Consider the following 71,025-nt stretch of genomic DNA (forward strand, 5'->3'; position numbering starts at 1 on the left):
GGAGAGTCACTATCGGGAACAGCTCGCTGACGCATTAATCAGGGTTTTTGTAGAGGCCTCGGGTTTTGTTGCAGTCTTGTTTATTATTATAACCAGCCAAGCGTCCCTCTGACCGTGACTTTCACTTTCACATTAAACATGCCGTCTGTTGTATAACCCTGTGGACTTTCTCCACTGCATGACTGTAGACACACATAAACAGTTAGTGCGGAATGTCTGTGTGACAGCGCCCACATGACAGCGATAAGCTTTCAGGTTTTCCTGTCAGTCCAGCTGCTTAAATAACGGACAGACTTACCTCAAAGAATGTACTGATGTTTCCGGTACAGTTTTACTGCAGCCCCCTCCTCTAAATACGTGAAGAATGGTGTTAAAACACGTAATGTTTTCGCTAACAACACTGACCTAACTGAAACAACACACCGGGTATGCTCGATTTTCTTGTACGAGAGCACCCAGTGGCGTAGTGATGTGTCGGTCGCGAACGAAACGGCTATAAGAGCCGATTCTTTGAAGTGAACGACGCGAGCCGACTCCTTATTGGGAGTCGTGGATTTTTCCCCCTTCTCTCACCCTCTGGCACTTTTTTTTTGCTTCACTCAGCACGTGAGCCTTGTGCTTTGTGCTGGGAAGAGGGGGGAGGGGCGGCAATAGCACAGGAACAGAGTCAGAGGGAAAGTGAGAGAGAAAGAGAGCCAGGGACTAGTGGTGTGCGGATCGATACTGAAATATCGATTCTTCCGATACCAGCAATTTATGTTCTAGAATCGATTCTCATATTATAATATCGATATTTTAGTACTCTGGGGTAAATTTGTAGTTTTTCTATTCAAATGAACGCAGTGGAAAGAAACTATACAATTCGGATCGTCTAATTTGGAAGGAACTACTTCCTCTTACGCCTTTCATAGTCATATGCGAAATACGGCTGTATAAATGTGTCGCAGCCCCTGGCGTGCACACTCACAACAATGGCTGAGCGCAAACAGAGTCCTGTGTGGACACGTTGTTGTGGCAACACCACTGACCTCGTCAAACACCTCGGAGTAAATCACATCACAGAATATGATAAGCTTATGTTGAGGCGAACTGAAGAGGAGGACAGGGACAGGTGCTGCTAGGGCGAGACAGACATCTCTCGCAGAGTCCTTTAGTGCTGCAGGCAGGCAACATGTTCATATGGCGCACAACGTCAGTTTTTTTTATTTCTATATGATTATTCTGCATTATTAAGCAATAAAAACAAGTTGTCTGATGTCCTCTAATCATTATGAAGCAATATGGTTATGTTATTATTACAATTACATAATACAATTATATATTGTATTATGAAATGCAATGAAACATTAAGTTTTTGTACAGAGTATCGGTATCGGATCAGTATCGCTGATACCACCCTGAATTTTACTTGGTATCGGATCGGAAAGGAAATCAGTGGTATCGCACATCACTACCAGGGACAACAACGTCACATTAGAAAGGTATAGTGAGCATCCACAACTATTTTCAGTTGCGGATGATAAAGGATTCAGAAAGTTTATTCATGCAGGCCTACAAGACAGAGAATGTGCATCTTCTTTTTGTTTTCACATTTTAATTTATATTTAATTGCGCTGTGGTTTGCAGTGTTTTGTGTTGTTTCGTTTTAAATTTGTTCAAAAGCAAACAGCTGAAAATTTAAATAGTTAAAAGTTGAAATGTAAATAGTTGTTTTTTGTATTATATGATATAATTATTATTATTGTATAATATAATATATATGTGAGTGCTTGTGTATAAATACACAAACAATACACATATGCTTTCAATTGTGTAATTTAAGCGATCTAGGTAGCTCTTGTTTTGGAAGTTCAGTTAATGCTAGAAATGTGCTTTGGAGTTTGTACGTACTTTGTCTCTAGGGGCCACCGTATATATTTATATATATACATATTTAAATAAAACCACGTGGTTTTTTTTACATTAGTAATTCCTTTTGTGCATAATTTTATATTGTTGTTAAAAATAAATGAATTAAAGCAACAAAACAACCTGAAGAGCCGGTTGGGAGCTGAAAGAGTTCAGGGCTCAGTTTAGGCTCAGTTTAGAAAAAAGGCAGAGAGAGTGTACACCCAGGGTACCAAACAGGCCGCTCCTGAGAGCACAGGTGTGAGGAGCTTTATGTTACAGTTTCTGTCAATCTGTAACCATCATCACAGTTTTCATTCAAGTCACACCCCTTTAATCCGATCAGTCTTTTTTTTTCACGATGGGTATATTATTACTATTTTATCATTAAAACCTAGAAAAAAATGAGGTTTGAATATTCTTCTTATTATTATTATCTGTTTATTTATTTAATTTTAGATAATGTAAGTGTTGTGATTGAGAGAAACATGTTACCAGAGGTGGGAATTAACAAAGTACAAATACTTCTTTACTTTGGAGGATGTGTCCTCTTGACAGTGTACTTGACATATTTGACTGCTGGTATCATCTATGAAGCAATTTGTTTATCAGCTAGGAGCTAGTTAGCACAGCTGCATTTTAAATTTTGTTTAGTGAGTCAAAGGAGAAAGAACAGATGCTCAGAAGAGGAAGATTGTCAATGTTTTGCTGAACAAAAGAGTGGTGTTTTTTTTGTAAAGGAGCGAAACTTTGTTACCACTTGTATGTTGAAATCTTCACTCCTAGTGTGTGTGTGTGTGTGTGTGTGTGTGTGTGTGTGTGTGTGTGTGTGTGTGTGTGTGTGTGTGTGTGAGTGAGTGAGGAATTCTCTTGTTTTATATTATCACTCCCTTTCATTCTATCTGTGAGGACCTGCGTCTAATGGGCTTCTCTCTTCTCTTTCATGCTTATCAACATTACAATTGTCTTTCTGTTATGTTACCAAGATTAAATCTGTTTAGGGCTCGTGGCATCCTAGTGGAAGACGATGGTGTGAGTAAATGTGTCCATTCCCCTGACCTCTGACTGTGGTTGCTGTCCATGGTGCTGATCAAAAGCTGGAAAGAATCTACTGACAGTATTGATTATTGGTATGCATTATTTTACCAATACAGTGAGAAAGAGAGAGAGAGCAAGAGAGGGTGAGAAAGACTGTGAGAAGCTGTTTTTGCTTCAGGTGGAAAGGGCCCAAAAATAATGTCCCCGGCCGAATCACAGTTGTTACACTTGTGAAAGGGGGTCTTTTTAAAGAAAAAAGACCTCCTCCTATTGCAGTAAAAAAAGTGCACCATAGTCAAAACATTTTAACAGCACTCTAGTTTTCATACAGTCATACTCATTCTGTACACTCAAACTCCCCGATACACCCACCCAACATAGCACCTTTAACACTGTGTGTGTGTGTTCATATACTCCTGTTTCACACATCCTGTCTACTGAAAGAGGGTGGCATGGAAATCAAATAGGGTGGCAAAATCAAAGCCATTTCTTCTATGCTGGTGTTACTGTGGGATCCCAGAGTGGGATATTCTGTGTAAAACACGTGTTATGGGACATGTTTCATTAATATATGTATTCATTTTCAGTTTCTTTAAAAGAATAGAAATCCATATTACGTTGGAAAGCAGTGGGGGCAGAATGTTGGTGGTTGCTCCAGGGTTTCGGGGAGCAGTAAGGGAGCCCACCTTCCACTGCTTCCTCAGACACGTACTGGAGAAAAACTGAGACGCATTGTGTCTTCATTACTCTGCTCTTCACCTGCTTTTTCAGGTAACATATTTATCACGGTTGTCTTCATCCTTGGGACCCGCAACATTAAATTCTGTAATATGTATAAGTCAATACGTATGGTTAAAATACATCAAATGCAGTAAGTATACGCATGTTTCATATAAACATAGTCTGTAACTATCTTATTGGCTTTAGCCTAAATAATTGGGCTAAATCAGAAAGTTTAACTATCTGTTGTCTTTTTTTCGTTTTGTCCCTGTTTCCAAAAGAACGAGGAGTAATCTCCAGTGAGCTGGCAGCATGGTGGTGCGGTGATTAGCACTGTTGCCTTACAGCAAGCAGGGCAGTTCAATTCGATTCCACCACCTGCTGGCTGTGGATTTTGCATGTTCCCTATGTGTTTGCGTAGGTTTTCTCTGGGTACTCTGGCTTGGGGTTAGGCTAATTGGTCATTCTAAAGTGTCCATATGTGAATGTGAGGGCAAATGGTCTGTCTGTCTCCATGTGTTAGGCTCCAGTTTGAACTTTTACTATATTTCAGTTAAAGTGTTTTTATAAATTTGCATCACTGATTTGTGTCATGAAATTACCTTTCTGCCACAGCAACCAAAGTCTTTTTAATGACAAACCAGACTGCTGAAGCAGCAATGCCTCATAACTGGATATAAAACCTGTTTTTATTCTATCCTGTACTGTTGTCAATAGAAAAGTTAGGAAAATATAACATTTGAAAATCATTCGAGAAAATGATACTAAAATTAATATTAATATAATTATATTAATTAATACTATTAATATAGTTATTTTTAGGTGTGAAATTTGGGGGTGACATACACACATACACTCGACACTCTCTGCGTCTCTCTCACACACGTCTCACAAGAAGATTGTTATTTATGTATCTGTGCATTTTCTAGTACACACATATTGAATTATTCATAGGACTTTGTACAAAATATAAATGTCTTCCATGTGTTATATTGTGGTTTGATGTTTGCATATGTGGATGTTTTGTTTCTCATTTTTTTGCTTCCCCCAGACTTGGGCTATTCCAGATGCTCACCTGACTGATAGAGAATAAAAAGAAGCCAGTTGCTGTTACAGGGGTTGGGTTCTTTGGTGTGTTTTGGTGGGTACACTCATGCTTTCATTAATAAAGATTACTAGATGATAAATATTTTTGCAGCCTCGTGCCATTTTGTTTGAACCTATACGTGACTGCTGGCCAAACTGATATAAATAGTAAGTGAAGTAAATAAACTGCCTGTGGCTTCTCAGGAAGTCCTGCATTTGGGTCCTGTTATTCACTCAAACCTGACAATAACACATCACCCTGTTTTACCCACATCTGTAAATTTTCAGGCAGGGACGGAGACATCCTGTTACATTTACTGAGATCAGCAACAGAGTTTCTGAATCCAAACCTCAATAAAAATGTGAAAATGACTCAGCTTTTCCTTCTTTTGTTTTTACAGCATTATGGATTATAAGTTAAAGCAATTAATGATGCAGTGAATGGTGGTCAAAGGGTTGATCTTTACACAGAGCACGTCTGTCCCTTTTTATTAGCCCATTACAATTATTCCCCCGTCACTTTAAAAAGGCAACAAAACATGCATGTAACATTTCTTCAGAGATGTAATTCAGTTTTAATTATATAGCGCCAAATCAACACAACAGTCACCTCAAGGTGCTTTATATTGTAAGGTAAATACACTAAGTAATACAGAAAAAAACCCAACAATTGAATGATCCTCTTTGAGCAAGTACCTGGCAACAGTGGGAAATAAAAACTCCCTTTAACAGGAAGAAACCTCTGGGAGATCAAGGCTCAGGAAGGGGCAGCCATTTGCCACAATTGGTTAAGGGAGAGGGGAGCAGGACAAAAGAAACACACTGTGGAAGAGAGACAAGTTAGTGTCACAATCTAAATGTTGAAGTTGGTCGACATTTTCAGATCAGACTTATGGTCTTTAAGCCAAGTTTAAAATTTGTTTTGAATGTCCTTGGTGTAGTTATTGATGTCATTTCTTTTTATGACAATCTGTTCTTAAATTGTGTTTTATTTCTCACAAAAGTGAAAAGATTGTGGAAGAAAGTCGAGCCAAAGAACAGAGTTGGCTCTTAGACTTCGAGTATAGGAGGCCCTCAGCAGAACTTTTAAAGAGAATAAGAAACACAGAAAACCTTAGATAAGGAGATGTGCTCTGTATGGAAGACAGTTTCTGCCACTAAAAAAAAAATTAAAAAAGGATCCATAACTCAAAATTTTGACTTATTTTATCGAAACTTTGACTTATTAACTCAAAATTTTGAGAAAAGTAACTAGAAATTTCGAGTTAGCACTGCTAATCAGTAATCTACGTGAATGATGTCATTTCCTTGTAACCTGAAGCTGAAGCCTTACAAATGTTACAGCTAAGCTACCGGTATTACATCCACTCATGAATGCACAGATTGCTGAGTATTTTCAGTGTGGCTTCAAAAATTATGAAATCCTTGTGTAATTAGTGGAATCACAAACAAAGAAATGAGAGACCAAACATAAATTTTCTAATTTTTTATGCTAAGTATTATTTGGAAAGTCATTACAAAACAGGCAGTTTTGGGAAATTCAGATTCAACTCGAACTACATGAGTAAGCAAACATGAATGAAGACTATGTGCTGCCTTAAGACGTTCAAGGATCAATCAGTGTCGATTAGCAGAATGAAAGTGTATTATGGATAAAATTGTAACTCCTGCAAGAAAAACAGAATGACGTTCTGTATGTTTTCATTTCAATTTGGCCATTAAAATATTACTTTTTTAAAAATAAAAGCTAGGATAGACTTTTTTGTTTAGAAGATGGTGTAAACACTGTAAATAGTTATTTTAAAAGTTTTGCTCTATTCACTCCAATTCACTGAGGACCATTTGGAAATGTCCTGAACTGAAGCCATTTTCAGAACTATAACAGGAAGGGAAAAGACTCTTCTTAGATTGGTTTTGGTGTTTCTGTGTGAAATCAGTAAAGGTATGAACATAATCGCCATCTAGTGGCAGAGAAAAGGAATTAAAACACTTTGTGAATGAGCTGCCACAGCAGTGGTCCAATCTTCTACTGTGTTAGGAGTATTCAGACAATTTTGACATACTTTTTTTTCCACAATGGTAAAACCAATATTAGGTACATAATTCATGACAAATAAACATGTAAAAGGGGTTGATGATATAAAACAGCTCTGTATCAAAGGCAGTGTGGAGTAAGCAGACCTGCTTCTGTTCACTCTGAAGATGAAGCTACTTTAAGAAAACCCTCAGAGTCCCAGAGCTTCTTTCTTCACGCTGCAACCCAGCAGGACATTTCCAGCATCCACACACTCTGACACACACGGTGCTAAAAACACAACATAAATATTAAAATAATGATTGTGGGAGAAAAGCTGTAGAATGAAACAGTTTTTTAAAGCTGTTATTTTATCTGTTACAATCATTGCTAGTACCATTGTGAGCACAGAGCCACGAGGCAGCCTTCATAGCCAGAAGCTCCCACTCGTCCTTTGCATCCATCTTGAAACCATGAAGCCAGATCAGAGCCAGAATGGTGGCCCACACTTCACTGCTGGTCTAATTCCCCAAATCAAAATCAATCAAATAAAACAGACAGAACACACATTTTACTTTCTACAACCAGTAATATTACATATGTTTGTGTACTTCTTTGTCACACGGGGTCACCAAGGTGGGCAGCTCTGCATATTTGATTTGGCAGATTATTACACTGGATGCTCTTCTGATGAAATCCCAAACTGTGATATCATAAATGCTCTAAAATAATGTGCTGAAATATTTTTACAACAACTGATGAAGAAAATAATACAAGGATTCACAGTGCTTATTGTCATGTGTCACAAGAGAAAAGGCATTTTTCTGTGCAATGAAATTCCTTCCACCCACAAATGTCGATTAATATATACAATAGAACATATAATACAAATAGTACAAATAAAAAAATGAAGACAGAAAAGGAGACAAAATATGAAAATTTGAAACAGATGTGTGTAAAAGAGCTATAGCTTAATATGTTGGCTTAATATGTAAGATGACCAGACGTGCAAAAAAAATTTATTATTACTGTTCAGAATGGGTCAGCTGTTCAAGAGTCTGATGGCAGTGGGGAAGTTGTTGAGTCTGGATGTTCTGGATTTCACGCTTCTGAACCTCTCTGCAAGCATTTTCAGTTCATGGCAGTAGTGCTGCCATACCATGCAGTGATGCAGCTGGTCAGTGTGCTCTCCACAATGCAGCTGTAGAACCTGCTGAGGATCTTGGCCGACATACCAAATTTCCTCAGCCTTCTCAGGAAATAAAGCCGCTGCTGAGCCTTCTTGACCAGCTGTGTGGTGTTCAGTGTCCAGGTGAGGCCCTCAGAGATGTAGACACCCAGGTACCTAAAGCTGCTCACCCTCTCCACCTCAAGGCCCCGGATAGACAGCGGTGGGTGAGGCCTCCTCTTCTTCCTCGTGTCCACTATCATCTCCTTTGTCTTGCCAGTGTTGAGGGTGAGGTTGTTGTCCTCACACCATGACACCAGACTGACCACCTCCCTCCTGTAAGTCGCCTCATCTCTTCCAGTGATGCGACCGACCACTGCAGAATTGTCCGCGAACTTCAAAATGATGTTATCCTTGTTGGATGTGACACAGTACAGGGTGTACAGGGTGTATAGGATGGGACTGAGGACGCCAGTATTTGTAATAATGCTGGCTGAAGTGCTGTTGCCGATCCTGATGGACTGCCAGCCTGCCAGTCAAAAATTTCTGCTGCTCTGCAGTTTCTGGATAATATCAGACGCTGGTGCATCTCAGTGGGTGGTTAGGAGTATGATTACCACCAGTGTTTTAGGCTACGTCCACACTAGCCCGGATAGATTTGCAGACTGCGTTTTCGTCTGAGTTGCGCGTCCACATTGAAACGGCCCAAAACGCTTACGTTCCAGTACTGCGTATGCGCAAAAGCGCGTGAGAATTAAAGAATTTGAAGAAAAGCTATCTGGAGCATGTACAAACTGATAATAATCTGTTTTAGGGCTGTCAAAATTGAGAGCAATCAAAACAACTGCTGTATAATGCCCTCCGCTATCTTTGTTTAATTGGTCACATGACTGCATCACATGACTAAAATGAGTCATCGCTTTAGAAAGTCTGCGTTTTTGAGTGTCCACACTGCGACGGGGCAGCTCCGTTTTGAAGTGTATACGTTTTCGAGAGCGTTTTCAAAATGCTGCATTTTTCCTTGAGGAAAACGCCGTCTCAGTGTGGACGGGAGACCAAAACGGAGAGAAAACAATGTGTTTTCAAACGAAAACGCATTAGTGTGGACGTAGCCTTAGCTTCTGATATGCAGATGTTTATTCTCAGGCTGTGAGGCAGGCCTAGGTTTAGTTTGACTTCATTTTATTTGTTTTATGGTGTGTTTTTAATTATATCATGTGTTTTTGTTGAAATCATAGAATCAAATCTGTTTTATCTCACATTATCATTTTGTATTAATATTTAAATTGACAGCAGTGCACCTTTTCAGGCTTTGACTTTTCCACCTCCTCGTTGGTCTGTCCCAGTGCAGCAGCCAGAGCTGGATCAAGCAGCCAGCAGCCAGACGCCTCCTGCAGGGAGACTAACTGCAGCAAAGGGTCTCTGGGTGGCTGCTCAGGCACAGCAGCTGGAAAATCTAAGATGCAATAAAAACAAAACCCGATTATGGTGCTAGATGACAAACAGAACTCTACATGATAACCATAAATTACATCTTAAAACTGTAATAATTACATAAGAGCTCCACAACAAAATCAAATGTTTACAACAGTTCGAACTTATTAAAGAAAACTAAAACTGGCAGCACCATACCATCAGTTACTGTGGTTTTAAAGAATACCATCTGAAGGCAATCAAGCTGATGAAATGAAAGCTTAATATGATGTAAAGTATGTGTTTCACATGTTTTACAGAGAAAATATATGGTTTTATATATTAAATTATTTTAATCTGATTTATTGGAATATAAGACTTAAAGATTATTCAACAGGAGAAAACTGGATCTCAATATCAAAGCAACTGAACTAAACATTGTTATACAGTCTCTTCCACTAAGCCTTAAACTTCCTTCATATCTACCAAGACAATGCATGCTTATTTTTTCTTATTTTATTCTAACCCAGCAAATTATAACTGATGGTGTTACAGACAATAAGAAAATAAGAATTTCCATCAGTTAACCTTTTGAAAAAACACTCCTGTTAATTAAAGCTAAATACATGCTCTCATTTTGTTTTTTACTTACATTTTCTTGACTGGTTTTCTTCTTCCATCATTGGGAATCCATCTGAATTGGTAAACACACACACAAAAAAACGTTTTTGAGTTCATTACAGAGAATTCCTCAGCAATAGTATCTGAATGCATGGATTTCTCAAAAACAGTCATATTCCAAGAAAAAAATCATAACCTTTTCATTTCTGATTTAATACTCATGGCCATTGGAGCAAATATAGGTTTGGAGTCTAACTTATTAAAGAAAAATAAAACTGGCAACACCCCAGTTAAAGTGGTTTTAATGAATACTATCTGAAGGCAATCAAGCTGATGAAATGAAAGCTTGATACGCTGTAAAGTATGTGTTTCACATGTTTTACTGGGAAAATGTATGGCCAATAAATACATACATAAATACACATAATCAGATTAATTTAATATGATTTATTGGAATATAAGACTAAAAGATTATTCAACAGGAGAAAACTGGGTCTCAATATCAAAGCAACTGAACTAAACATTCTCCAAAAAGTTGATTCTGTTCATCTGGACGTAACGTTTTGTGGGAGAAACGTTTCGTCACTCATCCAAGTGACTTCTTCAGTCTCAGCTGAGTCACTTGGATGAGTGACGAAACGTTTCTCCCACAAAACGCTACGTCCAGATGAACAGAATCAACTTTTTAAAGATTTACTTCCCTGGATGATTGAGAATGCATCAAGATGAACTAAACATTGTTATACAGTTACTTCCACTAAGCATTAAATTTCCTTCATATCTACTAAGACAATGCATGCTAATTTTTTTTCTTACTTTATTCTAACCCAGCAAATTATAACTGATGGTGTCACACCCATTAAGAAAAAAATAATTTCTTTCAGTTGACCTTTTGAAAAAACACACATGTTAAAACTAAAATACATGCTCTCATTTTTTTTAAAACTTACCTTCCATTACCTTTTGTTTCCTCCCGTTCATGAAGAATCCTTTTTAATTGGTAAACACAATGCAACATTTTTGAGGTAATTACACAGAATGCCTCAGCAATAGTATCTGAATGCATGAATTTCACAAAAACAGTCATATTCCAAGAAAAAAAAATCATAACCTTTTCACTTCCTGATTTAACACAATGTAAGAAATGTGCACTATTGTGCCCCTCTGCCCTTAGCATACACACTCCATGATAATATTCTTTTGGCTGTCAGAGACACAAACATTCCCCTGACATACATGTTGCTATGGACCACACTACCAGCTCCTACATGTAATAGCTCACATCATTTCCTCTGTGTTTAACAGTCTGTGTATTTACAGAAACTGTACAAAATATCACATTGATGAAAACTGGTTTTGCTGTATTTACTCTTTTTATTGCTTGTTTGCTGCTCTAACTGATGCATATGTATGGAGAAAAATGTGTTCAACAAAGGGTCGATCCACAAGCATAAACTGAGCTCCACAAGTGTGCACAATGACACATGAGGACTCACATGTGCATGTTCAGTCCACACACTGAACCACACCTAAAACTATTTTTTCCAAATGCGTACATCCTAACCTGAATAAATACTGAGTTTAAGTTCAGTGAACAAATCAGATCACTTTGACTTTCAAAAACTGTCTCACTCATACATACACACAGGTATATATGCTCTGAGCATGTTCCTGTGCTGCCATGATTAGTGCCTCTGTGCTGTCTTTCAGATCAGGACATCTGGATGTCGGCCTCTTCCTCTATCTGCCGGTGGTACACACCGTTCAGGGGACTGTCCTTCTACAACAGCCTCTTCCTCCTCTTTCTTGGTTTTCTGCTGCCTGAGGTATTCACTGAGCGCGTGGTCGGTTGTATTGGTGGATATTTGTTGTCTCATTCTGAACTGTGGCACTGACACTCACCAGTCCCCGTCCTCCTTTCTTCCACTTAGCATACAGCCTCAGGGTGCTGATCTTAGGGTGAACCCTCCATGCATGGTCAGGAGTTTCCTTGTCTTGATGTCAGTGGCTTCCATCTCTTATTATCCCAGCCGGGTACCTGATCATGGGCAGGGCGTAAGTGATGATAGCCTGGATCTGTTCTTACTGTTCAGCTGACTCCTCAGGACCTGTCTGACCCTCTGCAGGTACTTGGTGGTTTCAGCTTTCCTAGCAGCCTCTCCACAGCTCTTAGGGTCCTGTTGATCTTGTACAGTTCTAGGCATTCCAGGATCCGAGTGTGGGGCTTGGTCAGCCAAGTCTTGCAGTCTCTATCAGTAGCTGGTGTTTTGTGCCTCTGGTATTGATGCCAATTCCTTTTTGTGCCCCGCTTATGTACTGAGCCATGTGCTTATTCATCTTTGCCGCTATGATGCCTGAACAGAAGCTTCCATGTGGTACTGATGCAGGTTATGTCCAGTAGTTGGATGGGCCCGGTCCCTTCTACAAACAGCTACACATTTACATAGATGTACAGATGTGTCATTTAGGTTTTACTTACCTGCTTCAATTTCCTCAAACATCGCCGCGGAGTCACACACTATAACGTAAAATAGAGTCAGTACATTTCTTAAGAATTTGTTAAGGAACACTAACTTACTGATTTGTTGATATACAAATACAAAACAATAGTATAAAAGTATGTAAATGTACTTACCTGCTTCAATTTCCTCAAACATCACTGCGGAGTCACACACTATAACGTAAAATAGAGTCAGTGTTCCTTAGCAAATTCTTAAGAAATGTACTAACTTACTGATTTGTTGATATACAAATACAAAACAATAGTATAAAAGTATGTAAATGTACATCACTGTCACCTTTCTAATCAGAATCTTGATTTCTTGTAACAAATATTTTAAAGTCAATGTCATTTATTGCTTTTGGATCATCTGAACCTGACTCAGATATTCTGCTCTTAAATTTATCATCGTACTCTTTTTTACTCACATTCATCTGTCTGACAAAAACAGATTAATATTTCATCTTAACATGTAATGTCTCCACATCATACTACGTTTCTGGCTTCTGAGAGTCTTACAGCAGGTTAGAATATTACTACAATATTTAAACTGTATTTAAATCTACATGTTGATAAACACCACCTATATTTAATCATTCAAGTTCAGACACATTGGCTCATTTAAAGGGTCTTTTTCATTATTTTTACTCTTTTGTGCAGTAGAGAAGAAAATGGCTCTTAATGGAAGGAACTACATGATCACATATTTAATATATTACATTTCTAATTATTTAATAATTCAAAAAAGTTAGTTTCACAGGAAGGAATTGCAGCTTGATTATGACGCTAATATGGAAATGTTGGGAAAATTAGACATTTCATTTGCTGTTTAGATCAGTACGTTTATGGCTTCTGAGGTCATTATCATGACCTGCAACTTATCATAAATGGTAGTATAAATACAGCCAATTACAACAACTGGGAAAATAAATACTGCAGCAACTGTGCAGTGAATGTTTGACATTTAACATTTCAAATACAAATATGTTGGTTTCTTTGTTTTTATTTTAGAAATGCACATGTGTGTAGATGTGTGTTGTCACTCAGCTTCTACTTACTAATCGTGGATGGAGCAGCCATCATGACTATGAAAAAAAAAAGTCAGGTTGAGGGTGAACATATAAGAGAGAAATAAAACCTGGCATTACCACACCGTTGATCTTTAAAATGTATAAATCAACCTTAAACAGGTTGAGGTTATCAGGTGAAGACTTCACTTTGGGACACAGCGCATTACAAAGGCTGTCACAGCAAATACTGCAGCTATTTGCATACAGTATTCAAATGAATTCAAATAAAAATGTGTGTTGGTCTTTTTATTTTTATTCGTCAGAAATGCATATTTGTGTAGATGCATGTTTTTGCTCAGCTTTTACTCACCACAACCAATTGGAGCCAATTCAAACACTACGCAAAAAAATAAAAGAAAAAAAAAATATCAGCCTGAATATTATTAGAGAAAAAGAAAAACAAAACACTGTCGATCTTTAAAATGTATAAATCAACCTTAAACAGACTGAGGTTATCAGGTAAGTCTTCACTTTGGGACACAGCCCATTACAAAGGTTATCAAAGCTATTTGCATACAGTATTGTATACTTACCATTTCAAAAAAAGTTAAAAACAGAAATTTTTATATATATATATATATATATATATATATATATATATATATATATATATATATATATATATATATATATATATATATATATTTTGAAATGCACAGATGTAAAATGATTTTTTTTTAAAGGTCCAGAGATTTAATGTCTTACTTTTTAACATTCATAGGCTGATATGCAAATATAACACAATACAAAAACACTGTTTAAAATATACTGTTTTTTTCTCCTGTCAATATCTTGAATAACTGTACCATATTTTTGCTACTGAATCTCATATTTTGCTTTAACCAACCTTTTTAAAAAAAAATTTGTACAACGTCTGGATCCTGTTAACTGACTCTGATAGTCTGCTCTTCTATTTATCATTGTACTCTTTTCATTCAAGTTCAGCTTTCTTCATCTTCAAACTGTGTTTGAGTATTTTAGTTTAAAAAAAAAAAACAACAACTCACGGGCTGTTGGAATATTTCTGCGCACAAGAGGTCCCTGAATCACTTCGCTGTTGTCTTTGTTGACAGCAATGAAGGCAGTGAACGAACTGCTCACTCCTGATTCGACACTGAGCTGCACCACCTTCTCCTTCACTCCATCTTGCTGTCCTCTGTGCTCTCTCTCCTCCATCTCCAGGGAGCGAATGAGAGTCTGAGCACCCAACCTGTGAACTGTTAGTCTGCAGGCAAGAAGGAAAACACACAGAATCATATGTCATATGTGATCAGAATCAGAATCACAATCAGAATACTTTATTAATCCCGAAGGAAATTAGGGTTACAGCAGGCAGCACGCTAATGGCGCATGCGCACTTACAAAGGAACCTTCTGACCAACTTTACACAAACATCACATTGGGGAGACATGTCAGAAAGGTAGGCTGATAGGAAAAAAACAACGAAAATACATAACATGAGGTAAGAGGAGGAGAAAAAAAACTCCACTCAGACTGAGCTCCTGAGAACAGTTTGATAACAGAAAAAACACCTCAGCACAAAAGCACATGACTATCAATACACCATAGAAACACAAGACAAGCAACAGGGGCGGGTAAAGGGTAAGAGAGAGCCGGTGTAGACAGCGCATCCGGTCCTGCAGCGTGTCTGCGCTGGTCCAGTCGACTGCCATCTTCCCCGGTAGGGCACAAGCATCGAAGGCGTTTGGAAAGGGAGGGGGGATCAGTGTGTGCATATCAGTGTATGTGTGTGTCCAGAGTTCAGCTGAGACAGTGTCCTTCGGCCCGCCAGGCTAAGTAAACAGTCTTCCAGCCAACCCAGGTGGCCTTGTATGGAATGGGGGGGAACAGTCTAAACACAGTCGTTATCAGGGAGTTTTATTCAGCTCCAGCCTTAAGGCCGCAGCTGGCGCCGAAGGGGTCTCCGCATGAAGTGATGGTGGTTTTTACATATATTGCAAATAGCTATGCTTAATACTGATCGAATATAATCAGGTATATTAAATGACTAATAAATTGTCTGTCTATGTATCAAAAGACCCCTCTGAGTGAAAAAAAATCAGGGAACAGTTAACCCTGCCTGGGCTAGGGTTACTGGGCCCCCACCTGTTCTAGCAGGAAGGGGTCATCCCTGACTGCAAACCAGTGCACAAAGCAAGATACATAAGCAAGTTTGATGAGGAAGAACTGGTCTGGCCGGCACAGAGTCCTCAACTCAACCTGATCAATGACCAACCTCACAAATGTCCATTTAAAAGAATGACCAAAATAACCCAAATTATCTGTGTATCTGAGCCTCAGTCTAACTTTGCTTTTTTTTTGTGGGAATGGAGTCTCTGCCTTTGATTCTGACAAGTAACTGCAGCTAAAAAGTCAACACTGTCACGTCATTTGATCATAACAAGTGTAGAAAAGCTCAGACTGCAGCGTAGAAGTTGCTGAAAGGGAGGAAAGCTACAATAAGCTGGAAGTGAGTCAAACATTGATTGGTAGATTGTTAACAATATTGTATGCAATTGTTCAGGACCACTGAGTCACAGGGTTAAAGTCTACTCATTGTGAAAGAATTTCTGCAAGAACACAAAACTTTGCACAGGTGTTATGAGAAGTTTACATACACTCATCAAGGGCATGAATTTGATGGTATTTCTGAGCTTTTAATGGTTTCTTTGGATTCTTGTTGTTCCAGGGTGGAATGATCCAAATTAGCTGGCTTATTCACATAGACTGTAATGTTTCTAATGTACAAAGAAATTATGTCATTCAGTTGTGTTGTGCATATGCATATTTTATATTATAGTTACACTGTGTACTGTGTGTTAGGCACTTTATTGATATAAGGGCAATGGAGTCCAGCACTCCTTCAAAGGCAGATATAGGTAAACAGCACTAAAGAGCTTTACTATTCAAAAGGTGATTAGTGCCAATTTCTGAATATTTATTTTTTAATTTCACAATATGACAAAATAAAGGATGCTTAATACTTTTTAACATGATATTCTTAATAACAAAATTGAAAAAAATTTGGATTTTGTTATTATTTTCCTTGAGTATTTCTTCTTCAGTCACCTTTCTCACTCACTATGTGTTAACAGACCTCTCTGGACAGAATCATACTTGTTATTATTCTCTGTCTCTCTTCCACAGCATGTCTTTATCCTGTCTTCCTCCTCTTACCCCAACCGGTCGCTGCAGATGGCCCCGCCCCTCCCTGAGCCTGGTTCTGCTGGAGGTTTCTTCCTGTTAAAAGGGAGTTTTTCTTTCCCACTGTGGCCAAAGTGCTTGCTCATAGGCGATCATATGAGTGTTAGGTTTTTTTCTGTATGTATTACTATAGAGTCTACCTTACAATATAAAGTGCCTTGAGGCAACGGTTGTTGTGATTTGGGGCTGTATCAACAAAACTGAATTGAATTGAAGAAAATGGTATTTCCTTTCAAATTTCATGTGGCATTGAGCAAACATGACAAGTCATGCCACAAAAATAATCAGTACGTTGTCTCTTCAAAATACAACAAATACTAGAGTGTCCAGAAGGTCAAGTGGAATTTTTTTTTTTTTAAATGTGTCAGTAAGTGCTGTGTGGCAGGAAGGAGTTGGACCCAAAATGCAGGCTCTCAGACTCAAGGGATGAACTCAAAATCACAGCTTTATTGGCTGGCAAGGAAGACGCATTTAAAAAAAAAAAAAAAAAACTACACTGGGAAATCTAAGTTCAAGGAAACACAGGGACAGAGTAACACACCGCAATGAGGGACGACGTAACACTGACACAGAGACACACAGGGCTTAAATACACTGGGGAATAACGAGGGAATGAGACACAGAAGAAGAGCAGAGCTGGGGGAAATCAGAACTGACGAGACAAGGAAACAAAGTAGGGCCGTATTCAGGGTCTGCAGCCTTAAAGGCCACATTTTAAGGCCGATTACGTCACAGTGGCGCGCCGAAGGCTGTCCCAATTCAAAGGCTGCTCGAAATGCGTCCTTCATTTCCCTGAATTTTAAGGCTGTGGCAGTGTAGACTTCGTGGCCCAACATATCCCACAATTCATAGTGTGGCAGTCGGTGTGGATAATTTTGCCGCAGACGGCAGAAGCGGAGCGGCCGAAGAGTAAACTGTGAAAAGTAAGTACGGAATATTATGTCACTTATTTATGTGCGAATGTTTAATAATGAGGAACATTAAAACATTACTGTTGGCCACATGTCGCCATTAGCGATGTTTGTACGTTCAGCTTTTACTTGCTTTTAAAGCCTTTAAAATATAATAATACAATAGTCGACCTTAATCTTACAGAGAATGTGATGATTTTATGGATAATTAAAGTCAGTCATATATCCACAATCACAACAAGCTGAAAGTCAGTGATGCTGCTCGGTTTGCAGTCCTGAATATCACGGCACAAGCAGAATTCACTGCAATGTTAATGTTAGCTATGTTATATTGCTGCCTCTGTTCGGTGGTGTCGAGCCAAACGGACTTTAACGTGTGTTTGAACGAGCTGACGGTTCACTCGTTAAGCTGAAAGAAAGATGCTTTAATCACAGGAGTCACACATGTGTCCACTGTACCATCTGGGAACTCTTCTTGTTTAGCACTCGTAATAACACAAACACTAAATCCTCCTTCTCTTGTGCTGTTTTGTAGCAGTGTATACATCTGAGACTGTCACCTGTCTGTCTGTCCTGCACTCTCTCTCTTTGTCTTTCTCTCTGATTGTGTAATAAAAGTATGAACATGTGTTTATAAGTTACACTTGTGTTTGAATCCTGCAGCTTATCACACATTTGATTCCCATGTGTGACAACTGCAAGTGTCCAGAGTGAGGACAGACTGAGGGATCCACTGCTGCACATCATCTGTGAGGCTTTGCACCCCTGATGATCCACCAGGACAAACTCAGCAGTGTTTGAGGAAGTGAAAATATGTTCTCCTTCATTTCTGTCAACCACACGTTTCCAGCTATCATAGTTGCTAGGCAACCTGGGCAGCGCGACGGAGGCTAGACCGTCCCATTTCACAAGCCTCGCACTTCCGGCCTTAGCGGTCTTTGAGTACGCGGCCCTTGAGGACCGTTGAGGCTGCGTACTTTAAGGCTGCAGACTCTGAATTGGGATACAGCTTAGGATACACTCACATGAGACACAGACCTTCAAAGTAAAACAGGAAGTATAACACTGAGGCGCGAACTTGACATGGTGGAGACAGAACAACTAAGAAACCGAGACATAACCATAAGGCAGAGGACTCTAAGAACCAAAAGACTAGAGATGATAAATAATACACAGAGTGAAATCCTGGAACACAAGAAACTGACTCAAGGGAGCAACAAAATACCAACCATGAGAATATAATTCACAATACAGAGTGACAAAAAACACAGGAAACTCAAAACATGCCAAGACACAGACCAAGAAACACGGACTTTACACAGAACAGAGGGGGCACAGAGAAACATGAGGGGCAAGGGATCAAAACTAGAAACCATAGAATAAATCACATGAGAACTCGACAAAATACTAAGAAAACTCACAAAGAACTAAAAACGCTGGGTCAGGAGACCCAGGACCCTGACAAAATGTTATTATTTGAAATGGAGTCACTTGGGTCTCACAAATTAAAAATATACATATATTCTATTTTGACAGGACAACCTACTGATATTTTTGTTTTAGCAGTACAGCGTAGTTCAAAAGAGCATTTTTTGAAGAAAATATCTTGTGTAGTATTTAATATTTGAAGTTAAAATTTCACAGTAGTCGTTATACGTGCCCAAACTTTGTACCATAACATTTTTATGAAAATCATGGATGGTTGAGCAGAAGTCCTGTGTTGATTTCAAACAGAATGACCCATGAGCTGGGTTTGACTTTACTAACTTTTTGAAGTTACTTTTTAACAAGCAGGTAGTAGTTTGTGTAGTACAAGAAAAACTACCCATTAGCTTAAGAAATTCCCGAGCTGTCCTTAAAGTAACACCAAAGCTGGGTCCGCTCCCTAGACCTCAAAGAAAGGCAGAAATCCCACAGAAGGAAGCAGAGGCAGTCAGGACAAAGACAAGCTATGAAAGAGAGAAAGCAAGAGAAGTGCAGTTTGGTGTATAAACACATGGAGAGTGAAAATAAAATGCTCAGTGTATCATGGTAAGCCACCAACAACCCAGTTGCAGCATACCTAAGGGATGGTTTAGGGTCATCTGATACAGCTCCAACGGGAAAGTATTGACGAGTAATGTTAAAAATAGAGATAGTGCCTGAATTTAAATAGTGTTATGAATTAAAGAAAAAAAGAATGCTTGGACACTGCTATCATAATGGACAGGTTTTTGACAGGGCTCCCACAACTATGTCTCCAAACTAACTTCCTTCCAAGCCAAAGACTAGAAAATATGGTGAAGCATATCTTGCCTTTGGCCTCACCTGCACAAGTGCCAAGGTAGGTCTCCCCGGCAGAATTAGTTTCCCCTGCGTCGGGAGCACCCCTGGGCTCTCCAAATCACGGACAAACAGAATCCCACATTCTGGATTTTTAGTTCACAAAAACTTCTTATAATGACTTACTATCCCTGACATTTTGGCACTTTATACAGTAAAGTTACAGTGGAATACAAATACTGACAGGCTGATCCTGCCACAATTTGTTCCCCCTGTCCAAATCATGGACAAGATTTTCTTGTAAAATAAAGAGGGGGCCTAGCAAAAGAAAGTTTGGGAACCACTGACGTAACCGCAGTAATCAGGCTGAAGGAGTCCTGACAGTATCTTGCACAGATTTCTTTCTGCTGCTGATGGATTTGCCTCTAAAAGTCAGACAGACTTTGTTTTCTTCTCTAAACAAACACTATGACAGTGTGCAATGTGCAGACAAGTCTGTCATTCTTTACAAAAGCAGGCTCTGAGAACACAAATTAGTTGTTGTTGGTGATGTTCCTGTGTGTGTCAATCTGTCTGTTCTTAGTGTATTTTAGAGTAAAAGTGTCAGATTATTGCACAAAAGTGTTTGGACTTGAATTCAAACAATGTCTCCTTGATTTCACACAAACTGCAGACTGAGATTACTCTGTCATGTCTAATATGTTTGTGGTCAGTAATGATATACTATTAGATGTTATGATACCCCTAATCCAAGAAATAATGATTAGGAAAAAGTGAAACATGTTTAAAACTAGACACACAGCATTAGGTTTGGGTATTATTAACTGTTTTCCAGTAAGTAGAGTTACGTTTCTGAAAATACTGTTTTAAATTCAACACGTGGAAACTCACAATTCAAAACAGAAGTGTTGTTTGTGTTAAACTGCTTTACCCAGCGTCCTCTGCAGGTCTGAGACTGAAGTGCAGCTGGTTCTCAGAGGGATGACCTGCCAGGCTGTATTTCAGCGTCACACAGCCCTCTGCTGCCTCTGAGCTCTGACACAGAATTACAGTGTTAGAAGTCACGTTAATCACTGTCATCAAATACCTAAACAACAACATGAGAGGCTGCTCCTACCTGTCCAGTGAGCTGGGCATAAATCAGTGACCTCTGACCCTGGAAAAGTGTTGTGATTGGTGGAGAGAGGACAGTGACAGACACTTCCTTTGGTAAATCCCATGTGACTGAGATGTCGACCACAGCTGGCTGCAGAGCAAATCGCAGCGACTGCATCACCTGAAAAATAATGAAAACTTTCCAAATATACACAAACAGCTGGAACAGACATTTCACTCACTGCAGGTCTGATCTCAAATATGTATCTGCTGCTGCTGTAATGTTTAACTTGACTTATAATATTATTAATGTATATAACATGTTTGAACATACATACATGCACATAAACAGACACATAACCAACCATACATTCAGACATTTATTCCAACATGCAAACTATGGACCAAAATACAGGGGAAAAGATCAAGGGTAAGGTAACCAATGAATGCTTTCTCTCTTTCATAGCTTGTCTTTGTCCTGACTCCCTTTGTTTCCGATCCCAGTCCCAGTGTCGCCACCTCCAGCTGAAGAAAGGGAGAGATGCTTCCGTTGCAGAGAAATTTTCCAAATCACTTTATGGCGACCTGTCCAATTTGGCCAAAAGACTCCGCCCACTGGTAAATTCGGGCATACGGTTGGGCGAATCCCTCACTTCCACTGAATCTCTGCTTCTCCTTCTGGTCATCCTCAGTCTCAACTAGATCACTAGGTCACTTCAAGCCTCAGGAGCTGAGCAGAACCTAATTGATATTAGGTTAGCTAACGAGTTACATCTCCCTTTGATCCTGTTAAATCCTCCCATCCCTGCTACAGCCCTTAATAACCAATTTTTCACTACCATTACCCACCAGACCAAAGCCATCAGTATTATTATCTGAGGCAATAACCAGACCCAGGAGAGGGTTCCTTTACTCTGGGGTGGAGACAAGGAGGCCGCTTCCAGTCCTGCAGCAGCAGGGAAGTTCTCCTGTTCTCCTGGCATCAGCAGTTTGTGACGACCCCATGCGTCACTCTGCCCATTCATATGTGGTGTTGATTCGTGCTGTTCAAAAGTGAATTTAAAACATGGGAGGGGCATGGTGCCAATGACCTGCCCCTGTTCACCTGCCAGACAAAAGCAAGTGTCAGCATGCCCCCCCCCCCCCAAAGAACCCTCAATGTCTACGTGTATTTAAAATTGAGAGGTGGGCACCGGTACTAGAAGTGAGGCTGAACAAACACACTGCCTTCTTTGAATCGCCATTTCAAAATTAAAACACTTATTCACAACTGCTCCCATTCTCATCCACCCCGACCACTCAAAGTTGTGTATTGTAGAAGTGGAAGCATCAGACTCTGGTGTTGGAGCAGTCCTCTCACAGTACTCAGGTTCTCAAGGCAAACTACAAGCCTGTGCCTTCTTTTCTCGCAGTCTTTCCCCAAATATTATGATGTAGATGACCGTGAGTTGTTGGCTGTAAAATTGGGCCTAGAAGAATGGAGACACTTACAAGGGGGGCAGAGCATCCTTTTGTGATCTGGATAATCATAAGAACTTAATCTATTTAAGGACAGCCAAGAGACTGAGAGCCCATCAGGCTCGCTGGTCACTATTTTACGCATGTTTTAACGTCGCTGTTTCCTACAATCATATCCCTGCTTCCTCAGGCAAAACTGTAATAATCACCATATTTAACAGTTTTTTTTTTTTTAAGTTAGCCCACCGTATAGCCTTGAAAAAAAAACTGTCTTCAGTTGCTGAGACAGCTAAATTGTTAACAGATCATGTTTTCCGACTCCATGGTATTCCGGTGGAGATCATGTCTGATCAAGGCCCTTGGTTTACTTCACAGGTGTGGAGGTCATTTTGTTCAGCATTAGGAGGCCGGGTCAGTCTCAGCTCTGGATATCATAGCCAGACCAGCAGCCAAACAGAGCAGATGAAACAGGAGCTGGAGGCTACACTTTGCTGTCTCACGTTCAACAACCCTTCAACCTGGTCATCATATCTCCTCTGAGTGGAGTATGCACACAACTCTCACACTTCATCCGTTACTGGTTTCTCTCTCTTTTGAAATCTCCTTAGGATACCAGCCACTTTGTTCCCAGAAACAGAGATAGAACTGGCAGTTCCCTCAGCGCAGCAGCAGCGATATCAACGTGTCTGGACACGGGCCAGAGAGACATTAGTCTGGAAAGATGAGCGCTAGCGCCGTTAAGCAGACCACCACAGACCACGCACTCCCAGGTAGCTACTTGGGCAGAAGGTATGGCTTGCTGCAAAAGATATTTCCCTAAAGTCACTGTTGCATTCACCCATACAAGGTGGGGCTCCATCATTAGCCCCAAGGTAGTTAAACTGAAGCCACCAGCATCTTGATGCATAATCAATCATCCAGGTAAGTAAATCCCCAAAAGTTGATTCTGTTCATCTGGATGTAGCGTTTTCAGTGGGAGAAATGTTTTGTCACTCAACTAAGTGACTTCTTCAGTCTCAGCTGACTGCAGGTTTCCCCAATCTTATAAACAGAACATTTGCATTATGACTGAAACCAGCCCAGTGAAAGAACATGGGGTGGGAGGTCAGTTCCTTGATCATTAATGCAAACACTCATGAACATTGATCAACAACCACTGATCAATGGCCATGAGCACCATTCACAGAGAGTTGGGGAATGGCTGCAATCACAGCATTGTAAGATGGCAAAAGATGTACCCTTAGGCAATGTTCCCTCTGTGCAATCGCGCACTGCTGGCACAGGCTCCGCGCACAGAGAATCTGCGTTGGAGTGTGAGTCAGTAAGTGACCGGTGACTGGCTGCTCCAGCCAATGATGCGATTCACATTCGTATATACGCAGCTAATCAACATCGTTGACAGGCTATGACAACGTTCTTATGTGCCGACACCGGTGTTTTAGCTAGCAAAGCAGCGTGGCTGATGTGCAGGATCTTGGATGTCCGCCGGCCTGGTCGTGGCTGCCAGTCTTGGGTAGACTGGGAAGGGTACTGCACCTCCGAGTAAAAAGACTGCATGTGTGAAATAATGTCAAGGAGATCTGTCGAGAAAATTAGTTTAAACTCAGAGAAGAGAACTGATCAAGAGACTTGGTCCAGTTGAAGACGTGCAGACTTTTTAAGCAGTCACTAGAATACATGGCAGGGAAAACAGGTTGAGGTGGATTAAGGAATCTGCTGATGGTGTCAAACAAAAACCTTTGATTGGATTTATTACCATTAATCAAAACAGCAGAATAAGATTGTGTCTTTTATGAGTTGGTTAAGTATGTTTAGTAAGTCCTTCATATGGTGTCATTATCCTCCTTCATAACTGTGTTTAATGTCTTACTTTTGGTTGCATCCTGTCAGTCCCTGTGATGAACTGAGCGTGACCTCCTCCTTCCTTGGCCATCCCATTGATGAGAGCAGAGCTGGCCCCTTCCCCAATCCCAAAAGAGAAACACCTGCAATAAAACAATTGTCTTTGAGCACACAGAGGACATGTTGGACATCCTGGTAATTGTGTAGATATAACTGTGGTTTTGTGGTTTCACCTGTGAGAACCTGAATTCTTCTTCACCTGATCAATCACTTCTTTGGTGTTCCCCACCTCTCCATCAGTAAAGACAAACAGCTAGAGAGGAGAGTTTACACATAAGGACATATCACCAGACCCACAAACACACAGCTTGTTCTGAGAGCTGAGTTAGTTTTCAGAAATAGTAACTGGGCTGTGTTTTATTAGTGCTTTTCTACTCTGCTTGAGCACTCAAATCTCTTTATGCAACATGTCTCATTCACCTATTCAAATAAAATGGGTGAATACAGGCCCTTTTTTCCATGGGTTTCTATAAAGCAGTAACATGCACATACTCACTCTACATTATGCACATTGGGATCAAGAACACATTGCCATGCAGCCAGGAATCGAACCACCAATGTTCTTATGAGCAGATTATCTGCTGCACAACCTGACAGACAGGTTGTGCAGCTTTCCTAGTGTCCCACTTTATGTGTTACCTGTCTGGGCTGATTGGGAATGCAGGGCTGGCTGTAAATATGTTTGATGGGCTCCAGGATCTCTGTTCCTCCAAGATCAGCCTCCATCTGCTCAACTTTCTTCAGAGCCTCCTCCATGGTCTGCTGGCTGTACTCCACACTCTTACTGCCATCACATAAACACATGCACCAAAACATCCATTAAGATAGCTTAGCAAAGACAGCAGGGCCTTTGTTGTTGTTGTTGTTGATACTCACAGGAAGATGTGTTCATATCTGGACCCAAAACTGTAAATGTTGAAATAGCAGCCAATTGGTAAACTCTTCAACAGGAGCAGCAGAGTATCCTGAAGGGAAGAGGGAAAAGATGGTGAGGCCACTGTGTGAGAGGAACATTGTGAAAGAATATCTATCTAATATGAGTGTAAGAACAAATGATGGATACCTTGGCACTGCGGATGCGAGTATTACTCATACTTCCAGATCGATCCATTAAGAACACAAACTCTCCACATGAAGCCGTTGAAGACATCACAGACTGGGGGAACTCAGGGTACAGACTCACCATCACCACTGGATCACCCATCAGAGAACCTGAGAAATCAGAGACAGAAAAAACTTAAAACAACATCGCCTTTAAGTGTTTATTCAAACATATTGAACTCCTGAGCTGATGAGTAAAGATAATTTGCTAATAAAAATGTATCTAACAACCTCTTCCATTTTCACTCACCCGGCTCAGCAGAGGCCTGTCCTGCCTCCACCACAGCAGTGGGCTGGTGGGCGTCTTTGTAATAAATCAGCAGTTCAACATCTCTGTCAAACTTGTGTCCTGCAGCCAGCTTGACCTGCACACCACAAACACATTCATATTTATTCCTCAGTAATAAGCAACAACCACACACAGCAGACACATCAGCACTCTACCTACCGTGGCCTGGGTTTGATCAGTGTTGAGGTACTGCAGAGGGTCCAGGGAGCAGTTGGACTCTACTTTAGAGACTGGACGAGGAGAGGACACTCGGGCAGAAAAAGACAGACTGTAGGGCACCAGAGAGGCTGGAACAGAAGTCACCTGGACACCTGCACCTTCACTACCTGCACACAGTATCAGGTTAGAAATGCTGTAAACAATAAGGCTGCTCACAAGAAAAAACTTCAGCTGCTAAAAACCTCTGCTTCGAATAAGGATTTCAGTAAAATTAGGTATTTTTAAAAAACAGTTCTATTTCAGCTGTTCGGGAATAACTAGATTATCAGAGTACAAATGATAGAGAACCATGCATCTGTGTGAGCAGCTTTACAATTTAACAGCTGTACTCTGTGTGTTTTGCAAATGTTCCACATACTTGATCAATTCTAATAGCAAACTGTAACATACACAAATCCCCATAACAATTTTATATATTCAAATTTCACTTGCAACATATCAAGCTGACAAGAAAATCTGAAAAGTTACAGTCTGTGGTTACTCAACACATCTGCCTCTGGTTTCTTACAAAGTTTATAATATGAAAAATATCTATATCACTTTTTCTTCTAGAAAATGAAGTTGGATCTTGACTTAATTTTCTGCCATACATTGTATTCTGTCAGTGTTTTCAATGTTTGTTAAAGACCTAATATGGTTTAAACATTTCTGGTCCAAGTATTCTGAAGTTGTCCTACCCTGAGGTTGGTATCGAGGGTTGAGCACAGCAGGCAGACAGAACCTCAGACCATCATCAGCCTGCACAGCCAGCTCAGTGACGTACTCCAACCTGATGGAGGCGCTCTCTCCTGGAGGCAGACTGCCCACACTCAGAGAGAATATATCTGGACTCTGATCACTCTCCTCCAATAGGAAGGCCTGCTGACCGGAGCTCAGAGCATCATCATACTCCTCACGAGCCTGAAGCACAGCTGACGCATTTCAGTGACATTCACTGTGTTTATTTTGAAGCTCACTTATAATCAGGTTATATTTACTGTCCAGCTCACCTTCTGTTTCTCCTTCACCTCAGCTACAATCTGCGTCTGTCCAATCTGAGCACTGAAATGACAGACAGCAGCATCTCCAGGCAGAGGGAAGACAAAAACAGCCTCTAATGGTTTGTCCTCCTTGTTCTCGTAGTTCAGAGTGGAGACCACTGTAGCCACATGGTCCCTCACCTCCAGCTCCACCTCAATGCTCTTCAGAGGAACTGACAGACAAACAGAATTAGAATAACTACATAAACCATACAGATGTTTTGCAAATGGTTGATTCACAGATTGTGTCTTGTGTTATATTTCAGCCACACAAAAGTCAACTATTAACAAGCTGATACTTAAACCTGACTGTTCGATAGTGTCGCAATGTGTATTTATTTTTATTCATATTGATTCATTTATTTATTTATTTTTTATCAATTAATTTTCCTCTTTACTTTTCTACTACAAGGATATACTCTGCATGACCCGTAGCCATATGTAGCAGCAGCCCACTGCCCAGGATGCATATGGTCAACTTTACCAACTTGTACAGAGTGAGCTTGCTGCCATCCTGAACTCTCCACCAGTAAGTGTGGGAGACCCAGACGTTTTTATTATGTATGCTTTGGCCAGTAGAAGATGAAAATGGCCACGAACCTCAATGCAATTCTCATGTTGATAGTTGAGTACAGCCTCAGTCAGGGTGAAACAATTATATATTATTATTTGTTACTACAACTGATTAAAGTCTTTACATTTGAATGTTACATGAATGAAAAGAGTCTGCAGAGAAAACTTTATTTCCTGTCAGTACCTGGTTCCCTCTGGAGAGTTAGCAGACCACAGCGGTTCATAATCGTACCTGTGAAACAAAAACATAGCGATATTAATATTAAACACAAGAAATATTTCTCATCTAAGCAGCCTGGAACAATGCTCTACTTTATATATTTTATATACATATAAAATTCTGCATTTAAGAAAACGTTTCCTTAAAACAAAAACTTAATATGACATTTAAAGGATTGTTTTTGTTGTTTTTAGTTTTTTAACAAATGAAACAAAAACATTGGAGTTCATTTTAAAAGCCCTGTATTGCTTTTCTTTTGATTTTTTTTTTGTTATTGCTCATTAATAAGACAAAAGTATTTCTTATCTGATTAATCAACGGTATATTCGATAGAATTATAATCTATAGCTGCAGCATTAGTTGAGTTTGAGCATAACTGTCCTTTAACCTCTCAGGAATTTTGCAGTTGACTGGGGTGAAACTGGGGACAAATGTAGTGTGGGTGCAGGTAACATTTAGGATTTTAATGAATCATGAACGAAGAAGCACATTACCAGCAAAAGTAAAAAGAAAAGTAAATAAAAACTTAACTGGTAAAAACAAGAACTCCAAGAGCTTTATTTCGCTTAATTTCCTATGTGTGTTGGGGGCAACAACAAAGGACACAAAGATGCGCTACCGTAAAGCTTACTGAAAAGGCGCAAGCAATTTAACCGTCGGATAAGAGGCGGCTGACTTCACCGTGGCACACGAACGACGTGGGAGGGGGGGCTCTACTGGTAACATGGCGCTTCTTATGAATACAGCGCAATCCATTCAAACACTTTATCAGGTGACAATGATAAAAGGGTGATTAGAAATAAATCTATAACAGAATATGCGCACACAGAGCGATGAAATAAAAATCTTAATTTAATTTAGCTACTATTATAACGCTGAGTGCACTCTCAGTGTTGCTGTTTATTTCTAATATGGCAGCTGCGCATTAGAGCTCCGAAACTTTAAATATTAAAACATCAAGGGTTACTTTCGCTTAGATGCTTCGGTTTGTCAGCAGATCATATCAAATTATCACCGAAAAATATGAAATTAATTATCAGTTGAGTCAATAACATCGACCAAATAGATTTTTATTTATTGAACTGAAATCCTTGAATGCGTTCTGTGTTTGTATCTGCAAATCCAACAGTGTGAAACAATTCATTCCAATCAATTTAAAACTGCAACTCTGAACATATCCTGCTCCTGACCAACGCAGTAGAGTGCGTTATATAGAGTGCATGCTTTATGGGAGCGGTTTTCTTAAGAGAAAACAAATTCCCCTTGACCCGTTAAATCGTCTAAACGTCAATGACTCGACACGCGTCTTACTAAGATTGCGTCTTCGCTTCTACAAAGATTCGCATTAATGTGAGGAATCTGTGACTAGAAAAATATGGATTATTTTTACACGGAGTGAAATGTTGAAAAACGCCACCAGAAAACCAGTTAAGATGGAAAACCGAGGACTTTTTCCATGCGTTGATAACTTCCAGTCAGAGGATTCACTGTGCAGACGAAAACTTGCATCTTTCTTCTTGTGACAGAGTGACTGTGCACCTGGGCAATAATAGAGAACTACTGCCTTAGGTTCTTAGGTTCTAAAAGTTAACTTAAGGCAGTAGTTCTTTTTCACAAAACACAAAACTATTTGAAATTGTTTTGAAACAGTTTTGAAACTTTTTTATTTTTGACTTTGACCCGAAAGCATTTTTTTTTAAAGGCAATAATGAAAACTGAAACAGAAACCAATGATGTGACATTAGGAATGAACTGACGGACAAACTCATGAAGAACGGGATGGTTAAAATCCACCTGTCAAATATGAAAATATGGCACTCGAGACCCCAAATGAAGAATCATGCGCAATAGAAGCTTACCTGTGTGGACAGGTAGTTGTATCCGGGCAGGTTGACTACAGCTCTTTTTCCTTGTAGTAGTGTTTACACACCCCATTGCAGAAACAAGTCACTGCTGTCGGATACGTCCCAGGTCCTTGTTCTTCTTCTTCTTCCAGTTTAACGGCAGCTTGCATCCATCGAAGTTGCATTACTGCCACCCTCTGCTGTTACTTAGACTGCACTTAGCTCTTTAAATCCTCTTCAACAATCCCGTTCTTCTCAGAAACCGAAGAACCACTCCTTTCCTTTCATGACATCTTAGCCAGTCAACCACCTTTTCAAACCTGAGTTCCCCCCTAATTCCCAATTCTACCCTCATCATTCTCCTATGGTTATCATACCTTCTGCAGTTAATAAATGCATGCTCAATTGTTTCCATAACACCACACCAATTACATTACACAGCCCCGTTAAATGTTTCCCCATCCTAAAAAGAGTGCCATTCAGGAAACAATGCCCTGTTCTTATTCTACACATAACAATCTCCCCCCGCCTATTCATTCCCTTATTTCTTTTAACTTCTACTGTATTTTGCATCCTATACAATTCCATTTCCTTGTTGTCTCAAAAAAACGGTATGTACTGGGTGGGCGGAGCTATAGCTTGTTTGTTTTCTTTTTGTTTACTTGAGAATACCTTCTGTGAGTTTCATTTTTACTTTGCAAAAGCTCTGAAGTGCTGAAAAATCTTACTCAAAATAATTGAGCTTACTCTTCCACGTTATTCTGTAATTTACTGTGCATACCTTTCATTAATCAGCACAAATAAGGTTGTATAGTTGGCTTACAGATCATAGAAATAGTTCAAAAGAAATTTAAAGAAATACTGATTAAACAGCATTTATAACACTCAGCACCGAACTGAAGGCAGTATGGTGTAAGTAGATCTGCTTCTGTTGAAGGTGAAGGCACATTAAGAAAATCCTCAGAGACCCAGAGCTTCTTTCTTCACTCTGCAGCCCAACAGGACATTTCCAGCTTCCACACACTCAGACACACATCTTGCTAAAATAGAAAAGTTCTTATGAGAACAAATCAAATAAAAACATACTACAGCATCAAACAGTGTTTGAAAGAATATTTTATTTGTTGTTCTCATGGGTACGACCATTCTGAGCAAGGAGTGTCTGTGTCTAACAGACACTACATATGAGATCTTATATGTAAAAAAAATTTTGCAGCCAACATGAAAATGGTAAATAAAGTTTTGTCTATGACTTTATTACTGATGCTCATCAGTAAAACTCCCAGGCAGACCCACTATTGTCATCATCAACACATTCCATTTGTTTTGCAGTTTTACAGCAGAACCGTGCTGGAAAACTAGCTGCACAGTTGATGAATGACCTCTTTTTAGTTTCAAAGAGACATAAGGGATACTTCCCAAAGTCTGACCTGCATCGATCCATCCGCTCAGTGTCCATGGTTACCATATTTGCTGCAGAAGTTGCTGTGAATTAAACAGCTGACACTGCGATAATTAACAGGAGATATGAGTGTTTTTGTTTTTAATGATAAAAGAATTTTGTGACTTGGTTAACTGAAGTTAACTTATAGTTAGGAGTATCACAGATAACTCTCATGTGACCTGTGTCCTTGGAAATCTGGACTCGTGTGGACTGTTAAGAACTGCACACAATTATACTAAAATAAATAGGCTATTACTGAAATACACATGCTATATTATGAACTATGATATAAATATGGTGGTATTTACATTATTTACACTTCTTCCTTCAATTATTATTTAATAAAGCAGGCAAGGAGTGATTAAATATTATCATGCGCAACTTTTGTTCAGAACCAGTTTTCTTCAGTTAGTCTTCCCAAAAGAGTAACCCCCCGGCAGAGTTTTACAACCAGTTAAAACTGGTGGGGAGAAGCTGCTTGTTTTGCAGGCCCTGAGCTAAGAGGTGGCCATGATGGATATCAAGCACTGGTTATGGGCTTTGCAGCTGCCCCCGCACATTTTATACTGATATGTCTGCAGGTTCCTAAGTAATTAATCAATCAGTAAGACACTAAAGCTTCTATTAATCCCAAATAAAAATCAAACTCATCTCAGGGTGTAGGCCACAGCTGCACCTTATAACCAACCTCTGATTGGAGAGCTAGGGGAAAGTTGAATGTTCATGCTGCGTTCACAGACACCATGCAGAAACAGAACATTTACAAAATCTAACCCACTACACATGCACTGATAACATCATCCCCTAACTTCAGTATTATAACTTCCACAAATATCAGTTGGTTTACACTGAAAAATATCACTGTATGTTTATGTGTATTATTGTGTAGGGTATTGTGTAGGTGAATTGGGTGATGCACAAGCATTCACTGTGCTGGGTGATATGCAACTATAATAAAACATGCATATGCAAGAGAACAGTTTTTGAGTAGCTATCCTCTGTAGTTACCACTACTTTGCTTCTTCCTAGGAGCAAAGCACAGCTATTTAATGTTTTATTTAAATGTAACTTACAAAAGAAAAGGACATTATCATCTGTAAAATTTATAACAAACTGAGCTTATCACAAATATCCTTTCATGACACCAGTGTGTTATTTAACAACCACAACATTAAAATTTTAATGCCACAGGGGAAAAGGATCCCAAACAAGTTATAAAGTCAGCTTAAACTGCTCTCTTCATTAGAATTACAAACCTCTGACAATCACTTCCTTTTCTCAGAAACGGAATCCAGTTTTGCTGGTACATGTATTTATTTCCTGGTTCCTGTTTAGGAGTATGTTGTAGTTTCTGTTACGAATGCAGATCTTTTGTCACGGAGCAGTCGCAGTGTGCTGTGGAGCAGGCAGGATGGAGGACCCACACACAGGACTCATAACCAAGAGGTTAACTTAAAGTGCAGTCTATTCACTGGGATGACTCAGAGAAATAAACATTACTGAAACACAACCAAAATCATAAACACAAAACTAGACTGGACACTGGAACCTAAAACTAAAGAACCCACGGGAACAGAACCAAGAACTAAGAATAATTTCCAAACACAGCACAGGGAGGCCGTGAACGTCAACAACTAGGGGTGGGTATTGATAAGATTTTCACGATTCCGATTCCATTTTCGATTCTGTTTAACGATTCGATTCTTTATCGATTCTCTTATCGATTCTTTTTAAAAAAGGAGAACACTAAAGTCGATTAGCTTAGAACTTTGTTTTATATCTTCTCTTTTAACAAGATAGAAATTTAGGAGTAACATGGCCTTACAAACCCAACAGTGAGATCTTAAGAGATCCAGCCTACGGCTCTTCAATGGGTGTCACAGGGTCCCCAGGGAAAAAAAATGTAAATGTAAAATAATAAAATAAATATTCTTCTGTAGCAATAACAAAGTATATAAATTATAAATTATTCAGTAGCAATTACACAAGAATATCCAGTAATGTCCCTGCCTACAATTAAACAAATTCACTTACCGAAAATCGGGGGCATCTGCTGTGGCAAATGGGTGCAAGCCTTTGACCACAAACTTAGTCACTGCTCGGTGACATTCGTCTATCCTGGCCTGAAAGGAGGCGCTACCGGTAGACTGCAGCGAGAACTGCCAGCATCTGAGCCAGACTCTGTCTATCTCTCTCATCATGGTCACCTAAATGCACAGTAATGGCAGGTTTTGTAATAAGGCAGATCGCGCTAACATAATATGCACTGTTAGTTGATTATTTACCTGCCGCATTAATGGGAGAGGACGTGCAAACGTTACCGCTGCTGCTGGGCTGAGATTCACGAGTCCGGAGCGGAATTAAAAACACGACATTCATTTAAGGTCATCGTGTGTTTTGTGAGCAAATGCTTTTGCATATTCGTAGTGTTTCCTCCCTTAAATGAAATATCTACTTTGCAAGTATTGCAAGTTGCCCTGTTGTCATCCGTTCTCGTAAAGTATAATCAAACTTTTGAGCGTTTGAGCCGCTTACGCGCCGTGTTTCCTGCCAGGTAAATGACGCTCCGCAACGTGGTGACGTCATTCGGGGCGACTGGAATCGATAAGGGAATCGTTTGCAAAAATGGCAAACAATTCCAAGGAATTGAAACAGTGTGAACCGGTTCTCGATACCCATCCCTATCCACAACCCAACACAGAACAGGGAAAACACAGGGCTTAAATACACACTGGGATAACGAGGGCATGAGACACAGAAGGGGAGCACAGCTGGGAGTAATCTGACATGACGAGAGCGAGGGAAGCAAAACTAAATACATTGAAAGTCTGTGTCTTATGTCAAAGTAAAACAGGAAACAAAACAGACGCCGACATGACTTAGGGATACAGCAGCCATAGAACACAGAACAGAAATCAAAAGACTAGAAAAGGAAAGTGATGACAAAAAATTCAATAATGATGCAAAACTGAAGACACTGGGTCACCAACCCAGTCCAAAACAAAGTCCAAAAGAAAATGTCCACAGAGGGCACAGGAGCACAGAACAGTCCCAAACAGAATAGGTGTCATGAGTTCAAACACATTGATCTGGGGGCCGACCTGCAGGCCTACGGCTCAATAGTTCATCACTGAGCACTTCAGGGGGCTGACCCGGAGGTTGACGGCACAAAAGTCTATGGCACAGCATTTCAGGAGGCCGACCGCAGAACCAGCGGTGGCGACGGAGCAGTTGAGGAGGCTGACCACGCCGGCGAAGAAGTCCAGTCAGCGGCCTGGAAGGTGGCTGCTGACACCGAACCAGATGTGGGCAAGGTCGAGCAGGCTGAGCCAGATGTGGACGAGCTGGTGGCATGGCAACTGCAGGACAAGACGCTGCAGGCGACAGTGTGGAAGTCACAGGAGGTGACACTGCAGGCGGTGGCTAAACGGACTCCCCAGAGCTGTCAGTGGTCACGAGGATGTGCTGGCTGGGTCCTCCAGGACCCCCAGCTAACGAGGCATGATTCTCCGACCGTGGCTCAGGGGTTTGGGAAGTGTATCCTGTAACCGGAAGGTCGCCGGTTCGATCCCCGGGCTCTCTGTCCTGGTCGTTGTGTCCTTGGGCAAGACACTTTACCCTACTGGTGTTGGCCAGAGGGGCCGATGGAGCGATATGGCAGCCTTGCTTCTGTCAGTCTGCCCCAGGGCAGCTGTGGCTACAACCGTAGCTTGCCTCCACCAGTGTGTGAATGTGAGAGTGAATGAATAGTGGCATTGTAAAGCGCTTTGGGTGCCTTGAAAAGCGCTATATAAATCCAATCCATTATTATTATCTCATGGAGTCATCAGTCTCATATCAGAGCAACTGTCAGCAGGAAGGGCTTCTGATATGAAACTGCCAAAATCACGCACGTGGAGCATCACACTGTGGTGGTGCCATGTTACAAGGGAGCAGCTGAAAGTAGTTAGTTCATAAATGGGAGAATTAGTGCCTTCTTCACTATTTTGTAGATGAAGAGTTCCTAAAATATTCAGATGAGCCCATCTGGCAATAACAACCACGCCAAATTCAAAGTCACTTCCCCTTTCTTACTTATTCTTAGCTAAACTATTCTTCATATTCAATATACCTTAAATGGACTGGTACTTATATAACACTTCTATACTCTGTTTTGAGTGCATCTCCTGAGCCACAAGCATTCAGGTTCATTTGTTGCTTAGTAGTGTAGCATTTCACTAATTATTGGAGGAGTTTCAGTTATTAGTCATGATTGAAGAAAGGCTTTACCCATATTCTACAGCCGTTTCTACTATCTGAAATGTGAAGACGGGATAAACTTTAAGTCACTGGATTCATCAATATGAATTTAATAAACACAGCTGTTGTAAAAAAGGAAGGAAATGCCATGCCTTGGAAAGCAAAGTCTTTTCTTTCCAAGCTCCTTAGACTACGATGACCTGGATGACTGAGAACCTTCACAGACTAATACTGGATCACATTTTTTTTTGCTGTTTGGAATAGAAAAATTAACATAAACATGCACAGGTGAACACCAAAAATTTATATATTAAAAGGTTATTTCAGGTTAACATGCCAAAGGAGTTCTAAAGAAAGAAGGAAGTCGACTCAGACTGCTCCCTGTCCTGGAATCTTTGATAGTTTGGCAGCTTTTCTTAGAAACAGGTTTCAGTGTTGCTTTTGTGCTGGCTCCTCCCCTTCCACAGACTCAGCTCACAGAATGCTGTGAGTTGAGTTGAGCTGCTTTTGCCCAATATCTGGTGATTCACTGCTGTTGAGAGGAGAAATGGCACAGAGACTAAATCAGTTGGATTCAGAGAAATTCTCTTGTTCAATCTGTTTGGAGCTACTGCATATTCCAGTGACTATTCCCTGTGGACACAGCTACTGCTTGAACTGCATTAAAATCCACTTTGATGATGAGGACAGGAAGCAAATCCACACCTGCCCTCAGTGCAGGAAGACTTTCACACCAAGGCCTATCCTGGAGAAAAACATCTTGTTGGCAGAGCTGGTGGAAGACATGAAGAAAACTGGACCCCAGGCTATTCTGGCTGATCACTGCTATGCTGGACCTGAAGACGTGTCCTGTGATGTCTGTACTGGAATGAAGCTGAAAGCCAGCAAAACCTGTCTGGTCTGTTTAGTTTCTTACTGCAGGAAACACCTACAACCTCACCATGATGTTGCCCAACTAAGTAAGCATACACTTGCTGGGCCATTCAAGAAGCTCCAAGAGAACATCTGTTTTCGCCATAATGAGGTGATGAAGATTTTTTGTCGTACTGATCAGCAGACTGTCTGCTATCTCTGCTTGCTGGATGAACATAAAGGCCATGAAACGGTCCCGGCTGCAACAGAAAGGACAGAGAAACAGAAAGAGCTCGAGGTGAGACGACTAAAAATCCAGCAGAGTATCCAGAACAGAGAGAAAGATGTCAAGCTGCTTCAGCAACAGGTGGAAGCCATCATTAGCTCTGCTGATAAAACAGTGGTGGACAGTGAGAAGATGTTCACTGAACTGATTAGTCTCATTCAGAATAGAAGCTCTGATGTGAAGCAGCAGATCAGATCCAAGCAGGAAACTGAAGTGAATCGAGTCAAAGAGGTTCTGGAAAAACTGGAGAAAGAGATCGCTGAGCTAAAGAGGAAAGATGCAGAACTGGAGCAGCTCTCACACACTGAGGATCACAACCAGTTTCTACACACCTACCCCTCACTGTCAACACTCACTGACTCTACACCCTCATCCAGTATAAGCATCTGTCCTCAGAGGTACTTTGAGGATGTGACAGCAGCTCTTTCAGAGGCCAGAGATAAACTACAGGAATTTCTGAGAGAGAAATGGACAAATTCCTCACTAAAAGTCACTGAAAAGGATGCTCTGCTCTCACCACCAGAGCCAAAGACCAGGGCTGGATTCTTAAAATACTCCAGTGAAATCACACTGGATCCAAACACTGCATTTCCACATGTGTTATTATCTGAGGGCAATAGAAAAGCAACAAGGGTGAAACAAAAACAGGCTTATTTTCATCATCCAGATAGATTCAGTGGATGGGAGCAGGTCCTGAGTAGAGAGAGTCTGACTGGGCGTTGCTACTGGGAGGTGGAATGGAGAGGGGGAGGAGTCGGTGTAGCAGTTGCATATAAGAATATCAGAAGAATAGGGAAGTCATATGAATGTTTATTTGGTTTCAATGACAAATCATGGGCATTATGTTGTGACACAAACAGTTATGTATTTTGGCACAACAATGTACAAACTAAGCTCTCAGGTCCTCGGTCCTTCAGAGTAGGGGTCTACCTGGATCACAGTGCAGGTATTATGTCATTCTACAGCATCTCTGAAACCATGACCCTCCTCCACAGAGTCCAGACTACATTCACTCAGCCTCTCTCGGTTGGACTTTGGCTTTGGGTAGATGGAGTCACTGCAGAGTTGATTCGAATCAAATAGAAGGACAAGTTCATTTTGATCCCTGATCATTATGTATACCTCTAAATGAGGCTTTTTCTGAAGCATTCAGTGGGCGACAGATCTGAGAATAATTTTGCAGTGATTACAACTGTACTTATATTTATATAAATATAAATCAGAATTTGTTATTATAGCTAACATGAGTTAATGTGAGTTTAAATTATGCTACTTTTTATATTCAGCATACTTTAAATCATTAATCTGTCTAGTTTAGTCTGGTTAGTGGTTTTATTCTGTGTAACTCTGTGGCTGTCCTAGGCTAAGTGCAAAACATGCATTGGAGCTGTAAAGATTCATCTGTTAGTGAATGATTAGGCATTTTATTGTTTTATCATTTTACTCACAAAAGTAAAATAATGAGTACTCTGATTTCTAAAATGGAAAAAATAATTTTCCTTTTCATATATGATTGTAAACCTAATGTGGCTTCAACTTTTAAAATGTAACCAAAATTTGGATCCTGGAGTTGTTTGAGATTATAATGACAATTATATGGATATACTTTTCTTGCATTTATAGTTACAAATATGTGTGTATGTCTAAATTAATATAATTTTTCACGTAAAAATGTGATGTCACTTCATGATTTAACAATGAAAATGAAATAATACCAAATGATCTAAAAGCTACTTTCAGCTGCCCCTTTATTCACAAACAGTGATCACAGCAGGTAGCTCCCCATGTATGGAGAAGGTCAGGTATATGCTATGATTTCAAAATAAAAAATGATTACAATTAATACAAAGATAACAAGAACAGCAACATTCAAAAGAAAATGAGAGTGTTATATATCAAGGAAAATAAAAGAGGGAGGAAATTGCATCATAAGTTTATAAAAAGAACAACTAAAGTACTGACTTTGAAATTGTGATTTACAAATACAAAACTGGTAGTATTTAAAAACATATCTTTTGTCATTTCTTCAGTACTTTGCCATTCATACCTCCCTGAAATGTAAAGTCAATTAAACTATTGACACGTTTTTATTAGACCTAACACAGCTTTTCAGTTGGCATTCTTTTTACATTTGACTACAGTTCAACTCCAGCTACAGTCATAAGTAAGCAAACATGAACGAAGACTATGTGCTGCCTTAAGACGTTCAAGGATCAATCAGTGTCGATTACCAGAATGAAAGTGTTTTATGGATAAAATTGTAACTCCTGTGGGAAAAACAGAATGACGTTCTGTATGTTTTCATTTTAATTTGGCCTTAAAATCGTTTTGTTTTTTTAAATAAACAAGATAGACTTTTTGTTTATAAGATGGTGTAAACACTGTAAATAGTTATTTTAAATGTTTAGCTCTATTCACTCCAATTTACTGAGGACCATCTTGAAAATGTCCTGAATTGAAGCCATTTTCAGAACTATAACAGGAAGGGAAAAGACTTCTTAGATTGGTTTTGGTGTTTCTGTGTGAAATCAGTAAAAGCATGAACATAATCGCCATCTAGTGGCAGAGAAAAGGAATTAAAACACTTGGTGAATGAGCTGCCACAGCAGTGGTCCAATCTTCTACTGTGTTAGGAGTATTCAGATAATTGTGCACATAACCAAAATATGGTACAAATTTCAAGTACCAATTAAGAACAACAATATATAGCAATTTTCATTTCATAACAAATAAACATGTAAAAGGGGCTGATGATATAAAACAGCTCTGTATCAAAGGCAGTGTGGAGTAAGCAGACCTGCTTCTGTTCACTCTGAAGATGAAGCTACTTTAAGAAAACCCTCAGAGTCCCAGAGCTTCTTTCTTCACGCTGCAACCCAGCAGGACATTTCCAGCATCCACACACTCTGACACACACGGTGATAAAAACACAAAACAGATATTAAAATAATGATTTTGGGAGAAAAGCTGTAGAATGAAACAGTTTTTTAAAGCTGTTATTTTATCTGTTACAATCATTGCTAGTACCATTGTGAGCACAGAGCCACGAGGCAGCCTTCATAGCCAGAAGCTCCCACTCGTCCTTTGCATCCATCTTGAAACCATGAAGCCAGATCAGAGCCAGAATGGTGGCCCACACTTCACTGCTGGTCTAATTCCCCAAATCAAAACCAATCAAATAAAACAGACAGAACACACATTTTACTTTCTACAACCAGTAATATTACATATGTTTGTGTACTTCTTTGTCACACGGGGTCACCAAGGTGGGCAGCTCTGCATATTTGATTTGGCAGATTATTACACTGGATGCTCTTCCTGATGAAATCCCAAACAGTGATGTCATAAATGCTCTAAAATAATGTGCTGACATGTTTTTACAACAACTGATGAGGAAAATAATTTCTGCTGCCGTGTGGTTTCTGGATAATATCAGATGCTGGTGCAGCTCAGTGGGAGGTTAGGAGTGTGATTACCACCAGTGTTTTAGCTTCTGATATGCAGATGTTTATTCTCAGGCTGTGAGGCAGGCCTACGTTTAGTTTGACTTCATTTTATTTGTTTTATGGTGTGTTTTTAATTATATCATGTGTTTTTGTTCAAATTATAGAATCAAATCTGTTTTATCTCACATCATCATTTTGTGTTAATATTTAAATTGACAGCAGTGCACCTTTTCAGGCTTTGACTTTTCCACCTCCTCGTTGGTCTGTCCCAGTGCAGCAGCCAGAGCTGGATCAAGCAGCCAGCAGCCAGACGCCTCCTGCAGGGAGACTAACTGCAGCAAAGGGTCTCTGGGTGGCTGCTCAGGCACAGCAGCTGGAAAATCTAAGATGCAATAAAAACAAAACCCGATTATGGTGCTAGATGACAAACAGAACTCATTTACATGATAACTCAGTGCATAAAACACCGCACTGTAAACTATGCAACAGATAAATATTATGTTTTTCACTTGAAAATTACATCTTAAAAATGTAATCATTACATAAGAGCTCCACATCAAACATCAAATGTTTACAACTGTCTGAACTCACTAATAAAGATAAAAACTGTCAACACCACACCATCAGCTACGGTGGTCTTAATGAATACCATCTGAAAGTAATCAAACTGATGAGATGAAAGCTTGATACGATGTAAACTATGCATTTCACATACTATACTGTGAAAATATATCAACAATATATTAAATTCAGGGGCTTAAAACAGTGTTTAAATCCTCGTTTTCATTTGATCTACTGGAATATAAGACTAATAGATTATTCTATAGGAGAAAACTGGAAAACTCATTATCTAAGCAACTGAACTAAACATTGTACAGTCACTTCCACTTAGCGTTAAATTCCCTTCATGTCTACCAATATAAGAAAAATAGAAATGAATAAGTACTTAGTATTTTATTGTAACCCAGCAAATTGTAAATGATGGTTTGACAAATATTAAGAAAGTCCCTGAGCCCCCACTCTCGTGTGAGCGCTCTGTGACTGCCCTTGCTGCAAGTAAAACTGTGTGTTTCCACTCTCTGACTCTCTACTGAAGAAGTGTCTTTAGAATACATCTCTTGACAGACACATATTAAGAAAATAAAAATTTCCATCAGCTGACTTTAGACAAAAACTACATGTTAATTAAAATTAAATACATGATCTCAAGTTGTTACATTTCCTTCGTGCTTTTGCTGCCATCATTGTTCTTGGGTCTGCATCTGAAATTGTTAAACCATAAAAAAGTTTTTTGAGGTAATTACAGATAATTCCTTAAGATATAGTATCTAAATGCACAGATTTGTCAAAAATAGTCATATTAACTTACTCATGGCCATTGGAGCAAATATAGGTTTGGAGTCTAACTTATTAAAGAAAAATAAAACTGGCAACACCCCAGCATCAGTTAAAGTGGTTTTAATGAATACTATCTGAAGGCAATCAAGCTGATGAAATGAAAGCTTGATACGCTGTAAAGTATGTGTTTCGCATGTTTTACTGGGAAAATGTATGGCCAATAAATACATACATAAATACACATAATCAGATTAATTTAATATGATTTATTGGAATATAAGACTAAAAGATTATTCAACAGGAGAAAACTGGGTCTCAATATCAAAGCAACTGAACTAAACATTCTCCAAAAAGTTGATTCTGTTCATCTGGACGTAACGTTTTGTGGGAGAAACGTTTCGTCACTCATCCAAGTGACTTCTTCAGTCTCAGCTGAGTCACTTGGATGAGTGACGAAACGTTTCTCCCACAAAACGCTACGTCCAGATGAACAGAATCAACTTTTTAAAGATTTACTTCCCTGGATGATTGAGAATGCATCAAGATGAACTAAACATTGTTATACAGTTACTTCCACTAAGCATTAAATTTCCTTCATATCTACTAAGACAATGCATGCTAATTTTTTTTCTTACTTTATTCTAACCCAGCAAATTATAACTGATGGTGTCACACCCATTAAGAAAAAAAGAATTTCTTTCAGTTGACCTTTTGAAAAAACACACATGTTAAAACTAAAATACATGCTCTCATTTTTTTTTAAACTTACCTTCCATTACCTTTTGTTTCCTCCCGTTCATGAAGAATCCTTTTTAATTGGTAAACACAAAGCAACATTTTTGAGGTAATTACACAGAATGCCTCAGCAATAGTATCTGAATGCATGAATTTCACAAAAACAGTCATATTCTAAGAAAAAAATCATAACCTTTTCACTTCCTGATTTAATACAATGTAAGAAATGTGCACTATTGTGCCCCTCTGCCCTTAGCATACACACTCCATGATAATATTCTTTTGGCTGTCAGAGACACAAACATTCCCCTGACATACATGTTGCTATGGACCACACTACCAGCTCCTACATGTAATAGCTCACATCATTTCCTCTGTGTTTAACAGATCACAGAAATGGCCAAATTACAAGTACAAAATATGGATTCTCACATTCATGAAAGTTGATTTTTATTTTAGGGTAACCCTAACCCTTCCCCCCCCCCCCCAAATGTACAGATACACACATCTACACATTAACATAGACTGTGCAGATGTGTCATTTAGGTTTTACTTACCCTTTAATTTACACTCTATAATGTAAAAAATAAAGAAAGAATTAAACAAACAAAAAATAGAGTCAGTACATTTATCAGAATTTGTTAAAGAACACTTAATTACTGATGTGTTAAAATACAAATAGAAAACAAATAGTATAAAAGTATTTAAATGTACATCACTGTCACCTTTCTAATCCAAATCTTGATTTCTTGTAACAAATACTTTAAAGTCAATGTCATTTTTTGCTTTTGGATCATCTGAACCACACTCAGATATTCTGCTCTTAAACGTATCATTGTACTTCACATTCATCTCTTTATCTTTAAGGAAAGCAAATAACCATGAAAAAAAAACATTAATCTTATGATGTAATTTCTTCACATCATACTAAGTTTCTGGAGTCTTACAGCAGGTTAGACTATTACTACAATATTTAAACTATATTTAAATCTACATGTTGATAAACACCACCTATATTTAATCATTCAAGTTTGGACACATTGACTCATTAAAGGGTCTTTTTCATTGTTTTTACTCTTTTGTGCAGTTAAGAAGAAAACAGCTCTTTATTGAAGGAGCTACATATAGATATACGACCTTCTATGAATTGTAATAGAATCACATATTTAATATATTACATTTCTAATTATTTAATAATTCAAAAAAATTCACAGGAAGGAATTGTTTGCATGCCTTTAGTGGCTGACTAAGGACACAGCCAGTTACAGCAACTATCAAACAGCAAACAAATACTGCAGCAAATGTGCAGTAAATGTTCGACATTTAACATTTCAAATCAGCTCAAATACTAATATGTTTGTTTCTTTGTTTTGATTATCAGAAATGCACATGTGTGTAGATGTGTGTTGTCACTCAGCTTCTACTTACCTGGATCACCACGTAATGCTATGTAAAAAAAAAAAAAAAAATCCGGTTTAAAGTTTACAACAAGCTGAACAAATTAGAGAAAAATAACAACTGGCATTACCACAACCTCCATCTTTTAACTTTATTAATGAACCTTAAACAGGTTGAGGTTTTCAGGTAAAAAGCTCCACTTTGGGACACAGCCCATTACAAAGGCTATTAAAGCAAATACTGCAGCTATTTGCATTTAACATTTCAAATTAGTTCAAATACAAATGTGTTGGTTTCTTTATTTTTATTCTACAGAAATGCACGTGTGTGTGTGTGTGTGTGTGTGTGTGTGTGTGTGTGTGTGTGTGTGTGTGTGTGTGTGTGTGTGTGTGTGTGTGTGTGTGTGTAGATGCTTGTTGTTGCTCAGCTTTAACTTACCCCACCCAAGTGGAGCCAAACTTGGCACTATGCAAAAAAAAGAAAAAAAAAAAACAAGAAAAAAACAAAACAGGCGGAACATATTAGAGAAAAATGAAAACGCCACATCCAGCTTTAAAATGTATTAATCAACCTCAAACAGGCTGAGGTTATCAGGTAAAAGTCTTCGCTTTGGGACAAAGCCCATTACAAAGGCTATCAAAGCTATATACAGTATTGAGCTCCTATGTAAACGATAAAAAAACAAAACGGCCCTGGATATGCAAATACAACACAAATAGTACAAACACCTATAAATATACACAATGTTTATCTGTTTAGTCTGATTGTTCCATTTTCATGTCATAACCAGAGATGGACAGTAACAAGTTACTGTAATCTGAATACTTTTTTCAAGTAACGAGTAAAGTAAGGGATTACTAATGCAAAAAAGGTAATTCGATTACTGATACTTTCCCGTAAGCACGCTGCTTTACTCAAACCGTGATTTTTTTTTGTGAGTGTCTCATGACAATGACGTAAGCGAGTGTGACATTCGTGAGAACAGCTGTGTGCAGATCAACAAGGGATAATATATCAAGTGCGGGAGAGAGTATGAGCATGCAGTGCTTAAAATGTGAAAGTACTGACCTTACTTTGAGTTTGATTCCCATGCAGTGATTCCGTTCACTGCATGGGAAGAAACCTAATCTTCTTTTTACAGCGAAAAAACCCCTAAACTTCCAAGCAAGCAACGAGTATGCTACCACAGAATGGGAAATTCACAGAGAAAGTCTCCGATTCTTCAATTGACATGACCGCTGCGACACACCCAATGGCGTGTCCAGCGGGGTGGCCTGGGGGGGCACAGGCCACCCCCCAAACCAGACTGGCCACCCCAGGTGCCACCCCAAAGGCAAAACAATAAAATTCAATCAAATATCAAATGTCCGATTATGTTTTCACGGTGACGCTCAGATATCCGAGTGTAAGTGAATGCAGCATCGGCTTCTGCGCTATGTGCATCACGTTAGCAAAGGTAGGAGAGCCAAGCGCGAAAGACGGCACTGCAGGAAACAATTTTTCGGTGAAAGAAAATGAGGACAGAATAAATGTCCCGGTAAGTAATATCAAGTTTGTTGAGTTTAGTAAACTTCGGTGAAATTAGAATACCAAGGAAAAAAATAACACTTAAAGAATTATTGCAGCTGTGGAATATTTCAGACAGTATGCTACTGAGGGGAGCTAACATAAGAGTTATGAGTTATAAGATATAATAAGTCGTAACATTGCTGTATGGAGCTGCAGATTTGGTTGCAGGTTAACATAGCTGGACTGGCCATCGGGCATACCGGGCATATCCCCAGTGACTTATTTTTTATTTTTTTTGTAATGGCATGAACAATGAGAGGTGGTGGATTGGCCAGATGCAGGTTGATGTGTAGAAATAACTCCGTTGTTTGGTGGTGGCTATGACGGGGCTTCCACAGAGGCAACAGGTGGATGAGGGAAGGGGAGGCAGGAGGAGAGACCCGAAGCAGCCACCAGTCCGAGTGTCAGGTGAACTGAACTCCAGGTAAGAAGTTATGACCTGCAGTCTATCTGGGTCAGATATAAACCAAGTTTAGGTGGAGTTTATTTTCATGTTGCTGACTTTTTACTGTCAGTTGCAATAACTCGTACTGCGTTCTAGCCAGTTTGACAGAGTTTCTATACAGCTGGGTGGGTGCTATGATGTTACTGATAGTGAACTTTATTTTATTCATAAGGTTAGTAGAGTTGCCAACGGCTCCTTAAAAAAATGGAATGGTCCCTCATTCAGAGAAAATATTACGCGTTTCGTATTGAGCTGAGAAGAGATGCAGTTTGTCCCGGACTTTAGCTAGAATGGAAAAAAGACACAAAGCTGGATTTATTCTGTTTTTACGCTGCACAGCTGCCTCTTCTTCTCTCATTCTCTCCCCCTCCCTCTCCTGTTGCTACTTCAATCATGAAACTGATCAATGATCAGCTGATCGGCTCTCTTGTTTGTTTATCGCCCACTTTGCGCCAGAAAGAGGAAACCAGCAGATGTCGCGCTAAACAACAGCAGCACGTTTAAGCTTGACCAGCTGTTGTTAGAATTTATTTAATATTAATTTCTAGTATCAGCTGATGTTTGCTGGAGCCACAGCTGTAAAGCTGCTGGTCATGATGTCTGTTTAGATATGTGGTGAGAGGGAAACATGAAGATGAAACCAGGAGATGTCCTTACTGAATCATCAGAGCTGAACAGGTGATGGAGAAACAGGTTTACCTTTTAGGTGACATGAATGAGTTGAAGGGAAGTTATGAACTGTTTCTGAGAGACTAATAACACCAGGATCCTTTTTATGTAGCTGACAGCTGGTAACTGTGCAGGGGCGGGTCTAGCAAAGTTTTGCCAGGGGGCCAGGTAGGGCATTAACAGGGAAAGGGGGCACAAAGAAATACTTTTCTTTCTTATTCTCGTTTAAAATACCTAGTTTTTATTAAATAATTATCTAAATCTTACAACCAAAGTTTTTATCTGACGTAAAATGTATAGAAATCATACATATACCAACAAGACTGTACATCACTGTCACAACAGCGTTTGTTTTCAGTCAAAGTCTTTATGGCTTTACTACCTGGTGGGTCGGTCTGTAGTAAAAATGCCCAATTTTTTTGTCCCAGTCCAGCCCTGCAGGTTAATACTGGCAGTGTCACCATGCCAGCTGACTGTATTTCATCATCAGCCAGTGTTGTTCTTTATCAATATTACCAAAGTTTACCATAAGGCAGCATAGAAAGTATTTACTTGCTTTCAGGTTTTATTCAAATGTTAGTCTTTTCATTTGTTTCCCCACTTTTTTCCTGTTTCAAAATCAAACACCAGTTTGTGAGAAGATTATCTTCTTTTTTTAACAGGCAGATGAAGTTTTACATTGGAACTGGCTAATTTGTCAATTGTTTGTTACAAATGTTCGTATTTTAATTTTCAAAAATGTTTTTGCCCAAAACACATGTGCACTATATGTCAGTAAAAATACTATGCAAATATGGATGTCCTTGACTGCTGAATAAACACTGACTGATTGTATCTCTTGTACTTTATCAACGCAGTATCTAAAAACTTTGCACCGTAGTGGTTAAAATCTCATTCTAATAAGAGTTAAAAGTGCATTTGGTTATTAGGTTTATAGGATTATTGAATTATGGTTAACGGTTGGTAGAATTTTTTTTTTAAACATTATCTGCCAATTAAATCTGCCACCCTTCTCCAAATCTGTGCCCCTACCTGGCCCCCCCAACAAACATTTTCTAGACACGCCACTGGACACACCTGCACCAGGGCAAACTTCCGCCTGCCCCACTCCTGCTATACAGGTGAAAATAAGAGCAACAGGATCGCTAGTCCTTGATTTTACTCATTTTCTGCTGTGTTTTACTTGCATCTATTGAAAGAGTGAGTGTAAACACAAAAAACCTTATTTTATGTGCTGGAATGTGCAGAAAATAGGTTTAAATGTTAAACAAATTTCTTCCAGTCAGAGAATGTTGCATGTAATTTAACTTTTGCTTGATGCATAAAGTTAAAAGATTAAAACTCATAAAACAAGTTTGTTTGTTTTTTGTTTGTTTTTTAAAAGAGTTTTCCATTTGATTACATTTTATATGATGGATTATGCAGAAAAAGTAGAATTGGGCTGAAAGATCTATTGCTTTATCACCTATTCAGGTTGTAAATCATGTTTTTTTTAAAGTAACTAATTACTTTTGAAAATAGGTAATCAGTAAAGTAACAGGATTACTTTTTGGGGGAAGTAATGAGTAATTAGTTGCTGATTACCTTTTTCAAGTAACTTGACCAAAACTGGTCATAACTTTCCTGACATGTCTGCCAGTAAAATTTCCTCACCTGCATCCTGTTATCTGATTGGTCCCTGCTTTATGTATACATCATGCTTAAAACTCTAGTTTATGTAATTATCAATTTCTAATGTGTTCCCTAGTGTTTTTTCTTTCCACGTGGCCATTATGCATTAAGCACTGTCTGCCACAAAACCACTCAGCCTCGGATCATAATAAAAAAAAAAATCTCCCCACAGGATCAGATAACAAAAATAAATAAACTGGTAAAAATAACTAAATAATTCTAATATTATTGCAGTGCCTCACATGTAGTATTATAAGTAGTATTTAAAGTGTAAAAGATGTTCACCAATATTCAGAAACTTAAACTCCCATGGAGTCCAGATGAAACATACAGGGAGTGCAGAATTATTAGGCAAATGAGTATTTTGTCCACATCATCCTCTTCATGCATGTTGTCTTACTCCAAGCTGTATAGGCTCGAAAGCCTACTACCAATTAAGCATATTAGGTGATGTGCATCTCTGTAATGAGAAGGGGTGTGGTCTCATGACATCAACACCCTATATCAGGTGTGCATAATTATTAGGCAACGTCCTTTCCTTTGGCAAAATGGGTCAAAAGAAGGACTTGACAGGCTCAGAAAACTCAAAAATAGTGAAATATCTTGCAGAGGGATGCAGCAGTCTCAAAATTGCAAAGCTTCTGAAGCGTGATCATCGAACAATCAAGCGTTTCATTCAAAATAGTCAACAGGGTCGCAAGAAGCGTGTGGAAAAACCAAGGCGCAAAATAACTGCCCATGAACTGAGAAAAGTCAAGCGTGCAGCTGCCAAGATGCCACTTGCCACCAGTCTGGCCATATTTCAGAGCTGCAACATCACTGGAGTGCCCAAAAGCACAAGGTGTGCAATACTCAGAGACATGGCCAAGGTAAGAAAGGCTGAAAGACGACCACCACTGAACAAGACACACAAGCTGAAACGTCAAGACTGGGCCAAGAAATATCTCAAGACTGATTTTTTTTTTTAAGGTTTTATGGACTGATGAAATGAGAGTGAGTCTTGATGGGCCAGATGGATGGGCCCGTGGCTGGATTGGTAAAGGGCAGAGAGCTCCAGTCCGACTCAGACGCCAGCAAGGTGGAGGTGGAGTACTGGTTTGGGCTGGTATCATCAAAGATGAGCTTGTGGGGCCTTTTCGGGTTGAGGATGGAGTCAAGCTCAACTCCCAGTCCTACTGCCAGTTTCTGGAAGACACCTTCTTCAAGCAGTGGTACAGGAAGAAGTCTGCATCCTTCAAGAAAAACATGATTTTCATGCAGGACAATGCTCCATCACACGCGTCCAAGTACTCCACAGCGTGGCTGGCAAGAAAGGGTATAAAAGAAGAACAACTAATGACATGGCCTCCTTGTTCACCTGATCTGAACCCCATTGAGAACCTGTGGTCCATCATCAAATGTGAGATTTACAAGGAGGGAAAACAGTACACCTCTCTGAACAGTGTCTGGGAGGCTGTGGTTGCTGCTGCACGCAATGTTGATTGTGAACAGATCAAAACACTGACAGAATGCATGGATGGCAGGCTTTTGAGTGTCCTTGCAAAGAAAGGTGGCTATATTGGTCGCTGATTTGTTTTTGTTTTGTTTTTGAATGTCAGAAATGTATATTTGTGAATGTGGAGATGTTATATTGGTTTCACTGGTAAAAATAAATAATTGAAATGGGTATATACAGTGGGGCAAAAAAGTATTTAGTCAGCCACCGATTGTGCAAGTTCCCCCACCTAAAATGATGACAGAGGTCAGTAATTCGCACCAGAGGTACACTTCAACTGTGAGAGACAGAATGTGAAAAAAAAATCCATGAATCCACATGGTAGGATTTGTAAAGAATTTATTCGTAAATCAGGGTGGAAAATAAGTATTTGGTCAATAACAAAAATACAACTCAATACTTTGTAACATAACCTTTGTTGGCAATAACAGAGGTCAAACGTTTACTATAGGTCTTTACCAGGTTTGCACACACAGTAGCTGGTATTTTGGCCCATTCCTCCATGCAGATCTTCTCGAGAGCAGTGATGTTTTGGGGCTGTCGCCGAGCAACACGGACTTTCAACTCCCGCCACAGATTTTCTATGGGGTTGAGGTCTGGAGACTGGCTAGGCCACTCCAGGACTTTCAAATGCTTCTTACGGAGCCACTCCTTTGTTGCCCGGGCGGTGTGTTTTGGATCATTGTCATGTTGGAAGACCCAGCCTCGTTTCATCTTCAAAGTTCTCACTGATGGAAGGAGGTTTTGGCTCAAAATCTCACGATACATGGCCCCATTCATTCTGTCCTTAACACGGATCAGTCGTCCTGTCCCCTTGGCAGAAAAACAGCCCCATAGCATGGATAGCGTAGTCTGTCCAACCTGAGCACTGAAATGACAGACAGCAGCATCTCCAGGCAGAGGGAAGACAAAAACAGCCTCTAATGGTTTGTCCTCCTTGTTCTCGTAGTTCAGAGTGGAGACCACTGTAGCCACATGGTCCCTCACCTCCAGCTCCACCTCAATGCTCTTCAGAGGAACTGACAGAGAAACAAAATCATCCAAGCTAGTAAATGCTAATTCAAGTCAAAATCTGCTCTTCCTCGTGTTCATTCATGTCTCCATGCATCTTTAAGGAACGTTTTGATGTGTATGAGCATAAATGTTTTGATGTTTATCTGGCTCTTACCTGCTTCCTTCTGGGAATTTAGCAGACCACAGAATCTATTCATTGTATTCTATACAAAAGACAACCACCACAGAGATTTAATTTAAATAACTGTTAAAAATAAATCATTAAACTAATGTTTCTGTGATTTTGGTACCAGAATTCAAATATGATTAAGGTGGATGAATCTAATCTGGCCTTTCCCCAAATGTCCTTACATATAATTCGGATTAATGATGCACTTAGAGTTTAATAGTAAAAGTGAAAACAACAACAACAACACATGGATCATGGGAAAGCACATTTATCGGCTGAATGATTTTACAAGCTGAAAATTATTCTAATCAATTTTTAACCTGGGCAGCACGGTGGCACGGTGGTTAGCACTGTTGCCGCACAGCAAGAAGGTCCTGAGTTCAATTCCAACATCAGGCCGGGGTCTTTCTGTGTGGAGTTTGCATGTTCTCCCCGTGTTTGCGTGGGTTCTCTCCGGGTACTCCGGCTTCCTCCCACCGTCCAAAGACATGCAGCTTGAGGGGATAGGTTAATTGGAAACTCCAAATTGCCATTGTGTGAATGTGCGAATGGTTGTCTCTCCCTGTGTGTTGGCCCTGCGACAGACTGGCGACCTGTCCAGGGTGTACCCCGCCTCTCGCCCTATGACAGCTGGGATAGGCTCCAGCGTCCCCCGTGACCCTGAAAAGGATAAGCGGAAGCAAATGAATGGATGGATGGATGGAATTTTTAACCTACACCACAATTGTCAAGAAAGTAATGTACAACACAAAACAGGAAATTATGAGGGAGCATTTTTCATAAAACACTCACAGAATGCTTTACAGAATATAAAACAATAGATCAGAATCAGAAATAAAAAAGAAAAAAAATAAAACAAACAGAAATGGCAAAAGGTTTGAACAAACTAAATAAAATAGCAGGTAGGAAAGTTTGAGATCAATATCTAAATGGTACAGTGCCTTGTATAGAGGATGGGAGTAAAGCATTCTTGTCTCTTTCAGTGTTTTTGAGACCCAGAATTATAGGTCTCAAATGAACTGAGATGACAGAATGATGTCTTTTTCAAGGTCTGACCGCATAAATCTCTGTTTTCTTTTCTTGTTATTGTTTTAATATAACCAGCAAGTTGCATTACAAAGCCCAGAAAGTGACATTTCTACATATGTTTGTATGTATGCGTTTCAAGGTTGCACTGTGTGCAGGGTTCCTGCACTCATCTTGCAACCACAGACTGTGAAAGAACAAAGTTACTCTTCCAGCTCAAAGTGTTTGAAAGAAATTGGGTGGTGGCTTTCTTGTGTACCTCCTGTGGTTGGAAAGAAGCATCGACATTTGTTTCTCATGAACACTTTAAAATGTGTGAAACCGCACTTTGTTCTTTGCAGCCAAACCTGTTCTTGTTACTAATTTGGCATCACTGTGTTGAACTGGGTCACACTATGCACTTTATTGTGCATAGTGTGACCCAAATTGTGGTATTTGACAGCAACGTTCCTCGTGGCCAACTTCGTGATGCCTTTGGTTCCCTTACCAGCTCCCTTTCTGACATTGTTAGCAATCTGGGCGTGTTGTTTGACAGCTCGTTCAAACTCGATAAACAAGTGTCTGCTGTAGTTAGATCTAGTTTCTACCAACTCCGTCTCATCTCTAAGGCTAGGCAGTATGTTCCGCATAAGGACCTGGAAAAGCTCATGCACGCCTTGTGACCTCAAGGCTGGATTACTGCAACTCACTTTATTTTGGTCTTCATTCAAAATTCTGCAGCACGCATTCTGACCAGAACTGGGAAGTTTGCCTGTATCACTCCTGTTCTAGCTGACCTGCATTGGCTACTCATAAAATACCGCATCCAATTTAAAATACTACTGCTTACATTTAAAATGACCAACAACACAGCACCGAGCTACCTTAAGGAACTCCTTAAATCATATGTTCCTGCCAGAGCATTAAGATCATCTACTGGGTTACTCTTGGTGCAGCCTAGATCTCGGCTGAAGTCTAGAGGTGACCGGGCGTTTGCCCTGGCTGCACCAGAGTTGTGGAATAACCTTCCGATTGTGATGCGGCCGTCTGATTCCATCTAATCTTTTAAATCACGGTTAAAAACCTATTTGTTTAATCTCGCCTTTCCTGCTTGTTAATGCTCGCACCTGACTTTTAGACTTACTCTATTTTTTCTTATGTTTTTATTTTGATATGCATTTTATATTACCCCTGTGTATTAGTGGCATTGACCTGTGAGTATATTTGATACTTTGCTAAGGCCTTATAATACTCGTGTTACTTCTCTGTCTCTTATGTTAAGCACTTTGGTATACCGCAGGTTTTTAAATGTGCTCTATAAATAAAGATTGTTGTTGTTGTTGTTGTAGACAAGTCCTAAAACTAGGCCTTCATATTTTTTGATTTTTAACAGTGCACTGAGATTTTTTGTTCGGCAATTTTCTTTTTTTCAAGCAGGCCTGCAATATCTGGATTGAAAGCACTACACAACATGTTGAACAATCGCAAGTGAGCTTCTCCAAAATTAAAATGGGCTCAGGAGAAAGCCACTTATTTGGGACAATCAGAAAACAAGTCCCTGTCAAAAAGGATTCAGTGAGGTAATCCAGTCTAAATTTTCTTTTCTCCTTTTTTGAAATGACGTCATTGCTGGCAGTAGAAACTTATTGCATCACAAGAGGTTCTACTGTCAGCAAATAAAAAATGGGGACTGACTGGACTGACAAAAGCTTAACTGACTTGACACCAGTATGCAAGATTGCACCTCCACCCAGACAGTGACAAAAGGGTGGATGTATGTATGTTTCTTTTTACAGGAGTAGAAAGGTGACAGCAACAGGTTGCATGGGCTTTTGGGCCGTGCTGACTTAACCTTTTAATTGCCACTTTCTGTGTCTTTGTGAATTTACCAGCAGTGTGTTATTCATGACCTTGTATTGTTTACAGTGCAGAGGTCACTGTGAGAAAGTGTGCATACAGATGCGCTGCGCTAACATCTACATCACTTTTTCCACAGCATAGGGTTAATCGTGGGATCTAATCACATGATTTACAGCAGGACATACCACTTGCTAATGTTTTTTTCTTACAACAGGGCCTGGAGTGAAGCTACTCCAGGGGAGAAGCCCTGGAATTTTTAAGAGACAATGCACAACTTTATTGTGCATGTCTAATTGTGCTAAGCTGACAGAAGGCAAAAGAGGGTTGTCCGGGGGAAGTTTTCATTTTTAAATTGCAGAGGCTGTGACATGAGGGATATGGAAGGATTGACTGAGGTGCAGATGCAGACCATGACTGGGAGAGAAGTAGTGATGGTAAATTTGATTCTTTTAGGGAGGCAGGCCATTTTTACTGAATCGAGTTTTAATGAGTCACTCACCAAAGTGAATCGGGTTTTTTGAGTCATTTGATTCACTGAGTCAGTTGACCAGAGAGTGCAAAAAATTTACATTTTCACTCAAACTTAATTTGTTTCTCTTTTCATGTAAATCCCACTGCTAAGATGAATGATTCTAAAAAAAAACAACTATTTTATAAAGCAAAAACATTTCTAAAATTAAGCAATTTCCTATCAAAATTGCTTAATAAACATTTATTTTGTTTATTTTTATTTTATTAGTATTTTCCTTAAATGTGTTAAATATATATTTTCTCATCTAAATGTCCACTGAGCTGTGAGCCAGGGGGCGGTAATGCGGTTGCCAACCAAGAAGAAGAAGAAGCTGTGAGCCAGGAGGGAGGGGGTGAGTGAGTGAGTGATTCGTTCGCTCGCCCTATGATTCAGCACAGGAGGGAGGGGGTGAGCGAGTCCTGAGTGATTCGCTTACGCTTAAGATTCAGCACAGGAGGGAGGGGGTTAGTGAGTGAGTGAGTGAGTGAGTGATTCGTTCGCTCTATGATTCAGCACAGGAGGGAGGGGGTGAGTAGCTCAAATGTGTTGTTAGCATGTTAGCAGAGCGATGCTACTGTGAACCGAGGAGCTATTTTCTTGATGTGAGCTTCTACTCAGGGTTTTTTCTTCCAGTTCAGAGCAGAAATGCTTTTGTTAAGAAACTGGCTGTTGTTCCCCCCCCCCCCCACAATTTTAATTATAAGCTAGATATATTTCTACTAAGCGAATTAGTTTGCTAACAGAAACAGGGATGAGTCAGTGAGTCAGTTTGGCTTGTGAATCATGATTCACGAGTCAGTAAAGTGATTCTCGAGTATTGAACGATTTGTTCACGAATCGAATATCGCTAGAGAGAAGGCTTCAAGAGGACCATTGAGAAGCAGGAACCATCTCCAGGACAGCAGACAAACGACAGTGGGCTGCACCACTGGGCTTCCAAAGGATTGTCACGAGGAGATTTCGCACAGCAAAATCTTAAATAAAATGAAAGAGATTTCGACGTTGACATTGAGGAAGACAACTAAAGTGTACGACTTGCTCTGCCTTAAATCTACAGCCGCGTTGGAACAGAAATCGAGGGATGAAGAGAGCGTGCTGAGCTCCAAAGGTGACAGCGCAGAGGGAGATCAGCGCTGGAATTATAACTCTGTAAATGGCACAGACACCAGGAGCCATGACCGTGACTGGGAATGACCACCTAATGCTGTTTCACTTTGCCATGCAAAGTACTTTGACACTCTGGAGAAGACCTTTCCTCTGTATCATTGTTGTTGCCATTTGCATGTGAGAGCTTAGATTCAGAATCAGAATCAGAATGGGGTTTATTGCCAAATGTTGAGCAGGTTTACAACATTAGGAAATTGCTGCGGTGCTTGTGGGGAAGATTGTGGGGAAGATTAAAGATGAACAAAGGGTGGTGGGAGAACAGTGAAGTGAGGATACACAGTGTGAAACTCCTTTAAGTGTACAATAATGTTGATGTGATATACACAATGTCAGGAAAGAAATTCTGGTATTAATGTGATTCTTGATTTAAGAATCAAAGGGTGGGATTGTATAGGAATTTATTTTAGTTATGTATTAATCACATTATCTTATTGTATAATGCCTTGGTGCCACTGGATTTAAACATGTCTGACACCCATACAGTAAGACAAATGGTGGGGGTGTAGTAAGGAAGTTGGGGGGAGCAGACACTCCACACGAAGAGTCTTTTGTCTCTTCGAGGACTCTGGGAGGTAGCAAGGGAGTGTGAACCTTAAGGTATGCAACAGCTGTGTACTGCCTTTTGTTCCTGGAGAAGGTATTTAACTGAGAGCCGGGCCTCGGGGGCTTGGGTCCTGGTTGGTGTGTTGCCGCGACAGAACACTCCCCGAAGGGCATGATCGGGCCAATTGGCCTCAGCGGCTGCGGTACGGAAGTCAATAATGAACTCTGCGACACTCTGGCTCCCCTGCTGTAACCCAAGCAACCTTTCATCAGAACTGCCCTCAGATTCTGGATGAGTAAAGGTCCTTTTAAACTCACACAGAAAATCATCATACAAGCAGGTTGGGAGCGGATGAGCCGACAGGTAAGCCTCAGCCCATAACAGTGCATTGCCCTGAAGCTTAGCCACCAGATATGCTACCCGAGCTGAATCGCTAGCAAAAGAATGGGGAGAATGCGTGAACGCGAGAGAACATTTTAGTAGAAAGGCAGTACAGCCACCCTGCTCCCCGGTGTACGGCTCGGGTTCTGGGAATGCAACATCGCGAAAAAGGGAGCCTGAAGGGGTTGGAGCTGGGGAAGACTGGGGAGGTTCTGCCACGGGTGCAGGAGACGCAGAGGACGGGCATGGAGTAGAGGAAACAGCTGACTGAATTTCCTGCATGGAAGCTAAGATCTTAGCCTGAGTCTCGCCTATGGCTTGGCACCGGGTGTCGAGGGCCTGCAACGCTTGCTCATGAGCCCCTAAAATGGCTCCCTGCTTGGAGACTGCTGCACGTACTGGGTCTGCGGAGTCCATTTTCTGGCCAGTTGGTACTGTCACGGGGCCGAGTGGCCTGTACTGAACAGGACTCAGGTGCAGAAACCCAGAGCAGAGACAGCAGATGATGTAACAATTTATTAGGCTTAAGTGCAAAAAAGAAAACGTAGCAAAGACAAAAAAAATAAAATAAGACATGGAGTCAAAGGAGCTTGCAAAGAAAAGCGTCTGGACTTCTTTAAGTTGCTTGAAGACGTTTCACCTCTCATCCGAGAAGCTTCTTCAGTTCTAAGGTCAAATGGTGGAGAGTCCCAGATATAAACCTAGTGGGAGAAACCCCCCACAGAGGGACAAAGGACCCCCTGATGATCCTCTAATCGCCTGAGCCAAGGTGTGAAACTGGGCGTGGGTCCCAATCAGCCAGAGCTTCGGGTGAGCTCATTGTGAAACCTGGCCCCACCTTATCATGCGAACAGTCACACTGAAGAGAGAAGATAGAGGAGTTAGGGAGGTAGTGGAGGCAGCTCTGAAGTGGCCAGTTGTAAGAGTAGCAATTCTTACTTGCAGTAGGGGACATGGAGTGTTGAGAGGGGGGTGATGAGAATCCAGGGGGAGGCTGAGTGGCGTGGAAAGGCTGGCCTGAGATCCGGGGCTTCAGATGGAGTGTGATGGCAGGAGGGCAGGCAGGTGAGGCACAGAGAGATTTTCAGAATGATTGCTTGGTATCCTGAGCCCAGCGGTGGCGCGTGAGCCAAGGTGAATACAGCAAATGTGTTGATGATGAACTGGCAGTGACTGAACATCAACGTGTGGTTTAAATCCCTCTGGCTTGATTGCCTGCAACAGGCTCCAGGTGTGCAGGAGCTGGACTTGGCCCTGCCCAGGGGCGGATCCCAGGTCAGTTCAGGAGCCTTATGGAAATTCCAGCCACCCACCGCAGACCATGACAGTGTGTTTCTTTTGTCCTGCTCCCCTCTCCCTTAACCAGTTGTGGCAAATGGCTGCCCCTTCCTGAGCCTTGATCTCCCAGAGGTTTCTTCCTGTTAAAAGGGAGTTTTTATTTCCCACTGTTGCCAGGTACTTGCTCAAAGAGGATCATTTGATTGTTGGGTTTTTTTCTGTATTACTTAGTGTATTTACCTTACAATATAAAGCACCTTGAAGTGACTGTTGTGTTGATTTGGCGCTATATAATTAAAACTGAATTACATCTCTGAAGAAATGTTACATGCATGTTTTGTTGCCTTTTTAAAGTGATGGGGGAATAATTGTAATGGGCTAATAAAAAGGGACAGACGTGCTCTGTGTAAAGATCAACCCTTTGACCACCATTCACTGCATCATTAATTGCTTTAACTTATAGTCCATAATGCTGTAAAAACAAAAGAAGGAAAAGCTGAGTCATTTTCACATTTTTATTGAGGTTTGAATTCAGAAACTCTGTTGCTGATCTCAGTAAATGTAACAGGATGTCTCCGAAAATTTACAGTTGTGGATAAAACAGGGTGATGTGTTATTGTCAGGTTTGAGTGAATAACAGGACCCAAATGCAGGACTTCCTGAGAAGCCACAGGCATTTTATTTACTTCATTTACTATTTATATCAGTTTGGCCAGCAGTCACGTATAGGTTCAAACAAAATGGCACGAGGCTGCAAAAATATTTATCATCTAGTAATCTTTATTAATGAAAGCATGAGTGTACCCACCAAAACACACCAAAGAACCCAACCCCTGTAACAGCAACTGGCTTCTTTTTATTCTCTATCAGTCAGGTGAGCATCTGGAATAGCCCAAGTCTGGGGGAAGCAAACCAAATGAGGAACAAAACATCCACATATGCAAACATCAAACCACAATATAACACATGGAAGACATTTATATTTTGTGCAAAGTCCTATGAATAATTCAACATGTGTGTACTAGAAAATGCACAGATACATAAATAACAATCTTCTTGTGGGACATGTGTGTGTGAGAGAGACACAGAGAGAGTTGCGTGTAAGAGTGTATGTCACCCCCAAATTTCACAAACAAAACACAAGGAGCACACGTCCAAAATACATTAACGATTCAAAACAAAACTAGACCGGATCAAGTCCATGAAAAGTTCAGGGGGTCGACCCGGAGGTCGACAGAACAAGAGCCAAAACAATTCAGGAGGCCGGCCACACGGAAGGCAGTTGCGGCAACAAAGCAGGTCCGGAGGCCGGCCGCGAGGCCAGCTGCAATGACAGAGCAGGTCTGGAGGCCGGCCACGAGGTCAGCGGCGGCGAAGACCTAGTTCAGGAGGCTGACCTCGACGCCCATGATGCCCAACTAGAGGCCTGGAAAGCGGGGGTTCTCCTGAACCCCCAGCTAACGTAGCTTGATGCTGGCCAGGCTCTCCAGAACCCCCAGCTGACAAAGCTTGATGCTGGCTGGGTTCTCCTGAACTCCCAGCTAAAACAGAAAATGCCTGGACGGGCCTCCTGGGCCCTCCAGCGGAGACAGGCAACTGAACGGGTCCCTCGGACCCTTCAGCAGAGACGGACGGCTGAAACAGTTCTCCAGAACTGCCAGCGGAGACTGACAGTGACGTGGGAGCCGCGACGTGCTGGATTGGCTCACTCGAGCTTCCAGCAGGGCGTGATTCAGGACCAGAAGTAATTGAGACCCCTGGCTGAGGGTGTAGATGAGTGGCTGACTGGATGGGTGAAAGCACTGGAGCCTGAACTGATGACAAAGCTAATGATTGCGCTACCAACTGAGCTACTGACTGAGCTATGGACTTTAACAAAGGTTGTAGTAAGTGTGGTTGTGGTAATGACTGAGCTACAGGTAGCGGGGCTGATTGTGGTGGAAGTGAAGACTGAGCTAAGGACTGCAATAAAGGTTGTAGTGATGGTGGTTTTGATGGTGACTGAGCTAATCCTCCTGAGCCTCCTGAACATGAGAAAAACTGCTGGACGGGCTCACCTGAGCCTCCAGCGGACACAGGAATGGGTGCCGGCACCAGCTGAACACCAGCCCCTCCCACCCGAGGAACTGAAACGGGTGGAGGGGAACGCTGGGCCCGAGCAGCCCTGGGAGCAGGAACAGGAGGAGAGAGAAGCTCAGGAACAGTCTCAAAATGCACAATATTACCAACTGGGTCTGGGCATATAGTCTTTGGAAAGTGGGCAACCTCAGAAACATCCAACTGGGACACAGAACAGTCCCTAGAAGGAGCCACAATCTTAATAGATTGTAGCAAGGGGCAACTAGAGTCCTTAAGTGTCCTTGGGGAACAGACAGCCTCTTCCTTCAGAGAGCTTAAGTTACAGCCTGCAATATCCGTCCCTATCAACTGCCTGTGCCCCTGCTGAAAAGTACATGGCTGAAAGGCTGGCTTAGAAACATTAACCACCTCCCTTTGAGCTGACTTGGAAACAGAACTTGCAGTCTCCGGAAATTTCACAGCAGTCTGAATATTTCTTCCCTCAGATTTAAGGAGAGTAGTCTTGGTCATTTTAACACTGGGTTCAGATTGTACAGAATGAAAACAGGTTCTTAAATCCTCAGAGCAGGAGTTCACAGGGGTTGGATTTATTGTTTGTTACGTTCATGAGTTCAGGAGGAGCATGAGAAAAACAGTCTTTGTTGCTCACCACTGCTGATTGTCCAGACAGGGCTCTAGACTAACTTTTTGCCATGGGCGCACCGAGGCGCACCAGCACAAAAATTAGGCGCACTCAGATTTTTCAACCGCATCGCTTAACACCGCAGTTTTACATGTGCACTTTTTTGGGGGGGAATTGCAGTCCATACAGATAATATTCATTTCTAAATTATAAACTAACAATCTTGTGCTTAAAGTGCTTTGTCAATATTGTAGAAAATGTTAAACTTAATCATCATCTCGGCCTCCTCTGACGACCTATTTGCTGTTGCATGCTGCTGAAAGGCAGTGGGGAGAGGGGACACTTGGGCAGTGCATTTATTGCAGCATATAATGTGTTTTCTGGATACACTGTGCTTTTTCAGCATTCAAAGATTGATGGCACCGTGTCAGAGCACTGGCTATGAATTTCAGACGGATCAGGCTTTAACTTAACAAAAAAGTTATCAATCGTTATTTTCATCTTTTCTTATTACCCACAGCTACATCCACTTCTGTCGGGCCTAGGCTGCTCACTAGGGCTGGGTATCATCACTGATTTCTATAATCCATTCGATTCCAGTTCTCAAAGTCCTGATTCGATTCAATTTAGCCTCAGACAGTCAGAAATATTATAATTCTGATCATTTATCAGTACGGATACATGTCAGACTCCATCAGAATTGTGAACATCACAGCAGATGCCTTTGTGTCAAAGTAACTGAGAATAAACACAGAAAAACATGAAGGAGATTTTTCTGGCCTTATAGCAGATAATCTTAAAAATATTCTGCAATATTCTGCAATTTTGCATAATTTCAAAAAGTTTAAATTACTTCAGTATTGAACAACAGAAAAAAATTGCCTTTCTTGTCCAAGGTCATTTAAGTGAAAAAAAGAAAAGAAAAAGACAGCGGCCGACAGCGCTGTAAACAACTGTAGACTGGTGGGTAATAAGCAAATGAATAATGCAGAAAACAGAGATTTGAGACGGGAAACTGTTCTTGAAGTACAGAGAGAGAGAGAGCAAGCTGTGCATTAGGTGTGATTTTTATCGTGGTGGAAGCAAAACAGCAAAACTCAGAGTGAATTCATGATGACAATGTGAAGCGCAGTTTGCTGCTTCTTTCGCTGCTGGCTCGGTGAATTTGGTTGGAGAGAGACAAAACCTGCAGCTCAGCTAGCACAAAAAGACGTAAATACAGAGCAGACCCGATGCATCAGAATCGCTGAGCTCCGACAGCGTGTCCGTCTACAGGCCATCGGGTGAGAAAGCCGAGAAAGACAAAGCTGATTCTGATGCGTCGGGTCCGCTCTGTGTTTACGTCTTTGTGTGGAATCCGTGTACCTGCTCTCATTTGCTGTTTGGTGGTTGTTGAAATAGTTTTGTGAGCTTTAATCTGAGAATCTGGCGTTTCTGGCAAAACACAGTTATATTTAAAAGTCAATTCAGGATTTATCTGCTGCAACCGGTTGGGGTGAGAGAAGGAAGACAGGATAAAGACATGCTGTGGGAGACAGAGATTAATAACAGATATGATTCAATGCAGAGAGGTCTATTAATACATAGTGAGTGAGAAAGGTGACTGGAAAGGAAAAACTCAATGCATCATGGGAATCCCCAGCAGCCTACGTCTATTGCAGCATAAGGAGAATTCAGAGTCACCTGGTCCAGCCCTAACTTTATGCTTTAGCAAAAAGGAAAGTTTTAAGCCTAATCTTGAAAGTAGATGTGGCGAGACGAGGTTGGGATATAAAGTAAATACTCTTCAGTTTTAAAGAACGACAACGCCACCCTGGGAATTTCACCCAGAGAATACTGGAAATGACACTAAATCACCAAAAAGGCACTTAGGTTCGCTATACTCAATCCAGAGACGAGGTTCAATAATAAACAAATTGACAATTTATTGGTAATCATTTAAAACACCGAATAAAAACAATCATAAATATTCAAATACAAATATGCTTAAAAAGGTATTCAGAGCTGAGGCTTACCAGTGGAGGGGCAGGGATGCCACACACAACTAAAGAAAGAAAACACACCAAAACACAAGTGCAACACACTATCACACACTCACACTAATAAACTAGACAAGGCAGGTGTGTACACTCAAGGGATCCCACCACCAAGGCACCCTAGTCTCCTCCACGTCGGCACTCCGCATCTGAATAAAAGAAACAAAGAAAATTTTAATATATTACAACAAACTAATGTGTAGCACCGGGGGATAACCCAACTGCAGGACCACACTGGTGATCCACAGCTAGAAAAAGGGCCTCCCACCAGTGGTGTAACAGAGAATCCAAACTACAAATCAAAAAGCAATAAAACAACATACAATCTGAATAAAACTCTAAAATCTGGAGCAAACGGAATCGCCGTACTGCTCCAACTTGCCGTCCACACGACGATAAGTTAACAGTCAATCAATATGCACGCCAGCTGACTCCGATAACCGGCATGCATATGGCCGTTGTCCACGCCGACGTCCACTGTAAAAGCTGACAGCAGCAGGGAAAGAATTCTCACAACAGGAACAGACGGTAAAAGCACAGCAAGGCAAAACAGCAGCACTTCAGTTCGCGTAGCTTGGCGCAAAACTAAGGCCCACACTTCCTGCGAAACATAATAAATAATTACTATAAAAGAACAATAGAAGGCAGAGAGCGTAACAAAAGTTGATTACGTACCAAATAAGCCGGGTCATAGAATGTAAGCAGAATAGCTCAGAGGAGGCTTCTATAGCTACGACCAGCCGCGATGGAGACTTTAGAGGAGTAACCCACAAACGATCTCTACCACACCGAGGAAGTCAGGTGACCAAAAAGGAGATCACAGGCAAGCGATGCAGAGACACTCAAATGGCCACTATTTATACCAGCGCCCCCTAATGGGCCAGGCTGAAAGTGGGTTGGACCGAGGGATAACATTCATCCTGCCACATAGAGATAGTGTCTGTCTCCCTAATCCAAACTGGAAGCTGGTTCCACAGAAGAGGGGCCTGAAAACTGAAGGCTCTGCCTCCCATTCTACTTTTAAATACTCTAGGAACAACAAGTAGGCCTGCAGTGCAAGAGTGGAGTGCTCTAATAGGGTGATATGGTACTACAAGGTCATTAAGATAAGATGGGGCCTGATTATTTAAGACCTTGTATGTGAGGAGCAGGATTTTGAATTCAGTTCTGGATTTAACAGGAAGCCAATGAAGGGAAGCCAAAACAGGAGAAATCTGCTCTCTCTTTCTAGTCCCTGTCAGTACTCTTGCTGCAGCAGTTTGGATTAGCTGAAGGCTTTTCAGCGAGTTTTTTGGACATCCTGATAATAACTAATTGCAGTTGTCCAGCCTGGAAGTAATAAATGCATGAACTAGTTTTTCAGCGTCACTCTGAGACAGGATATTTCTAACTTTAGAGATATTGCGCAAATGCCGCTTTGCCGTAGCCACAGTCGCCCCGCAAATGAGACACACGCATGAATCTTTCACAGTGATAAAAAAGAACTCTTCCTCCCATTCACTGTGAAAATGATATATTTTCTTTCTTTTTTCCGCCATGTTTTCCTCATCTCTTCACCTTTGCTGGTGTTCACGGCAACTGTTTCCGTGGAGACCAGCTAGCGTTGATCTAATATTTAATAATAAACATTTTATATATATATATATATATATATATTATCTCTAACAAATTGACCCCAATGCAATTGTGATTTTAAAAAAAATAGCAAGAAAAAATAAAAATAGATGCAGCTAACTGGTAAGTTGTTATGGTGAGCTATTTTTAGAACAGGCCCGCGGGCGACTCATGTAGTCCTTGCGGGCGACCTGGTGCCCGCGGGCACCGTGTTGGTGACCCCTGACCTACAGCATGCTCTAATCGCTCTAATAGGATGTTATGGTCAAAAGTATTGAACCACCAACGTTCTGCCCCCACTGCTTTCCAACATAAAATGACTATGGATTTCTATTCTTTTAAAGAAACTGAAAATAAATACATATATTAATGAAACATGTCCCATAACACGTGTTTTACACAGAATAATATTGATGTGGCCATTCCCACTCTGGGATCCCACAGTAACACCAGCATAGAAGAAATGGCTTTGATTTTGCCACCCTATTTGATTTCCATGCCACCCTCTTTCTGTAGACAGGATGTGTGAAACAGGAGTGTATGAACACCTTTACAAAGGTTCAAAGAGGGACACTCCCACTGTATCCCCCCAAAGAGGGACACTCCCACTGGGTTTAAATCTGGGACTCTCCGCCATTTGACCTTAGAACTGAAGAAGCTTCTCGGATGAGAGGTGAAACGTCTTCAAGCAACTTAAAGGAGTACAGACACTTTTCTTTGCAAGCTCCTTTGACTACAATGACCTGGATGACTAAGAACCTTCACAGACATAGGTCGTGTCCAAATTCATGGGCTGCATCCTCCTGAGGACCCGGCCTTCGCGGTCTACGTGGGCCGGGTCCTCAGAAGGTCGGGTAGGCCCGAAGTAAACGGCAGTGGAATTGGACGGTCTAGCCTTCTGATTAGCGTCACCGCTGTCTCTGTGAAGTTTAATAAACTCAGCCGTCTGCTCCTTGCTATCTAAAATATAACGACACTGGCGTAAATTCTCGACTGTCTCATACTTCTGTTTAATCAGTTTCCTGTTTGATGTTTAGTCAGCTGTGTGAAAACCAAGGAGGAACCCACCCGGGGGATTGATAAAGTTTTATTTTATCTAATCTAATCTAATAACTTTAATCTCAGCCAAACCGATTTACTCACGAACAAACAAAACACTGAAAAAAGCCCAACAATAACATTTTTAGGTTGTCTAAGTGACTTATATATTACGTTTAACCCGAGCAGCGAAAGTCCGCGGTGATCTGAAAATGATGTGCCGGGAGTTGTGCCGTTCTCGGCCGCATCAGTAACACTCGAGCTCCCGGCTAGCTATCGAGCTGGTGGGTAGCAGACGTCTCCGAAAACGTCGAAGCACTTTTGCAAATATGCGATATCTTGATAAACCGAGCAGATATTTGATGTTTACACAGCTACTTTCTCGCCTGAAAATATGTTAAAAGTTTATTTTGTGACCCAGAAAGATTAGTATGAGTAATTTTAAAACTTAGTAGCGGCCGCCATTGTTGGAAACTGGAGTTTGGCTGGGCCGCGCTATGAATTCTGGGATATGGTAGGCCATGAAGGACACACCTGACCCATCCTTCAAATTCGGGGAAAAGGAGGAGGCATTTGTAGGCTGCATTCAGAGGAGTCTACGAATTTGGACAGCCTTCGGTGCGTCGCTGTGACGTAATCGGTCTACAAATGCGTCCTCAGGAGGATGCAGCCCATGAATTTGGACACGACAATATTCTCTCCTGTGCTATCCGGTTGTTCAGTCTGACGTCACTAGCCGTGTCTGGGTCTAAACTCCGCTGCAATAAAAGTGATTTGATTTGATTTGATTTGATATATCAAACGATCACTATGGCATTACTGAGAGTTGAAAAACTGTCTAAAGTCTTTCATCTTTAATAAAATGATCAGCGTTCTGCTCTACCAGGTGTAACAATTGAGTTTAACATCCAGGCATCCATGAAAACGGAATTTATGACATTTAACGGAGTTAGAAGTTAGCAGGGAGTTAGCTCGCTAGCTTCTATCTAAATACAATATAGCATGTCCTGACTGCGGGGTTTTGGAAACAAATTAAAACGTACAGCTCTGTTATCACTTCCAGCATAAATGAAGACAGAAAACTAAACAGCAGTGACGTTTGTAGGGTTACTGAAGTTGGGCTAGCTGGTATATAATGATGTGCTACGTGACCGCTAGCGACACAGCTATGTTAGCATAATATAAACAAGCTAACTTTTTTTCCACTCGATAAAAGTTACCGTGAGTGTTCTCGGTGGTCAGGAAAAAATGTAATTGCATGGCAGGATGCTGTAAAAGGACCAAACTTCAGCCAGGAGAACAACTGAGATAATCCATCCACAATACGAGGTTAGTCATTCATATACTGCTGCATGGGCTGGGCTGTAGTTACATCCTAAGGTTTTAAAAACTGAGCTTAAATAAATGATTAGTGGTAATTGTAGCTGCCCACTTGGAATTACCACTCGTGACGCAGAGAGCTTCGACTGATGCAACTTTATTCTCTCCTCTTTAAACCACCGACAATATGGCACCGTGAAAACTATAAAGATGCACAAACAAATACCATTAAACATTTACGTAAAAAGTGCAGAAATGTTCACATTTTACCATAGAAAATTATTTTGATTAACTCAAATAGTGACATTGACATAAATCAATAGTTTTTAAACTACTTATGTTACAGCATTTAATAAAATGAATTAACAACAACCATTCTGTCTCTTAAATACATAAACAATCATTTGCAATCATTAACCAACCTCTTTCTGCTTCCAAGGGTGCTAATCATGCTGAATCAGCTAGCCAACCTCCTCCATGCACATCTCTTAGCCAGTCTTTCCACACCACAAACAAATGACATGCATACACAATAAAAATGAATTCAACCACATTGAGTAAACTTTCAAAGTTATAGCATGTGACAGATAAATAAAACACATAGTTTTGCATGAGTACCCTCAAAAACAAACGCTTTTACTCACTCTGAAGCAACATGTTTGCGTTGCCTCACCGAGAACAGAACAGGAAGTCTGACACAATAAAAGAGGAAGTGCTAAGGTACTCTTCAAAATAAAAGTGCAAAGTAAAGTGGCTTTGCCAGCATTTACAGTAATAAAAGCCGAGGGAGGTCAACAGTGATCACTGACTGTTTTAGGAGCTTTTTGAGATCAAATAGAAGAAAATACATAACATTAAACGTGTTAACAACACAAAAGCCATATTAAACGCAGACTACTTTAGACCCGGAAGTAGGATTCGTCACATCATCACTGAACAACCGGATTGCCGCCCCTCCCCCCTCTTCCCAGCGCAAAGCACAAGGGTCGCATGCGGAGGGAAGTGGAAATAAGTGCCATAGAGAGGGTGAGAGAAGGAAGAAAAAAAAACAGGACTCCCAATAAGGACCCGGCTCGCGTCGTTCACTTCAAAGAATCGGCTCTTATAGCCGTTTCGTTCGCGACCGACACATCACTACGCCACTGGGTGCTCTCGTACAAGAAAATCGAGCATACCCGGTGGCAGTCTTGTTTCAGTTAGGTCAGTGTTGTTAGCGAAAACATTACGTGTTTTAACACCATTCTTCACGTATTTAGAGGAGGGGGCTGCAGTAAAACTGTACCGGAAACATCAGTACATTCTTTGAGGTAAGTCTGTCCGTTATTACAGCAGCTGGACTGACAGGAAAACCTGAAAGCTTATCGCTGTCATGTGGGCGCTGTCACACAGAATCATGCACGGTTTATGTGTGTCTACAGTCATGCAGTGGAGAAAGTCCACAGGGTTATACAACAGACGGCATGTTTAATGTGAAAGTGAAAGTCACGGTCAGAGGGACGCTTGGCTGGTTATAATAATAAACAAGACTGCAACAAAACCCGAGGCCTCTACAAAAAACTCTGATTAATGCGTCAGCGAGCTGTTCCCGACAGTGACTCTCCTTTTAGCTGCTTACATCACCAAAGCAACTTGTACTCAAAACATAAATCGGTCGGGAGCAATTTGTGTTACGAGTTTCGGTTAAAAATCGACCAGAAGCGCCATGTTTACAGTGATTCCTTTATTTGATGAAGGTTTTTTTTTTAGGCACAGAGCCTAAAAAAGAAAGTAGTTAACGGAGAACGTTTATTCCCACGGTCGACATACCCGTTCTCTCTGACTGCGGCTATATGTTTTGAATGTTCCGTATTTGTAAAGTGTAAAAGTTTCAGTATTAAGTGTTCTTGTTTTACAGGTAAGATAATGGATTGCTGTGGTCTGCTAACTCTTCAGAAGGAACCAGGTACTGATGGAAAAGAAGTTAATTAAAACAACTTCAAATGTAGATTTTGTTGTTGTTGTAATGGCACATAATAATACCCTGATGTATGGTTTGTATTTATTCTAATATTATTTTTCTATCAGTTCCTCTGAAGAGCATTGAGGTGGAGCTGGAGGTGAGGGACCATGTGGCTACAGTGGTCTCCACTCTGAACTACGAGAACAAGGAGGACAAACCATTAGAGGCTGTTTTTGTCTTCCCTCTGCCTGGAGATGCTGCTGTCTGTCATTTCAGCGCTCAGATTGGACAGACGCAGATTGTAGCTGAGGTGAAGGAGAAACAGAAGGTGAGCTGGACAGTAAATATAACCTGATTATAAGTGAGCTTCAAAATAAACGCAGTGAATGTCACTGACATGTGTCACCTGTGCTTCAGGCTCGTGAGGAGTATGATGATGCTCTGAGCTCCGGTCAGCAGGCCTTCCTATTGGAGGAGAGTGATCAGAGTCCAGATATATTCTCTCTGCGTGTGGGCAGTCTGCCTCCAGGAGAGAGCGCCTCCATCAGGTTGGAGTACGTCACTGAGCTGGCTGTGCAGGCTGACGATGGTCTGAGGTTCTGTCTGCCTGGTGTGCTCAACCCTCGATACCAACCTCAGGGTAGGACAACTTCAGAATACTTGGACCAGAAATGCTTCAACTATATCAGTGAAAGTCTTGAACCACCTTCCAACCTTCACACCACTGACAGAACACAAAAAAAACCATCTTCCAACTTTGCCAGTTACTGTAAGGTGTGAACACAGAACCAGATATGAAACTGTTGCCACATACAGGAAAACACATACAGTGCGAAAAATCTGGAAGATAATTAGGTCAAGTTTCAACTTGATTTTCTGCAAGAAAAAGGATTCACTTCTCATCACATTGTGATTACCAAATATAAAAAGCTGTGAAAAAGAAATGTTCCAGTCCAGTGAAAAGCTTTAGTGCATCCTCAGAGAAATTACAAAAAGCCCAAAAGCTGTATCTCAGATTCTACAGGCCTCAGCTAGCATATCAAATGTTAGATTTCGAGGTATTAGAATAAGACTGAACAAGTGTGGCTTAGTTTTTAGGGGTTGCAGGAGAAAACTTCTTTTCTCAAAAAGACATTGGCAGCATGTTTTCAAAGTTGCACCTGAACCAATCACAAGACTTCTTGAAAGATGACAAACAAACCCAAAACTGGAGATATTTGACTGATTGACCATCACAGTCAGAGAAAACCAAACCAATCAGCACAAACACCTCATAAAACCTTGTTGGAACTGGTGTGTTTAGTTTTGACGGGACTGCATTTGTCAGATTATAATTTTTTTTGGAAGTAGGTTGATGCAGTGTGCAAACACAGACTCTCCCTCTCGTCATGATTTTATATCAGTAAATGGTTTTAACTGAGTGTGTTTATATGGAGTTTCCCTTATTTTTTCCAAAAGTTAGATAGTAAACAGGTTTATATACTTAACACTATTTAATTCTCGCTGACATTAAATTTTATATCACCCTAACAGATTTTTTGTTTTTTCTGAAGAAGGAATAGGCAAAAAATGATGTTTGTGTTTTGTTACCGATATGGTTCATTATTCCATCCGTAGGTCATAAAAGTCAAGTTATTCCTTTTCTGTCACTTTTTCATTGTTTTGAATTAAAACAGCTGTAAAGTAGTTTTGTTTTTCCTGAGCAAAATGCTTTCCTCATTTTATCTGTACTACCATGTGAACCAGAGAGTCTTTACAGCCTAAATTATTTGATTGTATTATACCTCATTAATTACAGCATATTTTACCTGATGCTGTGTGCAGGTAGTGAAGGTGCAGGTGTCCAGGTGACTTCTGTTCCAGCCTCTCTGGTGCCCTACAGTCTGTCTTTTTCTGCCCGAGTGTCCTCTCCTCGTCCAGTCTCTAAAGTAGAGTCCAACTGCTCCCTGGACCCTCTGCAGTACCTCAACACTGATCAAACCCAGGCCACGGTAGGTAGAGTGCTGATGTGTCTGCTGTGTGTGGTTGTTACTTATTACTGATGAATAAATATGAATGTGTTTGTGGTGTGCAGGTCAAGCTGGCTGCAGGACACAAGTTTAACAGAGATGTTGAACTGCTGATTTATTACAAAGACGCCCACCAGCCCACTGCTGTGGTGGAGGCAGGACAGGCCTCTGCTGAGCCGGGTGAGAGCAAATGAGAGAAGTCATTAGTTTGCAAATAAAAATTGTTCTTCTTCAACCTAAAAGTTAATTGTGTTGGAGCTATTATGAAATGTAAACTTGACATTTTTCTGTCCTTTTCATGTGTTTCAGGCTCTCTGATGGGTGATCCAGTGGTGATGGTGAGTCTGTACCCTGAGTTCCCCCAGTCTGTGATGTCTTCAAAGGCTTCATGTGGAGAGTTTGTGTTCTTAGTGGATCGATCTGGAAGTATGGACTGTGCTACGAATAACACTGAGCAGCAGGAAACTCGGATCAGCAGTGCCAAGGTATTTATGATGTGGTGTTAGTGTTACAAAATATTTCCTTAAATTGTTCCTCTCACACAGTGGCCTCACCATCTTTTCTCTCTTCCCTGAAGGACACTCTGCTGCTCCTGTTGAAGAGCTTACCAATGGGCTGCTATTTCAACATTTACAGTTTTGGGTCCAGTTATGAACACATCTTCCCGTGAGTTATATTCATATGATCTCAGTGATATCACTTTTCTGTCACTTTTTACTGTAAATGTGTCATGCGTTGTAGTAGGACTCAGGCGCAGAGCAGAGTTCAGTGGAAACAACGTTTATTTAAGTCACCAGGTGCAGATATATACAGTGAGGTGATAGTGGGGGTCCTGGGTCCAAAAGGGAAGTCCGGGAAGGGAATCACATACACGCTAGCTCCTCTTCTTTACAAAGGTTCAAACAACGGGTTGGTCACAGGTCCGGGGAAACTGTGCACAGGAGAGAGTGAGGTCACGCAGAGATCACAGCAAGTTCACAGAGCTTAAAGATACAAGGCTGAGGTTCACTGACTTGTCTAGCACAATCATCCAGCGATAAGGCTGTCTGCGTCCTGGCCTTAAGAGTCCAACCCATAATTAGAGCCTGACGAGAAGCAGGTTTGTGTGCCAAGGGCGGGAGCCTGCAGTGAGCTCCTCCCTGACGGGAAGGAGAGAGGAGAATGTAAACAAAAACACATGTGGCCTTGTGGAGCCGGCCGGGCAGACATGGGGACCATGACAAAATGTGTGATAAGAT

General features: G+C 40.7%; 5 protein-coding genes and 1 long non-coding RNA gene across 20 annotated transcripts in view; 2 read left to right on the forward strand and 4 right to left on the reverse strand.

Moving 5' to 3' along the window:
- Nucleotides 1–444, reverse strand: part of LOC113035906 (von Willebrand factor A domain-containing protein 5A-like) — a 14,333-nt gene extending 13,889 nt beyond the window's left edge. For all 5 annotated transcript variants that reach the window (XM_080288454.1, XM_080288452.1, XM_080288453.1 and 2 more), the window contains exon 1: nt 299–444. The gene's annotated coding sequence lies outside the window, so the exon portion shown is untranslated. The remainder of the gene's footprint in view (nt 1–298) is intronic.
- Nucleotides 445–5,282: 4,838 nt separating this feature from the next.
- Nucleotides 5,283–27,805, reverse strand: LOC113035905 (von Willebrand factor A domain-containing protein 5A-like). 10 transcript variants are annotated; one of them, XM_080289297.1, is made up of 23 exons: nt 27,735–27,804; nt 26,948–27,150; nt 26,636–26,858; nt 25,899–26,065; nt 25,701–25,815; nt 25,413–25,561; nt 25,226–25,314; nt 24,989–25,133; nt 24,523–24,602; nt 24,318–24,432; nt 21,012–21,170; nt 20,826–20,929; nt 14,525–14,742; nt 13,828–13,854; nt 13,506–13,532; nt 12,583–12,621; nt 12,427–12,465; nt 10,898–10,936; nt 9,979–10,020; nt 9,215–9,369; nt 7,143–7,266; nt 6,913–7,036; nt 5,283–5,553 (listed from the first exon to the last, which is right to left on the reverse strand). In XM_080289297.1, the coding sequence occupies exons 1-22, from the start codon at nt 27,772–27,774 to the stop codon at nt 6,957–6,959; spliced, it is 2,379 nt and encodes a 792-aa protein (XP_080145423.1). In that variant the 5' UTR covers nt 27,775–27,804; the 3' UTR covers nt 5,283–5,553; nt 6,913–6,956. The 10 variants fall into 10 exon arrangements, 9 of the variants coding, with proteins under 9 accessions (XP_080145423.1, XP_080145426.1, XP_080145422.1 ...); XM_080289300.1 differs by lacking the exon at nt 10,898–10,936; XM_080289296.1 differs by having other exon boundaries at nt 5,283–7,036.
- Nucleotides 27,806–35,797: 7,992 nt separating this feature from the next.
- Nucleotides 35,798–38,168, forward strand: LOC113035907 (tripartite motif-containing protein 16-like). The gene has a single exon (XM_026191771.2). It carries the CDS (start codon nt 35,845–35,847, stop codon nt 37,516–37,518), a length of 1,674 nt encoding a protein of 557 aa, XP_026047556.2. The 5' UTR covers nt 35,798–35,844; the 3' UTR covers nt 37,519–38,168.
- Nucleotides 38,169–39,156: 988 nt separating this feature from the next.
- On the reverse strand, nt 39,157–41,419 carry LOC145420114 (von Willebrand factor A domain-containing protein 5A-like). Of its 2 annotated transcripts, none has more exons than XM_080288886.1 (4): nt 41,081–41,419; nt 40,109–40,263; nt 39,463–39,586; nt 39,157–39,341 (listed from the first exon to the last, which is right to left on the reverse strand). In XM_080288886.1, the coding sequence occupies exons 1-4, from the start codon at nt 41,124–41,126 to the stop codon at nt 39,277–39,279; spliced, it is 390 nt and encodes a 129-aa protein (XP_080145012.1). In that variant the 5' UTR covers nt 41,127–41,419; the 3' UTR covers nt 39,157–39,276. The 2 variants fall into 2 exon arrangements, with proteins under 2 accessions (XP_080145012.1, XP_080145013.1); XM_080288887.1 differs by having other exon boundaries at nt 41,099–41,417.
- Nucleotides 41,420–61,731: 20,312 nt separating this feature from the next.
- LOC145420100 (uncharacterized) lies at nt 61,732–62,536 on the reverse strand. Its single transcript, XR_013901383.1, has 2 exons — nt 62,191–62,536; nt 61,732–62,016 (listed from the first exon to the last, which is right to left on the reverse strand). It is a non-coding gene; the product is annotated as an uncharacterized LOC145420100 (long non-coding RNA).
- Nucleotides 62,537–66,993: 4,457 nt separating this feature from the next.
- LOC113035903 (von Willebrand factor A domain-containing protein 5A-like) overlaps nt 66,994–71,025 on the forward strand; it is an 11,638-nt gene continuing 7,606 nt past the window's right edge. The window contains exons 1-8 of the mRNA XM_080288499.1: nt 66,994–67,146; nt 67,734–67,781; nt 67,904–68,106; nt 68,196–68,418; nt 69,603–69,769; nt 69,853–69,967; nt 70,097–70,272; nt 70,365–70,453. Coding sequence (XP_080144625.1) covers nt 67,742–67,781; nt 67,904–68,106; nt 68,196–68,418; nt 69,603–69,769; nt 69,853–69,967; nt 70,097–70,272; nt 70,365–70,453 — 1,013 coding nt within the window. The 5' untranslated portion in view covers nt 66,994–67,146; nt 67,734–67,741. The remainder of the gene's footprint in view (nt 67,147–67,733; nt 67,782–67,903; nt 68,107–68,195; nt 68,419–69,602; nt 69,770–69,852; nt 69,968–70,096; nt 70,273–70,364; nt 70,454–71,025) is intronic.

Source organism: Astatotilapia calliptera, chromosome 14 (genome assembly GCF_964374335.1).
Source record: "Astatotilapia calliptera chromosome 14, fAstCal68.1, whole genome shotgun sequence".
In the NCBI taxonomy this organism is placed as follows: domain Eukaryota; kingdom Metazoa; phylum Chordata; class Actinopteri; order Cichliformes; family Cichlidae; genus Astatotilapia; species Astatotilapia calliptera.

What these genes read in the sequence shown, in the direction of transcription:
- LOC113035905 (XM_080289297.1), bottom strand. Translation starts at nt 27,774, where the DNA reads ATGAACCGCTGTGGTCTGCTAACTCTCCAGAGGGAACCAG. An exon ending in AGGTGAAGGAGAAACAGAAG is followed by an intron (nt 26,859 to 26,947) that starts GTGAGCTGGACA and finishes GCTGTGCTTCAG; the next exon opens with GCTCGTGAGGAGTATGATGA. An exon ending in GTTTGAGGAAATTGAAGCAG is followed by an intron (nt 12,466 to 12,582) that starts GTAAGTACATTT and finishes TTTACGTTATAG; the next exon opens with TGTGTGACTCCGCGGCGATG.
- LOC113035907 (XM_026191771.2), top strand. Translation starts at nt 35,845, where the DNA reads ATGGCACAGAGACTAAATCAGTTGGATTCAGAGAAATTCTCTTGTTCA.
- LOC145420114 (XM_080288886.1), bottom strand. Translation starts at nt 41,126, where the DNA reads ATGATGGCAGCAAAAGCACGAAGGAAATGTAACAACTTGAGATCAT. An exon ending in ATGTAACAACTTGAGATCAT is followed by an intron (nt 40,264 to 41,080) that starts GTATTTAATTTT and finishes ATTGCATCTTAG; the next exon opens with ATTTTCCAGCTGCTGTGCCT. An exon ending in GTGGCTCTGTGCTCACAATG is followed by an intron (nt 39,342 to 39,462) that starts GTACTAGCAATG and finishes CGTGTGTGTCAG; the next exon opens with AGTGTGTGGATGCTGGAAAT.